The sequence below is a fragment of the Coregonus clupeaformis genome, chromosome 3 (genome assembly GCF_020615455.1).
Source record: "Coregonus clupeaformis isolate EN_2021a chromosome 3, ASM2061545v1, whole genome shotgun sequence".
Taxonomy (NCBI): Eukaryota; Metazoa; Chordata; class Actinopteri; order Salmoniformes; family Salmonidae; genus Coregonus; species Coregonus clupeaformis.
The window spans coordinates 40757134-40826874 of NC_059194.1; the positions used below are offsets into that span (position 1 = coordinate 40757134).

At 43.4% G+C, this 69741-nt stretch overlaps 1 protein-coding gene across 2 annotated transcripts; it reads left to right on the plus strand.

The window, feature by feature from the left end:
* The first annotated feature begins 33806 nt into the window (after positions 1-33806).
* LOC123482121 (mineralocorticoid receptor-like) lies at positions 33807-38236 on the plus strand. 2 transcript variants are annotated; one of them, XM_045208562.1, is made up of 2 exons: positions 33807-34233; positions 36263-38236. In XM_045208562.1, exon 2 carries the CDS (start codon positions 36282-36284, stop codon positions 38199-38201), a length of 1920 nt encoding a protein of 639 aa, XP_045064497.1. In that variant the 5' UTR covers positions 33807-34233; positions 36263-36281; the 3' UTR covers positions 38202-38236. The 2 variants fall into 2 exon arrangements, with proteins under 2 accessions (XP_045064497.1, XP_045064499.1); XM_045208564.1 differs by having other exon boundaries at positions 33807-34141.
* Positions 38237-69741: the final 31505 nt, after the last annotated feature.

A 69741-nucleotide genomic window follows, 5' to 3' on the forward strand; every position in this document is an offset into this window, starting at 1 on the left:
GGGGGGGGGGGTGAATAGTTATGCACGCTCAAGTTTTTGTTTCACCCCCAAAAAATATTTTGCATCTTCAAAGTGGTAGGCATGTTGTGTAAATCAAATGATACAAACCCCCCCCAAAATCTATTTTAATTCCAGGTTGTAAGGCAACAAAATAGGAAAAATGCTAAGGGGGGTGAATACTTTCGCAAGCCACTGTAGGTCTAGTTTGAGAGATAAGACAATTACTGTAAATTATTCAAAGGGTTTAATATTTCAAATTAGAGCCACAAGAATTAGCAAAGTAATTTCATACAGACAACCCCTCTATCTATGCAGCTCTCACAGAGGAAGGATTCAAGAAAGGCTGTATCTTGGAATCACCTTCATGTTATTGTTTAAGATGAACTGGGCCACCGTTGCCACGACAACGCCGGGGAGGTGTGGGTTGCCTCAGCCAGCCTAATTCCTTGTTGCCTGAAATAGCCCCATAGCGCTTTAAATTGTTTAAACAGATAACTGGAAATCTGGCCCTGTGCCAGGAGCATGCCCCACTGCCACATGGGATATTAGAGGCGGCACAAATAGAGGCCCAGGCTGCTGCGAGGGAATAGGTCCAGCAGCCAGCGAGTCACATCCTCCCGATCAGCCGCTTTCAACCAGCCCGGCCTGCTAATTGTCTTCATCTCAGTCAGCGAAGGTCTCCCATTTGCTATCGAATTAGACCAATAAGGAGCTCAGTCATAGGGGGCTGTTGTTGGCGGTAGGAGGGGAGGGGGAGGGTTGATGTCTTTGACTTCAGCCAAGTGTAGGCTAGATAATTAGGTAATAAATGAATGCTGTCTAGTTCATTGAATAGGCCTGGCTGTCATAAGATACTGGAATAATAGTCTTACATTAAAACCAAGACAGGAACATGTTAGTTCTGTTGACTATTAGTCATATTATTTTCATGGCATTATTACTCAGAAGAGGGCATTCCACACACACACACATTCGCTATCTCTCTCTCTCTCTCTCTCTCTCTCTCTCTCTCTCTCTCTCTCTCTCTCTCTCTCTCTCTCTCTCTCTCTCTCTCTCTCTCTCTCTCTCTCTCTCTCTCTCTCTCTCTCTCTCTCTCTGGCTGCTGGGGTCTGGGGGAGATAATTATCAGCTACATTGGCAGCAGTCTCCATCTCCCTCCATTCCCCCAGCGAGCCAGCCAAGCCCCCTTGATGAAAGCCATCAGTCACTGCTGACCAACGGCTCTGGTCACTGGACCATAAGCACCTCTCTGCCCACCGCCAAATTATGATTTAATGCATTTAATTCACACCTTCCCGGGGCTTATCTAAAGGTTAGTTCAGGAGCACCCTGACAAGTTTATAAGGGCCTTGTTGGGTGTTTGGCTGGGGGACACTGCAATGCAATGCAATTGCTTTGTATGGCTTGTTGAATGCATCTGTTGGTGGTCATTGGTTACCACCGGGGCTGTTGGTGGTTGTTGGTTACCACCGGGGCTCTTGAGGGTTGTTGGTTACCACCGGGGCTGTTGGTGGTTGTTGGTTACCACTGGGGCTGTTGGGAGTTGTTGGTGGTTGTTGGTTACCACCAGGGCTGTTGGAGGTTGTTGGTTACCACCGGGGCTGTTGGTGGTTGTTGGTTACCACCGGGGCTGTTGGAGGTTGTTGGTTACCACCGGGGCTGTTGGTGGTTGTTGGTTACCACCAGGGCTGTTGGGGGTTGTTGGTTACCACCGGGGCTGTTGGTGGTCGTTTGTTACCACCGGGGCTGTTGGGGGTTGTTGGTTACCACCGGGGCTGTTGGGGGTTGTTGGTGGTTGTTGGTTACCACCGGGGCTGTTGGGGGTTGTTGGTGGTTGTTGGTTACCACCGGGGCTGTTGGTGGTTGTTGATTACCACCGAGGCTGTGTTGCATGTGGCATTACAATCATAGATTCTTTAGTGAGAGCATGTTGTTGCTCTACACACTCACAAACACACCCAAACACACACACACAACCCTCCCCTGCCCCCAAACACACACACACAACCCTCCCCTGCCCCCAAACACACACACACAACCCTTCCCTGCCCCCAAACACACACACACTGGGAGTAAGAATTATGTTTGACTGAGTGAGATTAATGTGTGGAAAATTGAACATATGCTCTTGGTGACTGTCTAGATGAAGAGTGATGTCTTGGGGAATAATGGGGAGTGACATGTTGAAAATAACATGGAGGGGGAGCGGATATTCCCTTGAATGTAGATAACACTCAAACATTTAGAGATGATGGTTTTCTTGACTCTGTTAAACCAGACTGAATGCTGTGATCAACATTGTGAAACAACGTTCAGTCTGTTTCAACCAGGCTAATCCACCACAGTTTTTCCTAAACATAAATGGGTCTCTGTCAATCACCTTCATCATATCTTCTTATGGAGTGATAAACACAAAATATATTCTGATTGAAAGGTAGTCATAATGAGATGCAGCTGCCATACTCGTGTGCGCACACACACACACACACACACACACGAACACACATATATGCATCCATGCACGCACGAACACAGAGAAATGCTTCCATGATTTCATGAGTGGTGTGCAAAACAGATCATGCCTAAACCTTGGATTTATCTGTCAGGACCAATTTATGACTGTCATCATCATTATCATTGGGATTAATGTCATTGGAGTACATATGGAGCAGTAAATTCTATTCCTGGGTGGGTAGTTAATGGTGAATATTACTCCTACACAGCCTATCTAACAGACATGTCATACACTGTCTGTCTGAGTACATAATCTGGTTATAGAATGGATATGACTGAGGATCCTTCCTATCTACAACATATGGGAGAACAAGATAGCTTTTATTTAGGGGGAGTTGGGATACTGTTGCATGTCTCTATAAGAATTCAACAATTATGGTGATTATGTTGGTGGTGCTGATGATGATTTTGTTGTTGATGATGAAAACATCAATGGAAAATACAAATAAAACGTTGAATTCCTCCTTTAAATATATGATATGAGCCTGGGATTGTTAGGAATAACTTACAAAGACAAGCACTTTGACATTCACAACACTCTTAGAAAAAAGGGTTCCAAAAGGGTTCTTCGGTTGTCCCCATAGGATAACCCTATTTGGTTCCAGGTAGAACCCTCTGTAGAACAGGTTCTACATGGAACTCAAAAGGTTTCCACCTGGAACCAAAAGGGTTCTTCAAGGGTACTCCTATGAGGACAGCCGAAGAACCCTTTTAGTGTTCTAGATAGCACCTTTGTTCCTACGAGTGTACTGTAGGCCTCATAAAGCATTGTCACCATATGCTTATGGCTGTTCAATATGATCACCCATAGGTGCCTCCTCTCCTCAGCCCAGTGACAAACCATCAAACGGAGAACATAAAAGTTTACTGGCAGAGTTGTGAGAATGGCACGGATGAAAGAACCTGTTTTCAAAGGGACTCCTTTTTTCTTTGTACTGTGTCATGCACATTTAAACCAATATTCTCCAACACAACACAGCGACCTGGATCTGATCTGAAGCCTGTGTGGAGGAAACCAAATCATGAAAGTAGCTATAGTTCCAGATGATTTTTAATCCTTAGATAATTAAAGATTTGCCAAACTGATTCCTCTGTGAGCCGTAACCATGTAAGTGAAAGTTTGATTTATTTTATTTTATTTTAGAAAAGAGGATTTGGATTTGTGATTCTATATCAGACTCGTCATGGTTGAGGAAATAACTATCAAAGACTAACAAGAATATACAATTCTCCCCAATCCCGAATGAAAAGGAAATGTATTTCTAAGATCCCTGAGCCAGATATGCCTTTTTGTTTTGCTAGAGGTAATTACTTTGCTGCATTTAATAACTGCTCTTTTTACATGTTCTCTGTAAATACAAAACAGAATCAAAACAAGACTGGAAATGTTTTATTCAAATCAAGTTATTGAATGAATGTAGGTCAGATCATTCTATATATATATAAAGAAATCTGCATATTTCTCTATTTAATTTAAAAACAATATTTTTGTTGTTGTTGGCTGTCTGCCAAGATATAATTTAATATGGACAAAATATGGACGGAATTATGATACCACTTATGTAGAGTACTTGTGTATGTATTAAAATAATATACTGAACAAAAATATGAACGCAACATGCAACAATTTCAACGATTTTACTGAGTTACAGTTCATATAAGGAAATCAGTCAATTGAAATAAATAAATTAGGCCCTAATCTATGGATTTCACATGACTGGGCACAAATTTGTGCACAACATTTCAGAGAAATACATTTTTTTGTGTGTATGGAAAACTTCTGGGATCTTTTATTTCAGCTCATGAAACATGGGACCAAGACTTTACATGTTGCGTTTATATTTTTGTTCAGTGTAGTTTGGGCTAAAGAAAACAATGATTTCTTATATGAGATTGGCACCCTGGCCCATCCTCTTTTCCCGCCTCCCCGGAACTTTTGTGGGTCCTCAAACTGACCTTTGACTGCAGTAGTGAGGAAACATGACCTATACAGTAAGGCAACCAACTACTTTTGGGCCAATTGTGCGCAACTTTACGCAACTTTGTTTTAATGTTAGGATATTATGTTTACTCAGATAACCCAATTCATTCCTGTTTAAAATTCATACTACCAGTGCACACACATGATCCTAATTTACTCTCAACATAACAGCATAATGTAACTGGCCACATAAGGACTCAAGCTTGTTTTAGTTTCTTTTTGTATTGTTCAATTCTTCATTTTTTTAAATCTTAAAAATAAACCGGAATTCCTAGGAGATGACTAAAGAACATGTGCAGCCACAACACTTAGAGATAATGAGGAAGACTACAAACTACAGAGCGAAGAACTACAGTCAACAACACAACTCGTTTCTGAAGTAGTGTGTGTGTATGTGTGTGTGTGTGTGTGTGTGTGTGTATGTGTGTGTGTGTGTGTGTACGTGTGTGTGTGTGTGTGTGTGTGTGTGTGTGTGTGTGTGTGTGTGTGTGTGTGTGTGTGTGTGTGTGTGTGTGTGTGTGTGTGTGTGTGTGTGTGTGTGTGTGTGTGTGTGTGTGTCTTCTGGGCGGTTGAAGCAGGTTTTGCTGCGGAGCACAGCAGCCTTGAGTGTGTAGCTAAACTAAGGTCTACATACCCACTGATGGCTCTGTATCGAACAGACGTTGTTGTCTGCCACTCCAGGCCATTCACGCAGACTCTCGGCAGAGGAGAGTGAAATATGAACATCTTTCTCCTTTTGCAATTCATCTTATTCTGCTCTCCAGCAATGAGGTCCTGTATCAAGGTTATTATAGTTCTCTGTTTTTATATTAATTTTAGTTTACTATAATAATCTTGTCCTGTATTACCATATTAATCGCTTGGGAGGACTGCAATATACTGTATTATTGACAGAGAAACTCAGGTGTTTTCAAAGGAAAAAGTTATTGAAAGAAACAGTTCTTAATGCCACCGATGTAGTCAAAGGATGACCTCACTGAAGGACAAGTTCATAGCACGGTATTACACTGTACTGTCCATAGTTAAACTATACCATCATGGTATTAGGCTGACCATGAACTTTCTTATTATCACCATTGACTATCCAAGGAGTTCTACAACAATGAAGGCAATAGTTGACCACTAAGGCTGTAGCGTTCCTGTCTTCTTCTAGACTTTGCTGAGAAACGCAGTGAAACTGGCTTTAGTGTAATCCTTCACTCAGATATTACAGGACCAGACGAGGCCATGTAATCATTTGAGTCTCACAATTTTGTAGTGCCTAAATACCTACTGCTCTGTGGCTGGCGAAGCCTGAAAAGCACTGACAATATTACCTCAAATATTAGATAGGAGATCTAGACTGGATCTGTTGATGATAATACCTGGAACAATTCCCCTCCATCTCAACCTTACAGCAGCCAGCCACTCAGGTCAGAACTCATATTCCAAAAACCTGAAAAGTTTTATTTCTCCTGTTGGTAAAAGTGCGGACTGTGAAGTGAAGAAAATTATTGTGGAAGCCAGACAAATGTACACCTTGGCCGAATACCATGATTCTAGCAATTTCACACAGACCCAGTTTTTTTCTCCACAGAAACAGCCAGGAAAACAGCCAAGTCTGCCACTTTCCAGATGGAGGGTATGCTTATGAATAATGACTAACTCCGAAAGTTGACTCAGACTGCCGGTGTTACAATGTTAGCTAAGGCACTCATTTTCATCCATATTACTTATAAAACAGAGGAGAACTAATTGTGTATTCATTTGGGGCCAAGGTTTCTTCATTGTTACCAAGCACAGGGCTTTAAAGGTAACAAAAATATGCAATTACAGTATGACAGCATGGTAATGTACTGAAGAGGCTATTTGTTTACTGACATGAACAACACATACAGCGCATTCGGAAAGTATTCAGACCCCATGACATTTTGTTACGTTACAGCCTTATTCTAAAATTGATTAAATTGGTTTTTCCCCCTCATCAATCTACGCACAATACCCCATAATTAAAATGCAAAAACCGTTTTTTAGAAATGTTTGAAAATGTATAAAAAATAAAAAACGGAAATATCACATTTACATAAGTATTCAGACCCTTTACTCAGTACTCTGTTGAAGCACCTTTGGCAGTGATTACAGCCTCGAGTCTTCTTGGGTATGATGCTACAAGCTTGGCACACCTGTATTTGGGGAGTTTATCCCATTCTTCTCTGCAGATCCTCTCAAGCTCTGTCAGGTTGGATGGGGAGCGTCGCTGCACAGCTATTTTCAGGTCTCTCCAGAGATGTTCGATCGGGCTCATGTCCGGGCTCTGGCTGGGCCACTCAAGGACATTCAGAGACTTGTCCTAAAGCCACTCCTGCGTTGTCTTGGCTGTGCGCTTAGGGTCGTTATTTTTTTTATTTTTTATTTTTTTATCCTGTTGGAAGGTGAACCTTCGCCCCAGTCTGAGGTCCAGAGCGCTCTGGAGCAGGTTTTCATCAAGGATCTCTATGTACTTTGCTCCGTTCATCTTTCCCTTGATCCTGATTAGTCTCCCAGTCCCTGCCGCTGAAAAACATCCCCACAGTATGATGCTGCCACGGACAATTCCTTTGACCTCATGGCTTGGTTTTTGCTCTGACATGCACTGTCAACTGTGGGACCTTATATAGACAGGTGTGTGCCTTTCCAAATCATGTCCAATCAATTGAATTTACCACAGGTGGACTCCAATAAAGTTGTAGAAACATCTCAAGGATGATCAATGGAAACAGGATGCACCTGAGGTCAACTTTGAGTCTCATAGCAAAGGGTCTGAATACTTATGTAAATAAGGTATTTCTGTTTTTTATTATTTAAACATTTGCAAACATTTCTAAAAATCTGTTTTCGCTTTGTCATTATGTGGTATTGTGTGTAGATTGATGAGCGGAAAAACATATTTAATCAATTTTAGAATAAGGCTGTAACGTAACAAAATGTAGAAAAAGTCAAGGGGTCTGAATACTTTCCGAATTCACCCCCTTGGCATTTTTCCTATTTTGTTGCCTTACAACCTGGAATTAAAATGGATTTTTAGGGGGTTTGTATAATTTGATTTAAACAACATGCCTACCACTTTGAAGATGCAAAATATGTTTTATTGTGAAACAAACAAGAAATAAGACAAGAAAAGTCAATACTTTGTAGAGCCACCTTTTGCAGCAATTACAGCTGCAAGTCTATTGGGGTATGTCTTTATAAGCTTGGCACATCTAGCCACTGGGATCTTTGTCCATTCTTCAAGGCAAAACTGCTCCAGCTCCTTCAAGTTGGATGGGTTCCGCTGGTGTACAGCAATCTTTAAGTCATACCACAGATTTTCAATTGGATTGAGGTCTGGGCTTTGACTAGGCCATTCCAAGACATTTAAATGTTTCCCCTTAAACCACTCAAGTGTTGCTTTAGCAGTATGCTTAGGGTCATTGTCCTGCTGAAAGGTGAACCTCCGTCCCAGTCTCAATTCTCTGGAAGACTGAAACAGGTTTCCCTCAAGGATTTCCCTGTATTTAGCGCAATCCATCATTCCTTCAATTCTGACCAGTTTCCCAGTCCCTGCCAATGAAAAAAATCCCCATAGCATGATGTTGCCACCACCATGCTTCACTGTGGGGATGGTGTTCTCGGGGTGATGAGAGGTGTTGGGTTTGCGCCAGACATAGCGTTTTCCTTGATGGCCAAAAAGCTCAATTTTAGTCTCATCTGACTAGAGTACCTTCTTCCGTATGTTTGGGGAGTCTCCCACATGGCTTTTAGTGAACACCAAATGTGTTTATTTTTTTCTTTAAGCAATGGCTTTTTTCTGCCCACTTTTCCGTAAAGCCCAGCTCTGTGGAGTGTACACCTTAAAGTGGTCCTATGGACAGATACTCCAATCTCCGCTGTGGAGCTTTGCAGCTCCTTCAGGGTTATCTTTGGTCTCTTTGTTGCCTCTCTGATTAATGCCCTCCTTGCCTGGTCCGTGAGTTTTGGTGGGCGGCCCTCTCTTGGCAGGTTTGTTGTGGTGCCATATTCTTTCAATTTTTTAATGATGGATTTAATGGTGCTCCGTGGGATGTTCAAAGTTTCAGATATCCCTGACCTGTTTGGAGAGCTCCTCGGTCTTCATGGTGCCGCTTACTTGGTGGTTCCCCTTGCTTAGTGGTGTTGCAAACTCTGGGGCCTTTCAGAACAGGTGTTTATATACTGAGATCATGTGACAGATCATGTGACACTTAGATTACACACAGGTGGACTTTATTTAACTAATTATGTGACTTCTGAAGGTAATTGGTTGCACCAGATACATATGCACGCACCACTTTTCCGTTATTTATTTTTTTAGAATTTTTTTTAACAAGTTATTTTTTTAATTTCACTTCACCAATTTGGACTATTTTGTGTATGTCCATTACATGAAATCCAAATAAAAATCCATGTAAGTTACAGGTTGTAATGCAACAAAATAGGAAAAACGCCAAGGGGGATGCTTTTGCAAGGCACTGTAAATAGAAGAAATTTGACAAAATGACTTGTTGGAAAGGTGGCATCCTATGGCGATGCCATGTTAAAAGTCAATGAGCTTCTTCAATCAGGCCATTCTACTGCCAATGTTTGTCTATGGAGATTGCATGGCTGTGTGCTCAATTTTATACACCTGTCAGCAACGAGTGTGTCTGAAATAGCCAAATCCACTAATTTGAAGGGGTGTCCACATACGTTTGTATCTATATAGTGTATATTATATATGATAAACAGGTGGAATGAAGGAGAAATACACAAGGAAAGCTTGCAGTGAGTGGTCACACTTCCTCCGATATGTTACATTTCACTGAAGAGTCCACTTCCCTTTTACTCCTTTCCGGCTAGTAGGCATTCCCTCCATCCCTCCGCTCCATCCCCCTTTCCCCAGAGCTCTCCACGTAGCAGCAGCTACTCCTTCCTCAAAATTAAAAGGCACTTAAACCTGACAGCACTGGCGGCAAGTCTCAGAGAGAGAGAGAGAGAGAGAGAGAGAGAGAGAGAAACATGCCTGAGATACAAAGAGAGATAGCGAGAGAGAGAGAGATAGAGAGAGTGAGAGCGAAAGAGGCACTAAAACAGCCGCCCGGCTGTGGCCTAGATTTCCTTTTCAAATCCGCTCTGGAAGCCCTCGTCTCTCATCCTCAGCTGCACTGTACCGCGAGCTCTGAGCTCTGAGCGGAGCTAGGCAGCCGTCACTCGCCTCACCGATCTGTGCAGCACAGCACAGCACATCAAATCCCAATCCTTGTTAATTTGAGTGTGGGTCATTGTTTATTTTTAGTAACTGCCCTCGTTCTTGGGAAACAGGCAGTGATTTATTTTTGCTCCAGTGACTCCAAACCTAGAGAGAGACTGGCTGAATATGTACTGTATGTAGACGCACGTTTCTAGTTTATGGATACTGTATTTGATACGTACTGTATATTCATGCCGTTTCAATATGTTGTGATAAACCAAGACTACGGTAGTTCTAGTTGGTTTTCTTTCATCCATCTTCACAACTTTTAGGATTTAGACAAATTATTTTATAATCAATATGGAGTAAAGTTATTGGTCTTAAATGTGTTATAATTAAGCAATATGGCACAAGGGGGTGTGGTATATGGCCAATATACCACGACTAAGGACTGTTCTTAAGCACGACGCAATGCGGAGTGCCTGGATACAGCCCTTAGCCGTGGTATATTGGCCATATACCACAAACCCCCGAGGTGCCTTATTGCTATTGTAAACTGGTTACCAATGTAATTAGAGCAGTAAAAATAAATGTTTTGTCATACCCGTAGTATACGTTCGGATATACCACGGATGTCAGCCAATCAGCATTCAGGGCTCGAACCACCCAGTTTCTAATTATAAAATTTGTCCTCGGAAAACTGACTATCCTACCGATCCTTGACTTCGGCGATGTCATTTACAAAATAGCTTCCAACACTCTACTCAGCAAATTGGATGTAGTCTATCACAGTGCCATCCGTTTTGTCACCAAAGCCCCATATACTACCCACCATTGGGACCTGTACACTCTCGTTGGCTGGCCCTCACTAGATATTCGTCGCCAAACCCACTGGCTCCAGGTCATCTATAAATCACTTCTAGGCAAATCCCTGCCTTATCTTAGATCATTGGTCACCATAGCAACACCCACCCGTAGTATGCGTTCCAGCAGGTATATCTCACTGGTCATCCCCAAAGCCAACACCTCCTTTGGCCGTCATTCCTTCCAGTTCTCTGCTGCAAATGACTGGAACGAACTGCAAAAATCTTTGAAGCTGGAGACACTTATCTCCCTCACTAACTTTAAGCATCAGTTGTCAGAGCAGCTTACCGATCACTGCACCTGTACACAGCCCATCTGTAATTAGCCCACCCAACTACCTCATCCCCATATTGTTATTTACATTGTTATTTATTTTGCTCATTTGCACCCCAGTATCTCTATTTGCACATCATCTTCTGCACTTCTATCATTCCAGTGTTAATACTAAATTGTAATTATTTTGCACTATGGCCTATTTATTGCCTTACCTACATAACTTACTACATTTGCACACACTGTATATAGATTATCTATTGTGTTTTTGACTGTACGTTTAGTTTATTCCATATGTAACTATGTGTTGTTGTTATTTTTATCGCAATACTTTGCTTTATCTTGGCCAGGTCGCAGTTGTAAATGAGAACTTGTTCTCAACTGGCTTACCTGGTTAAATAAAGGTTAAATAAAAAAAAACAGTACTTACTTTCCTATCACTCCATGTAGTCCAAGTCAGGTCAGTCAGTGTGAGTGAATCAAAGCAGTGCTGTACTGAGTTTGGTAGCCATCTACCCTGACACATTGTATGGCATGTTGGGCAACCAGTATCAACTAAATCACCAGTGACAACGCATAGAGTGTTCTATACTATAGCCTAATCCCTACTAACAGTGCAATACTTTTATCCAGGGCCCACTATTTAGGGAATAGGGTGCCATTTCATACGCAGTCCCAGTAAGCAACCCGATTTGTGACGAGTTTGGTAGCCGCCCACACTGACACATAGTATGGTGCGTTATGCAATCAAGTGTCACAGCCTCCTAATTGCCAGTGACATCGCTCAGAATGTTTCACTGTGAAATTAATCACAACACAAGCGCCAGGCAGCTCTACATATTTTACACCCAGCGCGGCTTGTAATTCACAACAGACGAGCTAATTAATAAACCACATGCAACACAAATACCAGTGAGCTACATTACAAGACACTTGATGTCTAAATGATCATCGGCCACCTGTAAAACGATGCGGGGGGACAGAATACTAAGGCTGCTTTTACACAAGCAGACCATTTCTTATATATTTTTTCCACTAATTGGTCTTTTTACCAATCACATCTGATCTTTTCACATCAGATTTGTTTCAGAGCAGATCTGATTGGACAAAATACGAATTAGTGAGAAAGTTTTGGGGGGCTGCCTGTGTAAACGCAGCCTTAAGAGCAATATCCAGAATCAGATAGCTTCTAAGTACAGCATGGACAGGTAGAACTGATTGTATGGTAAGAGTTGTATTTAGAACCACGGTGTTTATCCAACTCAAAAGACATTCAAAGCTCAATATAAACGGGGTGGTTCGAGCCCTGAATGCTGATTGGCTGACAACAGTGGTATATCAGAACGTATACCACGGGTATGAAAAAACATTTATTTGTACTGTTCTAATTACGTTGGTAACCAGTTTATAAAAGCGATAAGGCACCTTGGAGGTTTGTGGTATATGGCCAATATACCACGGCTAAGGGCTGTATCCAGGCACTCCGCATTGCGTCGTGCATAAGAACAGCCCTTAGCCATGGTATAGTGGCCATATAACACACCCCCTCTGGCCTTATTGCTTAAATAGACTCTAGTAGTGAATAGAGAAGAGGACATTGGAGTTCGACGGTTCCATATCTACAGCAGCTCACAATTGTTAACACAGTTTGTGAAACATATCCATATTTCCAAATGCCTGAACTATTAATGTTGTGCCTGGTATCAATAATATAGTTCTTATATTGTCACGATAGGTTGAATAAGATATGAAGATAGCATGTTATGAAGTTACATTTCGAGAACTTGGGACTATAAGGTTCTATCTGCAACAAGATGATTCTGAGACAATTGGCTTTAAAGTTCCGAACCCTCATTGGTTTGAATGGTGTCAGTGATTTTTATATTTTATTCTTTTTTTAGAACTATATAGGTAGAGAACATTGAACAGAACAAGGATATGTCAATAACTCATTTTTGACAAAAATGCAGATAGAACCTTATAGTCCCAAGCTCTCGATTTGTTTGGAGAGGTAATGTAGGGAAAATGGCGACCTCAGACTCATTATAAAGTTATGATGGAAATGGTCTGTATCTGGGCACGCATGAAGAGTAGTTTATCCCCTCCCGTTTTCTTAGCATTATAAAAATATGAATGGTTCCCTCAGAAACACACACGACTGTACATCGACGGAGTCGAGCATAATCAACGTGACATGCATTTCACATTTAGTATACTTCTGGAAGGGCTGGTTTTGACCGGTTTCTGATGTTTGGAACACACACGCCCGGCATGGAGAGATAGTAAGACACCCAATTTGGGACGAAGCACAGGCTAATTGGTTTGACATCTCGCTTTTGTTTAATGAGTGTTAAAATTAGGTTGGGATCATGTTTACACGCTGGTAAACCGTGTTTCTTTTTAGGGGTCTATGATTAGCTTTGATCTTCGGGCGAGGGCTTCTAAAACTAATTGCTCAGATTGTTAGTTTTTTGTCTGAAAAATACAAAGAAAATAAGATGCTGCTTTCTCCGTCGAGACATCTTCAAGACGGAGAGCAGACAGACAATTAGTTTATTTTTACAACAATGAAAAAGAAGCGAAAAAGTCAAACATTGCTCTTTAGATATCAATTGATTCTGAAGTTCCTTATTGGTCTGAAGTTCCTTGTTTTTCTCCACACGAATGCCCAATGAAGTCATGCTTCATCCATGAATGACATGAGAGCTCAACTTGATCACCAGGGCATCCTGACTGTCTTGTTCTCTGAATAGCATAGCTTCAAGGTGTCTGTGTGAGTTAGTGACAGGTCATTTCACCATATTCACCATGTTTTTCCAACCATCTCTGAGGCGATCCTTTGCTGCCACCCACCTGCTCTGGCTGAGATGAGTGTGTGTGTGTGTGTACATACATACGTGTGTGTGTATGTGTGTGTGTATGTGTGTGTGTGTGTGTGTGTGTGTGTGTGTGTGTGTGTGTGTGTGTGTGTGTGTGTGTGTGTGTGTGTGTGTGGCTAGAATGAGTCAGATTAGGCAGACAGTGAGGAGAGAGTCTTACCAGACATTCAGAAAACTGGCTACAGCCTCTGGCCGACCAGATTGAATACAGTACTTTAATAAAGAGATGGGGAATGCCACAGATTAATTGAAGAGATGCGGAATGCCACAGATTAACTGAAGAGATGGGGAATGCCACAGATTAACTAAAGAGATGGAGAACGCCACAGATTAACTAAAGAGATGGAGAACGCCACAGATTAACTAAAGAGATGGGGAATGCCACAGATTAACTAAAGAGATGGAGAACGCCACAGATTAACTAAAGAGATGGAGAACGCCACAGATTAACTAAAGAGATGGGGAACGCCACAGATTAACTAAAGAGATGGGGAATGCCACAGATTAACTAAAGAGATGGAGAACGCCACAGATTAACTGAAGAGATGCAGAATGCCACAGATTAATTGAAGAGATGGGGAATGCCACAGATTAATTGAAGAGATGCGGAATGCCACAGATTAACTGAAGAGATGGGGAATGCCACAGATTAACTAAAGAGATGGAGAACGCCACAGATTAACTAAAGAGATGGAGAACGCCACAGATTAACTAAAGAGATGGGGAACGCCACAGATTAACTAAAGAGATGGAGAACGCCACAGATTAACTAAAGAGATGGAGAACGCCACAGATTAACTAAAGAGATGGGGAACGCCACAGATTAACTAAAGAGATGGGGAACGCCACAGATTAACTAAAGAGATGGGGAACGCCACAGATTAACTAAAGAGATGGGGAACGCCACAGATTAACTAAAGAGATGGGGAACGCCACAGATTAACTAAAGAGATGGGGAACGCCACAGATTATCCATCAATAGTCTAGCTGGATAGAGATGTTTATCTTGATCAAAGCCAAAAACAATCCACAAAATACACAGACAGATGCACACACACGTACAAGCACCCACACCCACACCCACACACATACACTGGAGGTGGTTGTACTAATCCTTTCCCCCTCCTGCCTGGAAAGTTACATCACAGTCAGTCTGACCCATTTAGAAAGCCTGTCTCCGTCTCTGCACCAGGGCTCACATCCAACATGTTCAGGTCAGGTCACCAGGATCTAAAACCGCCCACAGAGCGCAGCACAAGCCTATTCTATATAGTGTGTGTGTGTGGCTGAGTGTGTGTGTATGAGAGAGAGAGAGAGAGAGAGAGAGAGAGAGAGAGAGAGAGAGAGAGATGTTGTTTGTCTACTGTATGTGTAATTGCATGTATCTACAGTATATCTACGTCTGCATTTGTGCAGGTGTGAGGCTCTGAATCTTTACAAGGTACTGCCAAATAAGATGACCTTGCAAGAGAGATGCAGTATATCATGGATAACAATTCATGCTCCCATAGACCAACAGTGACTAACGTGTCATGGAAAAACAAGGAACTCAGTTGAACTGCTATGCAAATGAATCTCCATTCACCTCAGCGGCTTAACTGAAACCGGCGCCCACCTATTTTCCAACAGATAATGAGCTAAAACCTTTTTGTTTTCTTAAAGAAATAACTTTCCTGGACAGAAAAAAAGGAGGACGGTAATTCAAACCACTAATTTGTCCAGATTGAGCCTTGTAGTGTTTACTAAGCCTTTCACCTCTCGAAGTGTCTCGTTGTCGCTTGAAACCAACCTGCACAAAAACACCACATATCATGTCAACAATCAACTCTCTCCAACCATCCTCTATCTGTTGTTGTTGATCCAAAATGGCCACCGATAATATATGATCCTCCCCCCTAAAATGCTGTTTAAATAAAGCAGTCACCATGTGGCGATGCATCATTCAATTTACAGTAGTGTCCTGGGTGTTCGGATTGGAACCGGGGGCCTCATTTATAACTGTTGCGCATATTTCACACTAAATATCTGCGTGCGGATATATACTGACATTTATGAACTTGGCATACACCATACATACAGTACCAGTCAAAAGTTTAGACACACCTACTCATTAAGAATCTCCAATCCAAAGTTAAATCTAGAATCGGTTTCCTATTTCGCAACAAAGCCTCCTTCACTCATGCTGCCAAACATGCCCTCGTAAAACTGACTATCCTACCGATCCTTGACTTCGGCGATGTCATTTACAAAATAGCCTCCAACACTCTACTCAGCAAATTGGATGTTGTCTATCACAGTGCCATCCGTTTTGTCTCCAAAGCCCCATATAATACCCACCACTGTGACCTGTACGCTCTTGTTGGCTGGTCCTCACTACATATTCGTCGCCAAACCCACTGGCTCCAGGCCATCTATAAATCACTGCTAGGCAAATCCCCGCCTTATCTTAGCTCATTGGTCACCATAGCAACACCCACCCGTAGTCTGCGCTCCAGCGGGTATATCTCACTGGTCATCCCCAAAGCCAACACCTCCTTTGGCCGCAATTCCTTCCAGTTCTCTGCTGCCAATGACTGGAACAAATTGCAAAAATCTCTGAAGCTGGAGACACTTATCTCCCTCACTAACTTTAAGCATCAGTTGTCAGAGCACCTTACCGATCACTGCACCTGTACACAGCCCATCTGAAATTAGCCCGCCCAACTACCTCATCCCTATATTGTTATTTATTTTGCTCATTTGTACCCCAGTATCTCTATTTGTTATGATTTAACTGGATAGAACCCAAATGCAGACAAGTACACCAAGCCAGAGAAGTTTTAACAGGTTTATTATAATGTTCAATAGTCCAGGTTTCCAATAAATGGGGAAGAGCAAGTCCAGGTTACAGGGAGGGTACAGATCCAGGTCAGGGCAGGTGTGGTACCGTAATGTCCTAGTGTCCGTGGTGAGTCCAAAGGAGAGGCCCGATAGTGGAGAGCAGGATGGTGGTGGCAGGAGTGAAGCGGAGGCAGGAGTCAGGTTCCAAATATCTGTGGCACAGGAGAAAAAGTAAATAAACAGTCCAAAAAACACAAGAGCGAAAACAGACAGGTTGAGTCGGCACGCGAGACTAACATGGTTGTCTTGACTATGATCTGACGATGAGTGGAAAGTTTGACCGGGTCTTAAAGGCTGAGGTGATTATGGTGAATGAGCTGCAGCTGGAACCCTGACTCCCGCACACCAGACTTCACTCCTGCAATCAAGGACAGACAGAGGGAGGGGAGAGCAGAGAGAGAGCTACCTAGCAGCAGTAGGCCTAACAGTACCCCCCCTCTACGGACGCCACCTGGCGGCCGACGGGCTATCAGGATGTAACCTATGAAACTCACGAACCAGAGCAGGATCCACAATGAAGCTCCTGGGCACCCAGGAACGTTCCTCAGGACCATAACCCTCCCAATCCACCAGGTACTGGAAACCACGACCCGGCGGCGAACATCCAGAAGTCGCCGGACAGTGTAGACCGGACCCACCCACGATCTTGGGCGGAGGAGGGGGGACGAGAGGGCGGGCACAAAGGGCTAACCCGACACAGGCTTAATCTGGGAAACATGAAAGGTGGAATGAACCCGTGAGGAGGCAGGGAAGCTGTAGCTTAACCGCGCAGGGGTTCAATAGACAGTATCTTGAACGGTCCTATAAAACGAGGCGCCATCTTCTTCGACTCCACCTTCAATGGAAGGTCCGTGACTTCAGCCATACCTCTTGACCAGGAGAGTAACCGGGGAGCCTGGGACCGGTGGACGGTTGGCTTGCCTCTGCATGTACGCCGAAGCTCGGGACAGAGCTACCCTGGCCTTCCGCCAGAGTCCTTGCAGCAGCGGCGCATGTGGGACTGCACCGAGGAATACCGCAAGTTCCCTCTCTTGGGAAGGGAACAGGGGAGGTTGATAACCCAGAGCACACAGAAAAGGAGACAAACCAGAGGAAGCGTTAGTCAAGGTGTTATGAGCATATTCCACCCAGGGGAGCATGGAGCTCCATGACCCAGGGTTAGACCCAGTGACACAGCGAAGTCGCGGTCTCCATCTCCTGGTTCGCTCTCTCGGCTTGCCCGTTGGTCTGGGGGTGATATCCAGAGGACAGGCTGGATGTAATGCCCAAAGCTTTACAGAAAGCTTTCCACACCTGGGAGACAAACTGGGGACCCCTGTCAGAGACAATATCCGTGGGTAGACCATGAGAGCGGAACACATGTTCAACCAAAATATCAGCCGTCTCTCTGGCAGTGGGCAGTTTAGGTAGGGCCAAAAATGAGCGAACTTAGAAAAACGATCAATCACCGTAAGAATGACAGTCTTACCAGATGAGGGGGAAGTCCAGTGACAAAATCCATAGCGATATGCGACCAGGGCCGGGCTGGGTATAGGTAGAGGTCGTAGATGACCAGCGCTGGCCTGGGTGGAGTTTTTACGTCGTGCACATACCGCACAAGCAGCAATGAAGGCTCGAGTGTCCGCCTCCATCGTGGCCCACCAGAACTTCCGTCGCACAAAGTCAAGGGTCCGTGAAACTCCAGGGTGACAGGTAAGGGGAGACGAGTGAGCCCACTGAAGTACCTGGGAGCGAGCAGACTCAGGGACAAACATCCGGTTAGGAGGACCCCTCCCAGGGTCAGCTTGATGATGTTGGAGCCTGTCTAACAATCCCCTCGATGTCACATGTGATGACTGCAATACTGCAGGTAGGAGGCAAAATGGGTTCAGGGTTACTACCCAGTATCAACAGCCGAATGAACACGAGACAGGGCGTCAGGGCTTGACGTTATGTGACCCAGGACGGTAAGACAGAGAAAAATTGAATCTCCCAAAAAATAGTGCCCACCTGGCTTGACGGGGGTTGAGCTGCTTCGCTGACTGGAGGTAAGCCAGATTCTTATGATCCGTCCAAACGATGAAGGGTTGTTCCGCCCCTCCAACCAATGTCGCCACTCCTCGAGAGCCAGCGTTAATGGCGAGCAGTTCACGATTTCCAACATCATAATTCCTCTCTGCCTGAGAAAGTTTCCTTGAGAGAAAAGCACAGGGATGCAGTTTGTTATCTTCAGGAGAACGTTGTGACAACACTGCACCTACCCCAGTGTCGGATGCATCCACCTCCACGACAAACTGGCGGTCGGGGTCCGGCTGCATCAGAATGGGAGCGAGGCGGCGATGTTTCAGTTCTTCGAACGCTGATTCGGCCCCTTCATTCCAAGCGAACGGTCGTGAGATGGAGGTGAGAGCGGTGAGTGGCGCCGCAATGCGGCTGTAGTCCTTGATGAACCTCCTATAGAAGTTCCGCAAACCCCAGGAATCGTTGAAGTTGTTTTTGGGTAGAGGAGCTGGCCAGTCCGTGACAGCAGAGATCTTAGCTGGGTCCATCCGCAGCTCCCCCTGAGCTATGATGTAACCCAAAAGAGGTCTCAGACACATGAAATTCACATTTCTCCATCTTCACAAACAGTTTGTTCTCCAACAACCTTTGCAACACCTGGCGCACATGCAGTTCATGTTCCTGGGAGGACTCTGAGAAAATCAAGATATCATCCAGATAGACAAAAACAAACCGATTCAACATGTCCCGAAGGACATCATTGACTAGTGCCTGAAAAACAGCAGGGGGCATTAGACAACCCAAAAGGCATAACCCGATACTCAAAATGTCCCAAGGGTGTGTTGAAGGCAGTCTTCCATTCATCACCCTTACGAATGCGCACCAGGTGATACGCATTTCGTAGATCCAGTTTCGTAAAGATGGTAGCACCATGAAGGGGGGGAAAAGCAGAATTAATCAAAGGCAGAGAATACTTGTTCTTAATGGTGATGTTGTTAAGTCCACGGTAATCAATACAGGGTCTGAGGGTCTTATCCTTCTTAGCAACAAAAAAGAATCCCGCTCCTACAGGTGACGAGGAAGGACGCATAATACCTGCCGCCAAGGAGTCCCGAATGTAGTTCTCCATAGCCTCCGTCTCCGGCCGGGAGAGATTGTACAGGGCGACTGCTGGGGAGCGGGGCTCCTGGCTGGAGGTCAATGGCGCAGTCGTAAGGCCGGTGAGGAGGAAGAGAAGTAGCTCTGTGTTTGCAGAAAACGGATGCCAGGTCATGATACACGTCAGGAACAGCAGAAAGATCCATGGACTCCAGTGGAGGTTGAGGCACAGTACTGGCAGGAGTCTGAGCAGAACACAAACAATTCACATGACAAAATGTGCTCCATGAAACAATGCTACCTGTCACCCAATCAATGTGTGGATTGTGTTTTATGAGCCAGGGGATACCAAGGACCAGGGGAGTCTGTGGGCAGTCGATAATATGGAATTGAATGTTCTCCTGATGATTTCCCGACACTCTAAGACAAACAGGAACAGTCTGATGGGTAATGCGGGTCAACAATTGTCCATTTAGACCCTTAGCCTGCAGCGGACAGTCCATAGGAACAGTCTCCAAATCCATTTGTTGAGCCCACTCTCTATCCAAAAGCTTTCGTCGGCACCAGAGTCAATCAGCGCACTAACAGAGAAATTCTGGAACTGCCACTGGAGGGATGCCTGGAGCAGAATGCGGGGAGAAGAGGAAGAATCCGCTGCTCGGCTCACCAAAACTTCTCCCATAAATGATGAGCCGGCCCTTTTCCCCGGACGAACTGGGCAGGAAGGAACGAAATGACCAGCCTCTCCACAATACAGGCAGACCCGAGCCTGAATACGACGTGCACGCTCCTCTGAGGACAACCGTGCAACCGACCCACCTCCATGGCTTCGGGTTCAGTGCTCCTCGTATCGACTCGGGAAGACACGGCTCTCTCCGTAGGGACGATGCAGGGAGGAGTTTGTTGATGACAGACAGGTTGCTTGGAACTAACACTCCTCTCCCGGCGGCGCTCCCGAATCCGATTATCCAACCTGATAGTGAGTGAAATAAGATTATCCAGCGTAGGCGATTCATCATATGACACCAATTCATCTTTTAAAGTCTCAGACAAAGCATTGATGAACACTCCTTGTAATGCCTCGTCATTCCAACCACTCACTGCTGCTAAAGTCCGAAACTCCACTGCCATCTCCGCCACACTACGAGCCCCCTGCCGAAGAGAAAACAACCGCTTTCGCAGCCTCCTTGCCTCGTACGGGGTGGTCAAAAACCTTCCTCATCTCCGTGGTGAAGGCCACGTAAGCGTTGCAAATGTCCGACTGACTCTCCCAGACCGCGGATCCCCAGGCACGAGCGGAACCGCTAGTAGAGTTGATAAGGTAGGTAATACGGGCTCTTTCTGAGGCGTAGGTGAGGGGCTGTTGTTCAAACACTAACGAGCATTGAGTCAAAAAATCGCCACAGGTTCCCATGTTCCCGTCATAGCGCTCTGGAGCAGGAACAAAAGGCTCTCTGATCTGGGCTGAAGGGGTAGTAAGAGCAGACACTTGATTGGTGAGTAATTGAACCTGATTAAGCAGCACCTGACTGTCCTCAGCAATCGTCTTAAACAGGGTATCATGTTGGCCAAGTAGAATGCCCTGATTGGCTATGGCAGTCCAAATCTGAGTGCACTCTGGGGTGGTATCCGAGCTACTGTCTGCTGGGTTCATGTTGGTCAGATCATACTGTTATGATTTAACTGGATAGAACCCAAATGCAGACAAGTACACCAAGCCAGAGAAGTTTTAACAGGTTTATTATAATGTTCAATAGTCCAGGTTTCCAATAAATGGGGAAGAGCAAGTCCAGGTTACAGGGAGGGTACAGATCCAGGTCAGGGCAGGTGTGGTACCGTAATGTCCTAGTGTCCGTGGTGAGTCCAAAGGAGAGGCCCGATAGTGGAGAGCAGGATGGTGGTGGCAGGAGTGAAGCGGAGGCAGGAGTCAGGTTCCAAATATCTGTGGCACAGGAGAAAAAGTAAATAAACAGTCCAAAAAACACAAGAGCGAAAACAGACAGGTTGAGTCGGCAGCGAGACTAACATGGTTGTCTTGACTATGATCTGACGATGAGTGGAAAGTTTGACCGGGTCTTAAAGGCTGAGGTGATTATGGTGAATGAGCTGCAGCTGGAACCCTGACTCCCGCACACCAGACTTCACTCCTGCAATCAAGGACAGACAGAGGGGAGGGGGAGAGCAGAGAGAGAGCTACCTAGCAGCAGTAGGCCTAACACTATTTGCACATCATCTCTTGCACATCATTCCAGTGTTAATACTAAATTGTAATTATTTTGCACTATAGCCTATTTTATTGCCTTACCTCCATAACTTGCTAAATTTGCACACTGTATATTATATGTATTTCTGTTGTATTTTTGACTTTGTTTTGTTTTACCCCATATGTAACTCTGTGTTGTTGTTTTTATCGCACTGCTTTGCTTTATCTTGGCCAGGTCGCAGTTGTAAATGAGAACTTGTTCTCAACTGGTTTACCTGGTTAAATAAAGGTGAAATAAAAAATAAATAAAATTAAGGGTTTTTCTTTGTTTTTACTATTTTTTACATTGTAGAATAATAGTGAAGATATCAAAACTATGAAATAACATATTTTTGATTTGTTTAACACATTTTTGGTTACTACATGATTCGATATGTGTTATTTCATAGTTTTGATGTCTTCACTATTATTCTACAATAAAAAAAATAATAAAAACAAAGAAAAACCCTTGAATGAGTAGGTGTGTCCAAACTTTTGACTGGTAGTGTACTTATGATTCCCGTAAGCCTATAAATTGTGAATGGTCATTATAAGTCTGCCTGGAAAACGCCCTCCATTCACCTTTTATGGTAAGTCTGCCAGGAAAACGCCTCCATTCACCTTTTATGGTGACAATAATGTCCTTTTATATGCTGTATAATTTGGAACTATTGAAATCAGGCCACGGCAGTTTCTAAAATAAAGAGCAATGGAAAATTTGATCAAATGTTTTTGGTGGTGTTGGCAGAATCTTTTAATCTTTTGTAGTAACTTATGCTGTATTTTCCAAAGGACTGTGACAGTTTCTGAAAGAAAAAACAATCATCACCGACCCCTCCCATTGGTGTGCACCGGTCAGCAGAATGTTTGAATTCAACAATGTTTTGCATTTACTTTTTCCCCGACCTAAATATGCTGGACTGCCAGCAGACCTGTAGAGCTCACCTCGGTCATCATGAAAACCTTTGAGCGCCTGGTACTGTCCCATCTCAAAACTTGCGCTTCCCTAAACCAACTTCAGTTTGCCTGTGGACAACGCTGTCAACATGGGCTACATCCTCAAACACCTCGATAACCCAAAGACATATGCAAGGATATTGTTTGTGGACTTTAGCTCTGCATTCAATACCATCATCCCAGAACTGCTACAAGACAAACTCTCCCAGCTGAACGTGCCCAGCTCCATCTTTCCATCTGTCAGTGGATCACTTACTTCCTGTCCAACAGGACGCAACACGTGAAGCTGGGAAAACACCTTTTGGACTCTTTATCCCTCAGCACCGGAGCGCCGCAAGGATGCGTGGTCTCACCTCTACTCTACTCATTCTGCACCAATGCCTGCACCTCCAACAATGCATCTGTCAAACTACTCAAGTTTGCAGATGGTACAACTCTGGTTGGTCTCATCACCAACGACGATGAGTCCATGCACCATGGAGAGGTCGACCGGCTAGTGGCCTGGTGCAGTCGCAATAATGTGGAACTCAATACAGACAAAACCATGGAAATGCTGGTTGACTTCAGAAAACGTCCCCCACCATCTCTCCCCCTCGAGATTGATGGCTCAGCTGTTAGCACGGCTGAATCATTCAAATTCCTGGGGACCATCATCTCCCACAACCTCAAGTGGGAGGACAACATCACAGTGGTCACCAAGAAGGCCCACCAGCCGATGTACTAATTGCAACAGCTGAAAAGAAAACGCAAAATCTCCCAGTCAATCCCGATCCGGTTTTACGTATCAATCGTTAAGTCCATCCACACCTCCTCCATCCCCGTCTGGTTTGGGTCTGCGTCTGCCCGCTGCAAGGACAAACTGCAACGCATTGTTCGGTCTTCAGAGAGGGTCATCGGCTGCCACCTGCCCTCCATCGAGGTCCTGCACGACGCCAGGGCAAGGAAGCGTGCAGGAAAATCATCGCCGACCCCTACGCATGGTCTGAAGTTTGCGTGGAGGTAAGGACATTCTCACGCCAAGTAAAATAATAAACAAAAAAAAGTATGTTTTTATAAATGCCAACTTTTGCGGGAAAACTGGTGCACACATGTTTTGAGGTATACTGTGAGGGAAAAAAGTATTTGATCCCCTGCTGATTTTGTACGTTTGCCCACTGACAAAGACATGATCAGTCTATACTTTTAATGGTAGGTTTATTTGAACAGTGAGAGACAGAATAACAACAAAATAATCCAGAAAAACGCATGTCAAAAATGTTATAAATGTATTTGCATTTTAATGAGGGAAATAAGTATTTGACCCCTCTGCAAAACATGACTTAGTACTTGGTGGCAAAACCCTTGTTGGCAATCACAGAGGTCAGACGTTTCTTGTAGTTGGGCACCAGGTTTGCACACATCTCAGGAGGGATTTTGTTCCACTCCTCTTTGCAGATCTTCTCCAAGTCATTAAGGTTTCGAGGCTGACGTTTGGCAACTCAAACCTTCAGCTCCCTCCACAGATTTTCTATGGGATTAAGGTCTGGAGACTGGCTAGGCCACTCCAGGACCTTAATGGGCTTCTTCTTGAGCCACTCCTTTGTTGCCTTGGCCGTGTGTTTTGGGTCATTGTCATGCTGGAATACCCATCCACGACCCATTTTCAATGCCCTTGCTGAGGGAAGGAGGTTCTCACCCAAGATTTGACGGTACATGACCCCGTCCATCATCCCTTGGATGCGGTGAAGTTGTCCTTTCCCCTTAGCAGAAAAACACCCCCAAAGCATAATGTTTCCACCTCCATGTTTGACGGTGGGGATGGTGTTCTTGGGGTATTAGGCAGCATTCCTCCTCCTCCAAACACGGCGAGTTGAGTTGATGCCAAAGAGCTCGATTTTGGTCTCATCTGACCAGAACACTTTGATCATTCAGATGTTCATTGGCAAACTTCAGACAGCCCTGTATACTGTATGTGATTTCTTGAGCAGGGGGACCTTGCGGGCGCTGCAGGATTTCAGTCCTTCACGGCGTAGTGTGTTACCAATTGTTTTCTTGGTGACTATGGTCCCAGCTGCCTTGAGATCATTGACAAGATCATCCCGTGTAGTTCTGGGCTGATTCCTCACCGTTCCCATGATCATTGCAACTCCACGAGGTGAGATCTTGCATGGAGCCCCAGGCCGAGGGAGATTGACAGTTCTTTTGTGTTTCTTCCATTTGCGAATAATCGCAGCAACTGTTGTCACCTTCTCACCAAGCTGCTTGGCGATGGTCTTGTAGCCCATTCCAGCCTTGTGTAGGTCTACAATCTTGTCCCTGACATCCTTGGAGAGCTCTTTGATCTTGGCCATGGTGGAGAGTTTGGAATCTGATTGATTGATTGCTTCTGTGGACAGGTTTCTTTTAGACAGGTAACAAACTGAGATTAGGAGCACTCCCTTTAAGAGTGTGCGCCTAATCTCAGCTCGTTACCTGTATAAAAGACACCTGGGAGCCAGAGATCTTTCTGATTGAGAGGGGTTCAAATACTTATTTCCCTCATTAAAATGCAAATCAATTTATAACATTTTTGACATGCGTTTTTCTGGATTTTTTTGTTGTTATTCTGTCTCTCACTGTTCAAATAAACCTACCATTAAAATTATAGACTGATCATTTCTTTGTCAGTGGGCAAACATACAAAATCAGCAGGGGATCAAATACTTTTTTCCCTCAATGTATTTTGTACTTACGCAATGTTTATAAAATGAGGCCTTGGGCTATTTATATTTTCAATGTTTTCCCTGCATCCCATGCTGCTTTGGCATCTGGTCCAACCCGGGCAAGGGGGAAGGAAACGTGTGCTAGAAGGCAACTGGGGAATATCAATTTGTAATCTACTTGACACAATTTCGTCAAACATCCCATTATGTAGTGATGAAATCGGACATGTTAATGTGCTGATCTGGAGTCAGGGGATGTAGCCTCTATACCCGGTGTTCCTACTAAATATTGATCATGTGTCTCATACTGCCAGGCAGCAGGAGCAAACAGGTTATTCAATAATAAACACGTTTCAGCTGGCTCACCTATGCTTTAGTTAGCAGTGTACAGATGTAGAATCTTCATTTGAGCCAGTTTGCTACAGCAGGAAAATAATCCTGCAGCAACAGGAAATGTGAATTTTTATATGGATTATAATTAATAGATATTATATGGGTTCACGCATTTTTCGTAAGGGAAAATCAAGTTTGAAATTTTTAAGTGGAGATTACAAACCTCAAAAGCATTTTTAAACCTCAAATACACTACACGTTTTAAATGTCCTGCACTGCAGGAAAGTTATCCTGCAACAGGGTGATCAAATTAAGATCCTACATCTATAGGCTAAATCCCCTAGGGGTATTCACATAAATACTGGCTAGAACTTTATATAGGGAGTAGGTTATTCAAGGCTTAGGTGTTATACCAACCTGCCTTATATTTATATCAATACAAAAACATGTTCCGGTGCACTACTGTGTCAAAGGCTGGAGATGGTATTTGTTGTTATTCACAAAGTACCTCAGAGTAGGAGTGCTGATCTAGGACCAGGTCTCCTCTTCCATATAATCTTATTATTTATTATGTAAAAGAAGAAACAGATCCTAGATCAGCACTCCTATTCTGAGATCCTGTGCTTTGTCTCTGAATGACCTTGGTAAAAGGAGCTAACAGTCAGTTGAGGTCTCACATGTGAGGGCTTTAAGGGACGTGGCAAAGAGGATCTTTAGACAGTCTGTCTTTGATTTCCATCGACCTCCTCTATTATGGGAATCAAAGCACTTCAACTTTACTTTGAGGGATCTGAAGGCCAGATATTGGAGAATTTGACATTTTTTGATAACTCTCTCTCTCCCCATCTCTTTCTTTCTTTATTTCACTCACTCACTCACTCACTCACTCACTCACTCACTCACTCACTCACTCACTCACTCACTCACTCACTCATCTCTCATCCCTCACTCTCTCTCTCTCTCTCTCTCTCTCTCTCTCTCTCTCTCTCTCTCTCTCTCTCTCTCTCTCTCTCTCTCTCTCTCTCTCTCTCTCTCTCTCTCTCTCTCTCTCTCTCTCTCTCTCTCTCTCTCTCTCTCTCTCTCTCTCTCTCTCTCTCTCTCTCTCGCTCTCTCGCTCTCTCGCTTGCTCTTTCTCCACATGAGGTTATTATGTAGTCTGGGCACCTGTGAAAACACGGTAACCTTTCTCAGTGTGCCCTTCCTTGGTATTGCCAAGGGGGACCTACAACCCATGGCCAGCCAGCGCCCGACTCAGGACAATGGATTCCTCTGAAAAACATTAGTAATTGCCCTGAGGGGAGAAATAAAGTTGAATTGAATCAGTTTTCCAATATCATTTTTAGTTTTCAAAAAATTGACATGTGAATTTCCCCCAAATCCGACTCAAACGTATGAGATGATCCGAACTCTGCAACCCCACCTCTGTTGTTTATGTCACTAGTATCATTGCTGTAGGTTTGCTTTGATGGGGTGTTAAGCTTGCGTCCATTTTCTTTCTTTCTCTCTGAATCCCAATGCAGTTCAATGAGACAAATGGGTGGATGACGGATTATTACATTGTAGTACATTACGGTAAATTGCTCATTTACCAAATTGAATAAGTACATATAAAGGAAACAAAGTGTTTTCAAAAGAATCTGACTGGCTGTAGGCTATAGTTTCTAAGTAGGCTTTGGTTATGATATTTCACAATAACTTGCAATATATATTTGATATCAACTAGGGACATCACATTAATGTTCAACTAACTACACTAACCGAATAACCATACGATACCTAACAGTCTTAACATGAGTTATATGTCTTATTTTGACTAAATGTAATTACGGTTGAGTCCCTCACCACCATTCCCTGAACTATATACTGCACATTAAGACTCTGGCTAGCTCCCGTTTCAAAAGAGAGGAGTTAAGCCATGCTAACAACACATACCCTTTAGCTGACCTTTATGAACTAGCTAGAGAGTTAGAACCCCACTGTGAAGACAATACTGTGTGTGCTGTATATGTGTGTGTGTGTGTGTGTGTGTGTGTGTGTGTGTGTGTGTGTGTGTGTGTGTGTGTGTGTGTGTGTGTGTGTGTGTGTGTGTGCATATACTACGCCCTTTATGCGTCATGGTGTGACGCCGCAATGCATCATGGACCTCGGTCGGACACACACAGCGAGACCAGGTTGCTCATACAATATGCTCCTGGCACGGCCGAGGATCCAACTCATTTACTAAAGAAATTGTTAACTGTGGCAATCGGACAGAGGCTGTCATTAGAGACGTATCGTTGGGTCTTGTGTTTTCCCCAAATGAGTCACTGTGTCATAACAAACAACCTTAATTAAGCCTACACCCATGGGTCTGTTAGCCCACTGAAACGTTACACACACACATAGCATGGACGACAGGTACAAAACGTGCTACACAACGTCCAAGAACACTGCTTAAATTGGTGAAAGTGGGTACTGGGCTGTACACATGACCAGTAGCGTGGGTTTATCGCAATCCAACCGCTTTACAGCTAAATATATTCACTGAGCTAAATAAAGTACATGAGGTGGCTCAGGTTGATGAACGATTCCAAAAACAAACTGTGTCATTAGACAAATTAAAGAACAATAATCTAGGGGGGAAATTACTTAAAAGTGTGAAAAAAACGTATTGTACTGAATACAACTGGTGACTGGTAGTGTCCTGAAAAAAAACTCTTTACTATTGCTGGAATTGAACATTATCCAGTCTGTGGCTGAGAAGATAAATGACACTGCCGACATTTGAGAGTGGGACATCAACAAAGTGGGGGATGTCAGATTGGCAGTTGGCAGATTAGAACTAACACCATAATTACTACGTACAGTAGGGACAGTAACTTCTGCTGTTCCAGAAGTGTTTTGTTTTGGCATTAACATGCTCCAATTCACCTGTCCCCATGAGGCACTGTGTACCTCTCCCTGTCATGATCACGTCGCTGCTGCTGCTAGAGTAATCTGCCGTAGTCTACCGCTGTCTGACTCCGCACACTGGAGTGGATGATGCCTCTAATCATAGTTACAGTGAGGGAAAAAAGTATTTGATCCCCTGCTGATTTTGTACGTTTGCCCACTGACAAAGACATGATCAGTCTATAATTTTAATTGTAGGTTTATTTGAACAGTGAGAGACAGAATAACAACAACAAAATCCAGAAAAACGCATGTCAAAAATGTTATAAATTGATTTGCATTTTAATGAGTGAAATAAGTATCTGACCCCTCTGCAAAACATGACATAGTACTTGGTGGCAAAACCCTTGTTGGCAATCACAGAGGTCAGACGTTTCTTGTAGTTGGCCACCAGGTTTGCACACATCTCAGGAGGGATTTGGTCCCACTCCTCTTTGCAGATCTTCTCCAAGTCATTAAGGTTTCGAGGCTGACGTTTGGCAACTCGAATCTTCAGCTCCCTCCACAGATTTTCTATGGGATTAAGGTCTGGAGACTGGCTAGGCCACTCCAAGACCTTAATGTGCTTCTTCTTGAGCCACTCCTTTGTTGCCTTAGCCGTGTGTTTTGGGTCATTGTCATGCTGGAATACCCATCCACAACCCATTTTCAATGCCCTGGCTGAGGGAAGGAGGTTCTCACCCAAGATTTGACGGTACATGGCCCTGTCCATCGTCCCTTTGATGCGGTGAAGTTGTCCTGTCCCCTTAGCAGAAAAACACCCCCAAAGCATAATGTTTCCACCTCCATGTTTGACAGTGGGGATGGTGTTCTTGGGGTCATAGGCATCATTCCTCCTCCTCCAAACACGGCGAGTTGAGTTGATGCCAAAGAGCTCCATTTTGGTCTCATCTGACCACAACACTTTCACCCAGTTCTCCTCTGAATCATTCAGATGTTCATTGGCAAACTTCAGACGGGCATGTATATGTGCTTTCTTGAGCAGGGGGACCTTGCGGGCACTGCAGGATTTCAGTCCTTCACGGCGTAGTGTGTTACCAATTGTTTTCTTGGTGACTATGGTCCCAGCTGCCTTGAGACCATTGACAAGATACTCCTGTGTAGTTCTGGGCTGATTCCTCACCGTTCCCATGATCATTGCAACTCCACGAGGTGAGATCTTGCATGGAGCCCCAGGCCGAGGGAGATTGACAGTTATTTTGTGTTTCTTCCATTTGCGAATAATCGCACCAACTGTTGTCACCTTCTCACCAAGCTGCTTGGCGATGGTCTTGTAGCCCATTCCAGCCTTGTGTAGGTCTACAATCTTGTCCCTGACATCCTTGGAGAGCTCTTTGGTCTTGGCCATGGTGGAGAGTTTGGAATCTGATTGATTGATTGCTTCTGTGGACAGGTGTCTTTTATACAGGTAACAAGCTGAGATTAGGAGCACTCCCTTTAAGAGTGTGCTCCTAATCTCAGCTCGTTACCTGTATAAAAGACACCTGTGAGCCAGAAATATTTCTGATTGAGAGGGGGTCAAATACTTATTTCCCTCATTAAAATGCAAATCAATTTATAACATTTTTGACATGCGTTTTTCTGGATTTTTTTTTTGTTATTCTGTCTCTCACTGTTCAAATAAACCTACCATTAAAATTATAGACTGATCATTTCTTTGTCAGTGGGCAAACATACAAAATCAGCAGGGGATCAAATACTTTTTTCCCTCACTGTATCATTCAACCAAGACGACTACCTGTCGCTACAGATGTTGGATGTTAATTTGATCACCCTGTTGCTGGAGAACTTTCCTGCAATGCAGGCAAATTAAAACTTGTAGTGTATATGAGCTTTAAAAAGGCTTCTGAAGTTTGTCATTTCCACTTTTAAATTTCAGAAATGATTTTCCCTTACGAAAAATGTATCAACCCCTACAAAAATGTATATTAATTATAATCCACATAATAATGAACATTTCCTGCTTCTGCAGGATTCCTTTCCTTCTGTAGTAAACAGACCTTAATCTTAGAGCAGATTTAGACACAGCTAGTTTGAATCCCGCTTCAAAAAATACATCAGGTTTAGTGCCTGAAGCAAGTGAGTTCCCAGAAACTATGTAAGATCTTGATAATCATAAATCATATAAATGCATTGATTTATACAAGGGAAGTCCTTATAGTGAAAGTTTGCCAACAACTTTAAAGGCCATGTTTCATAAAAAATAAATAAAAATAATAAGAAGAAGAAACTCACTTTTTTGGGGGGGTATTGACATCTACAAGTGCTGTAAATTCTATTTTTTTTGTTGCCAGAATTATATAGCAACCTAACCTTTAAAGATCTATACCCTAGAGAGAAGTCAAGCCCAGGTAAATAATTTAACCCATCACGAAACAGACATGTTTATGATCTGGTCTGTACCTATAGCAGGCAGTGATTGATTGGCGGCCATTTTGTGAGATAAATGAGGAAGAGCTGCCTGGCTGCCAGAGCGGAGGCGGGAAACTGTGGTGGTTATCTCCTCCTTGGGAACAAATTTCCTGCTCTTTTAAGCAGGTTCCCAACCATGCAGGATTAACAGCCAGTAGAGCAGAGCAGACCAGGGCAAGGCAATGCTGCAGGTTGGGCTCTGTCTGTCAATCTGTCTCTCTCTCAACACTGTCTGCTGGTAGATGTACTGTAGCTAGCTTCACCTTGGTCATGGCCCTCTCTCCAGCCCCCAAATGAACCTGTTAATCCCATAGAGAAGTTCTCTCTCTCTCTCTCTCTGTCAATTCAATTTACATTTAAATTCAATTTAAGGGGCTTTATTGGCATGGGAAACATATGTTTACATTGCCAAAGCTAGTGAAATAGATAACAAACAAAAGTGAAATAAACAATAAAACATTATTTTTTTTTACAGTAAACATTGCACTCACAAACGTTCCAAAAGAATAAAGACATTTCAAATGTCATATTATGTGCAAATAGTTAAAGTACAAAAGGGAAAATAAATAAACATAAATATAGGTTGTATTTACAATGGTGTTTGTTCTTCACTGGTTGCTCTTTTCTTGTGGCAACAGGTCACAAATATTGCTGCTGTGATGGCACACTGTGGTATTTCACCCAACTCTCTCTCTCAGTGGAGGCTGGTAGGAGGAGCTATATGAGGACGGCTCATTGTAATGGCTGGAATGGAATAAATGGAACAGTACCAAACACATCAAACATATGGAAACCACGTTTGACTCTGTTTCATTAATTCCATTCCAGCAATTACAATGAGCTGTCCTTATATAGCTCCTCCTAACATCCTCCACTGCTCTCCACTGACTCCCAGCTACCGATTATCTTATTTGTGTTATGTCTGGCTCAGGGGAAACTGAAGTGGGATCACGGGATACTGAATTCAGCCCACTGGGTATAACTGTAGGGTTATGTCTGGCTCAGAGGATACTGAACTGGGATCACGGGATACTGAATTCAGCCCCCTGGGTATAACTGTAGGGTTATGTCTGGCTCAGGGGAATCACGACTGGGAACAGGGGATACTGAATTCAGCCCACTGGGTATAACTGTAGGGTTATGTCTGGCTCAGGGGAAACGGAACTGAGATCAGGAGATACTGAATTCAGCCCACTGGGTATAACTGTAGGGTTGTTTGTTCAAAAGCAACAGGGCCCCCCAACTAACATTTACATTTACATTTACGTCATTTAGCAGACGCTCTTATCCAGAGTGACTTACAACTAAGATGGATAATGCATGTCTATGACAGGGGTGCAGGTTTTTGTTCCAGACCAATACTTACAAAAATAATATACAAAAGTGAGGATGTTATCTCAAAGATGCAAACATGTCACATTATCATGACAACTTTAATGAGATTTGGAGTGCCAGAGCAGAAACTGAAATATAGCGCCATCCTGTGGACACAATTTCTCCAGTCATAACATGTTGCCATACTGTCCTAAAACTGAGAGCTCCACTGTATCTCTCCACTGTTTGTTTATAGGCTATAAAGCCGAGAGAAATCACTGAGTTCACCTCTATGACTTAGTGACGTGTCCAGTGTGCTGGTATTTATATATTATGGGTTATTAGTCACCCCTATCTAAGATCAAAGGCCGTAGTCAGGGAAAGCACCAGCATCCTGTTTTGATTTCACTCTGTTAACACTACACAGCAGAATGGTTTTATCATCTGAACAAGACTTGTGTATTATCATGTATTATTAACACTACATGTTATCATTAAGGCTAATTTGATGCTTATTTTACATAGGCACTAAATACCTACACAGTTTTTTATGGATTTATCTTCATAACCTATCTCTGACTAAGAAAGGCTGATTATATGCAGCCTATTCCTGCCAAGGGGGAAGATGTAACAGCCTCATTAGGCCTACGTCCTTCATGTCAGACAGCTATTAACATATATCGACTTCAGGGTCAGTGGGTGTTTTTGTTTAGTACTCAAACAACAAGTAGGCATACAGTTAGTATAACCTCACACCGGCACATTACTACAGATACATGTGCAAAATATCAGCCTTGCAAAGCACAGTGAAATTGTCAAAGAGCAATACTGAGATTTCAAAGTGGTAAACGATGCATAATATGCATAATGTACTTGTTTTTTTGCAAAATTAATAGGCCTACTGTGCATTTTATTCATGTTGAATTTAGGCATATTAGTAAATGTCTTATTTATAGCCTACTGCATTCTATTATTCTGTTCTACACTATCTAAAAAATTAATTGGACAGCTGTCATGTTTATTTCATCTCGTTCAACGCTCTTTGAGACGGCCTCCTCCTATCCAAAAAGCATTTTGAGTATTAAATATTTGAACCATGTCTGTCTGTCCGGAACAGCCGGAGACACTCAACCATAATGTAAAGGTGCCCTAATTCCAGCGCAATAGCGTACCTGTGCTCAGGAGCCTGTGACCGAACGCACTCCCCTCCTTCCCCTCCCCCTCTCTCTCTCTCCCGTCCCCGCCACCCCTTCAGAGTTTGTATTGCACTCGTTGCAGTAGGAGGGTTCATGTGCACATAATGACGTCGCTCTGCAAGTCTGTCTGACTCCTTCGCTGTTTTTATCAGTCATTCTATCGAAAGGCTAGAAAATCGTAAATCTGCGGAATTATGGTCCGAATGTGAGAATATCTGACGCGTTCGATTTATATGTCGCTCTCGATCGGTGTGTCAAAGCAGTGTCTTGATGTTGAGGATTACGAGTGATATAGGCTACGCAGCTCAGAGTCCAAACCTACTGTTCGGTGCGTTGAGCTGTCAGAACTGAAACTAGTGGATGTATGGCAAGAGAAAATACAGAATAGCTCAAGTGGGGGATATTGTAAAGAAGAAGAAATAAGGTACAGGCTTGTTTTCGTGTCTTTAATCTCTCTTCTGGATTATTGCTGCCCAGCAACACAGCCACTTGACAAATCTGAATGTCGTAATTAAGGTAAGGGCGCATAATGATATAGCTCGAGGTAGGTAATAGACTAGTGGTTATTATAATACTTAGATTAATCTGTCAACTCCCTAAACGAAATGTGAATTACTTTAAAATGTCACCTGAATTATCCACAGGAAATCTTTAACTTTGAACTATATCCTGGGGGACCGCTCAGACAGATTGTGACCTATAGGCTATAAATAAAATTAAAGGCTGCTCTATTTCTCTTTCTTTCTAAACAATAATAATAGCCTAATAATAATAATAATTTGACTTATTTGCGCCCAGCAGGCTATTGGGCGCATTTATTTATTATGGAATCTAAACTGTTTAGGACTTTTCAAAGATCAGTTAATAACAATTTGAACTTTTTCTCCAGTGACATTTCCATCAGATAATAATTCTTTACAATAAGAAATCATGGATAAGACTATGGCTTGCTCCGCTGTCATTGCAGAACTACGATGTCTAAAATGACCTGCATTCTAACTATTAATGCACTTTTGAAATAGTTTTGCACACTCTTCGATCAGTTGCATCAATGTCAATACTGTGATGTGCATTTTGGTAGATCAGATTGGCCACAAATGTTGCATAGCCTTCCTTCATCTGTCGTTACAACCTGGCATGTAGCCTACCTGTTTTTGTAGTTTGTGCGTCGACAACTAACCTATCACATAAGCGTTCTCATTTATTATAGCCTAACCCGTAATTAGGTCAGCTCAATCAAAATTGCATTGTTTTTCTTTAGTCCTTCACTTTGACAGTAGGCTAAAACATAAGTTTACGAGGGCATAAGTTTACGAACAACAACATTACATTACCCATAATATAAAGGGCTAAATGTGATAGCATGGGTCAATACTGCCCATTGAATTATTCTCGAAAGTTGTGATATGTTTTCCAGAAGACGCTCAAAGATAGATACCATTTCAAGTTATGTCGCAGCTATGTTGTGTCTGAAAAACCAATAGCGGAGTGACAGAATAGTCGGACCAATCCGTGAATGGCGTGATAAAAGTTTATGTGACGCTGTGTCTGTCTCTATCCAATGGAAGTGCCCAAGAGGAGGAAATGAACAGTATAAAACTACGTCATGTATTTTTTAAAGTCAAACTGTACTGACTTGGCGATTTAATGGTACAGTAAGTGCAATTAACCCTTTCCTGCAACCCAGAAGTTATTATAATGTTATGCATCTAAATAAATAAATTATAAGAAGGAACTTGTTATGTATGATAAGGTGTGATGGGAAATTGAGTCATAGAACGATTATTACTCAGACATGACAACACACAATCTATAATAATAACTTAATACATTAACTTGACAATTCTAGCTGGTGTTAAATCACTGTAAAATCAAACGTGTATAGGTTCAACAAATATGCAGAGGGAATGGATCATGCTCAGCTCCTAGCACTGTGCCTCCCTGTGCATCTGCTCTAACTTTTCCCCCCTAGAGACATTCTCAGGTCTCCAAACATGACTTAGGCTGTCCCAAATGGAACCCTATTCCCCCATAAGGCCCTGGTCAAAAGTAGTGCACTTTAAAGGGAATAGGGTGCCATTTGGGACATACCGCCTTAGACAAAGTTCCCATATATAACAATTTCACCCTCAGGGATTCTTAGTTTAAAAGCCAAAGCAAATAAACAGTTGACTAAGTGAGGAGGAATGTCTAAATGAATTTCCAGAAATTAATATGACTTGATTGACAGAGAAAATGCTTGCTGATTTAAAAGGATACTTAACTTGGATACTGTAGATGTTTAATTTCCCTGCTATATAAACACACTTAAGTCAATCTTAATGAAATCCCCATCCATTGAATAAATACTTTACACTGTTCATGATTTAATAAATATTTGTGTTCAATTACAGTTTTTATATTCAGTAGTATGCTCTCAGCTACGGCAATATGAGATTCCAGCGGCTTGTGCATGCTATATGAATGATGCATAAAAAATTGCCTACCACTTTGAATTCATATTTAAACAGCATTCATTGAATGAATGTATTCCTCCAACCTGCAGGTGAATCAATGACCCAGCGATGGAGACCAAAAGATACCCAAGTTTCTTCGAAGGATCCACGGACACGGAGAAGAACAGATGGTCCCATGTCCCCAGCAGTGCCATGGACTACTGCTGCAGCGAAGCCGAGGAGGCCGACAGCCTGAACCTGAACAGCAACAGTGATGTCCTGATGGACATAGTCAACGTCAGCTGCTCCCCCAGCAGCAACACAGCCGACGGCAAGGAGAGTAACAATAACAACAAAGAGAAGAAGAAGTTAGAGCAGCAGCCTACTCTCAAACTGACCCAGAACCAGCACCAGCCTTTTGTTCTCCCCCTCTTGAACAGTTCCCTCCATGGGAGGAAGCCAGAGATGATGGACTCCAAGGAGCTCTCCAAAACTGTGGCTGAGTCCATGGGCTTGTATATGAACGCGGCCAGGGAGGCCACGGACTTTGGCGGCTTCGGCCAACAGGGGGGTCATTGTAGCCCGGGGAAGATGTACCCAGCGGGGGTTTGCAGGCGCCCCTGTCTCGAGGACAGCCAGTGTGCTGCGTCCACGAAGTCCCCTTCTACGGGGTTCCCGAATCAGCCCAGCTCCACCCCAGGGGATTGCTGCTCATCTGGAACCCCAGCAGGGTCAGCCATCTTGGGCTTGTCTCTGTCCTGCAGCCCCCAGACGCCCAGCTCCATCTCCAGCCCCGGAGGCAGCAACAACCTGGTTTCGTCCACCACCAGCCCCACCTGCTTTGGGGGGCCATTCGCCTGTTCAACCATCAGTAGCCTCGTCAACCAGCAGAACGCTGCCGGCCCAGCTCTAGCCCACAACCACGTCCACAGGAGGAACTCGGCCACCTGCAGCCCAGCAGGGTCCAGCACGGTGGGGTCGCCTCCGCTCACTAGCCCCCTCAATGTGATGCGGTCGCCCATCTCCAGCCCCCAGAGCATGAGCAGCGTGCGCTCCCCACCGTCATGCAGCACCTCTACCAACATGAGGTCATCGTCTGTATCCAGCCCCACCGGCAGCACCAACAACACGAGGGCTTCATCGTCTATCTCTAGTCCGACCACCGGGGGCCCCATGGCGGTGTCCTCGAGCCCCAGGAACCCCTCTGGCAGCGGGGGTGGGTTTGCCGTGTCCAGCCCTGCTAGTGAATTGGGCCTGGTCCAAAATGACTCCAACAGTCCAGAGGGACGAGGAGACCAGCAGGACTTCAAGAAGTTTGAGTTCCCCAAGGTGGAGAGCGTGGACGGGGAGATGTTCAACGTAGGCCTGGACCACATGGGTATGGTGAAGTTCATCAAGAATGAACCCGACACAGACTATAGGAGCATGTGTCTGGGTAACGGTAGCAACAACACAAAGTGTAACCAGGCCACCGGTTGCCCCGGCAACGGCTCACCTTTCATCAGACAGATAAAGAGTGAGCCAAACAAAGACGGCGGCGGATGCATGAATCCTCAGTGCTACAGTGAGCAGCAGCAGCAGCAACACTCTATGGGTCTCTTCCAGTCAGGTCCGTCCGAGATCACCTACTTGTCTCTGAGGGACAATGTTGACGAATACAGTCTCTCTGGGATCTTGGGACCTCCGGGCACGGAGATGAATAGCAGTTACGAAGCCGGCGTGTTCCCCCACAACCTCCTGTCTAAAGTTAAACAAGAGAACAACGATGGCAGCTACTACCAAGAGAACAACAACAACGTTGTGCCCACGTCGGCCATTGTGGGCGTTAATTCAGGCGGACACTCGTTTCACTACCAGATCGGAGCACAGGGGACAATGTCTTTCTCGCGGCACGACCCAAGGGATCATGGGACAAACCCCTTATTGAATCTAATTTCCCCTGTTACCGCGTTAATGGAGTCGTGGAAATCTCGGCCCGGCATGTCGCAGGGTCCAAGAGGAGAGGGCTATCCAGGTCATGGCTGCATGCCAGACAGCATGTCAAGGTAAGAAAGAGATGGATGCTGCTGCACAACTCCAGGACAGTAAGAGCGGCTGGCTGGCTCAGAAATGTTTGTTACCTTCAATATAGAAAAGTTGAAGGAGAAAACAAACAGCATTGTGGGTACTGTAGTGCTGCTGCACAACTCCAGTACAGTGCGCTGGCTCAGAAACTGTTATGTTACTTTAGACTTGTTATAAGACGTGATGGATTGGCCACAGCATCTGCACAAAGCACACCCAGTGGTATAATCCAAGTGCTCTCATGTGCAGAGAGTTGCTCCCTGCTGTGTAGCTTTTGAGTCGAACTGAGTCTGTTTACTTCAGTGTGACAGGATGAATGAAGGGGACAGTGTGTCTGTCTTAAAGACCATGTGGCCCGAGGGGTTAAAGAAGGGCGTTTGCTCCGAGTCGGGGACTACCAAAATACTAATAACAACAAGGCTTGGGAAAGGGAAAAGCAGCGGGATGTTGGCTTGGCTGGGAGAACAGGAACTAAGGGATGGGGTCCAGGTCATTGTTACAGTGCATTAGCATGGGATAGCAACATAGCAACACACACTGCTGCCCTGGACCTATTCTCTACTGTATCTAATAGAGGCTAAAGTTTGCTCTCTTATCAGAGCTATGTGTATGCACAAAAACAAAATTTATTGAACTGTTATTGAGAGGTCCGTAAAGGACCTTGTGTAATGCAAATATATTTTTACGAGCCTGAGCTGGCAATTATGTGGCGACGTCATAAATTATTATGAATGATAGATCACATGCTTTTGTTCTCAGATATAGGAAACAAACAGTTGCTTTGCAGGGCGGAGCCCCGGCCACCAAACAAAAACAAACATGCAGGAAAACGGCCAATCTGGCAACGTCTAACTTTGACACAGTTGTTGTTCGGACAGTTTATCTGATGTCCCAGTTGAGTGTGAAGCTAAATACAGCATTATGATATTAAGATCCAGGATTAATAAAACAAAAGATTCACAGCTATGAAACCGACCTGGAAATTGGAAAAAAATTGTCCAACTTTGTTGCAAATTCAGTATGTGAAGGAGTTACATAAATCATTCCTTCCTTGCATAAGGAGTTTGTTTATTTGTTTACAGTTAATTTAAAGATATGAAGATATGATTATGGCTCTGGTATTTGGAGAGTTTCGGATTTGTTTTTGGTGTGATATATTTCTTTATTTTGATCATATCACAGAGGGGATGTCTAATAATGGTGTTATAAAATCTGAGCTGATCACTGAAGCCGTAAACGTATGCACGACACGGCACACTGTAAATGTCCTACTTATTATTGCATCTTTACGAGCTCAAGTCGGTGCAGGAAGCACTAAACAAAGCCATAAACGGTATCCCCTCCTGACTTACAAAACTTTGATAGATGTTTCCCTAAGAGAAATACATTTGATTATTTGGGGCAATGGCGCCTGGCTTGGAATGCTTTTGTTTGTTGTTTTTGCCCAGAGACAAGCAGAGAAGATTACGCCTACTACTGCTAGACTAGCCCAATTGGCCAATGTGTTCCAATGTGGTTGCAACATTTACATTTTAGTCATTATCCAGAGCGACTTACAGTTAGTGAGTGCATACATATTTGTATTTTTTTCATACTGGCCCCCCGTGGGAATCAAACCCACAACCCTGGCGTTGCAAGCGCCATGCTCTACCAACTGAGCTACACGGGGCAACCAATGATTTATATATACACTAGTTGACTGATAGGGGGTGCAGTGTTGAAACCACCGTGCCTCCATCTTGGCACTACCTCATCGTTGTAACAAATATTTTGGAAGCTTTAGAAATGCATTTATTAATGTCTACATTCGTTTTTGCCACATGTATTCTATTACAGACACCATAGTGCATCATTTTAAATGAAATTATGTGAGCTAAACATAAAAAAGTATATATATTTTTTAGCTTATTAATGTTACTTTCCCCACTATAACAAAAGATACTTCAATACATGTAATCTTGTCCTTAAAACATTAATTGAAATACTGTAGAATTCCATTCATTCCTATGGCGGACTGCTCCTACTGGGGGGAGTGCCAATATGGCCGACCGGTGACTTCAAAGCCTCTCAATGGCCAATACATAGCATCAGCAATCAAGGGTTTATATTCATCATTGGTCGCAACTAATGATTTTTCTCTCTCTCCCCAACCCCTTTTTTTTTGAACGCACTCACAAACAGATCTACAACAATTATCCAATCTCACTCAAAATAGCACCAATAGCCCCATCAGTCTGGTTAAAAATGGTTCAATGATCATGTCAGCCTTTGTCCTGAGGCTGTCATGTTGGACCAGGAGGTCAGTCCCTGTCCCATTGAGTTGAATGTAATATGGACACCAGGAGCTTTACTAAATCCAACACATCGCTTCCTATCAGTAGACCATGCTACAACTCATTCAGTTGTTCTGGCTGTCTGATCAGGGCTATTCTTGTCATACTTGGCTATGGAATGGTCAGTGCTCTTTTGGCATTCAGGATGTACAGTAGAGTATGTGACAGGGGGTTAGGGCATGTATTCAAAAAGTGATTTTAGAGTAGGAGTGCTAATCTAGGGTCAGGTTATAAAATGTTCATAACATTTTATTCATTATGATCTAAAAGTCGTAACTGATCCTAGATTGGCTCTCCTAATCTAAAGACTCTTTGTGAATATGGGCCCAGAGAATTAGTTAAGATCAGGTGGGAATTAGTCAGATTTACATGCCATTCTGTCAGTTCAATTTCTATGGTTACACAGAAGACATATGCAAACTCATGACAGTAACAACCTAAAAAAAAAAAATGTTCTACTGTACTTTATGACCTAAATACTTGACTATGCTTGTATAACCCTCTCTAACCCCCTCTTTCAAGAAATCTGGCCTAGTTTGACCCCATACTGATTTGAATAAATCAATTTCTCTTTCAACAGTTAGAATGATTATCCCTAGGGTACGAGCAGCAAATGAACTCAATGGTTTTTCCTAAACGGTTGGCCCGCCCCTGACTTCATTGTGTTTTAAATCAATACTGGATACAGAGGAATAGCCGGATGTTTGATTGGCAGAGAGCGAGGTGATGTCTATGTGCAGTGGAATGACTATACTTGTGTTTGTGTTTACACACGTGTACTGGTGTGTGTGTATGTGTGTGTGCCCCTGCGCCTGCATACAGTATCTGTGGGTTTCTGTGAGATAACAAGGCATGCAGTTCCTCCCAAATGACCTGGCCGTTACCTTGGAGACAACCTGTCTCTTCCCCTATGGTGGGAGCCAGAGCTTCAAGTGATGTTGACGGGATCACTGCCACCCTAGGCCTAATGAGATCCAGCTTAGCCCCCTAATGACAGGCAGGATGACAGTCAGAGGTGGGCCTGAGCCTGGCCTGGCCGTATGGCAGGGAGCCAGATACAGACACAGCTCTGGAACTGCCGCTCTCTTTGAAACTACACACTTAGCGCCTCACAGGAGAGGTTCAATCAAACACGCACTGGGGAAGACTAGCCAGAGTCCTGCTGCTCTCAAAGAAACAACACTTCATTCCAACTACATATAGCTCATCACAAGAGGAGGGGTTCAATCAATACTGCACTGCAGAAGACCCATATGCCTTTGATTAAGAAATATTGCTTTATTTAATTATATTCCTGTGCTGAGAATGCTTGTTTTTATGTGATTAATCAATTTAAAAAAAAATGTTGTTTCACTCAGTGGACAAAGTTTATGGTACCTATGAATTACATTTTCTTAGGGCGTTTACAATCGTTCCAAGTAGCCAAGCTTTGCCGCAGTGTGAGTTGGATGGACTTCCTGCCAGGATCACATAACCCCAAAAAGTCCAATTGCAGGAATTCTATGGTCCAGTCCAGCTCTGGATGGGTTAGTATTGTACCCAGGCCAGTATTTCATCAGGAGAAAGTTACATAACCGTTAAAAACCAGCAAGAAACTGGAACTTCCTTTGATCAACTGAAGCCTTGGATGGCAGGGAGGGAGCGAGAGAGAGAAGGAGGGAAAGAGAGAGAAAGAGAGAGAGAGACAGAGAGAGAGAGAAGGAGAGAAAATCGAGAGAGAGTGCTAGCTCGAGAGAGAAATCCCTGTACAGTTAGTATTTTTTTCAGGCATCACTTTGGTTTCCTCAGTAAATGAGGGTAATGTTTTTTAATTAAAAATGACTGTTCGTCGGAGGAGTCTGGATTACTCAGTGCGAAAGCGTTTTAACTTTAATTCAAGAGAGAAAAAAAGAGAGGGAGAAAAAGAATCTCCTTAGCCCAGAATTATTTTCCATCAGAGCCTGGTTTGCTTCAGTGCTTGGGGAGAAACAGGTGGCCAACTTTATGCGGTGCAGAGATTTACATTTTGAACAGGATTTTCCCCAGCTCTACTTAAATAAGATGATATTCGACTGTATGTTTGTAGGGAATCCACTAGAAGTATTTACTGTTTAAAGCTTGTAGGGGATCCTATAGTCCGATGTACAGTATTACTTCAAAGTCTATGTAATAGCTTAAAATCCTCTTTTGAGTCTACCTCCTTAATTGAGATATACAGTGACATGTGAAAGTATTCACCCCCCTTGGCATTTTTCCTATTTTGTTGCCTTACAACCTGGAATTCAAATTGATTTTTGAGGGGTTTGTATCATTTGATTTACACAACATGCCTACCACTTTGAAGATGCAAAATATTTGTAATTGTGAAACAAACAAGAAATAAGACAAAAAAACAGAAAACTTGAGCGTGCATAACTATTCACCCCCCCCCTCATCTGACCAGAGTACCTTCTTCCATATGTTTGGGGAGTCTCCCACATGGCTTTTGGCGAACACCAAATGTGTTTGCTTATTTTTTTCTTTAAGCAATGGCTTTTTTCTGGCCACTCTTCTGTAAAGCCCAGCTCTGTGGAGTGTACGGCTTAAAGTGGTCCTATGGACAAATACTCCAATCTCCGCTGTGGAGCTTTGCAGCTCCTTCAGGGTTATAATATAATATGCCATTTAGCAGATGCTTTTATCCAAAGTGACTTACAGTCATGCGTGCATAAATTTTTGTGTATGGGTGGTCCCGGGGATCGAACCCACTACCTTGCCGTTACAAGCGCCGTGCTCTACCAGCTGAGCTACAGAGGTCTCTTTGTTGCCTCTCTGATGAATGCCCTCCATGCCTGGTCCGTGAGTTTTGGTGGGCGGCCCTCTCTTGGCAGGTTTGTTGGGGTGCCATATTATTTCAATTTTTTAATAATGGATTTAATGGTGCTCCGTGGGATGTTCAAAGTTTCGGATATTTTTTTATAACCCAACCCTGATCTGTACTTCTGCACAACTTTGTCCCTGACCTGTTTGGATAGCTCCTTGGTCTTCATGGTGCCGCTTGCTTGGTGGTGCCCCTTGCTTAGTGGTGTTGCAGACTCTGGGGCCTTTCAGAACAGGTGTATATATACTGAGATCATGTGACAGATGTGACACTTAGATTGCACACAGGTGAACTTTATTTAACTAATTATGTGACTTCTGAAGGTAATTGGTTGCACCAGATCTTATTTAGGGGCTTCATAGCAAAGGGGGTGATTACATATCATGCACCACTTTTCCGTTATTTATTTTATAGAATTTCTTTTAACAAGTTATTTTTTTCATTTCACCAATTTGGACTATTTTGTGTATGTCCATTACATGACATCCAAATAAAAATCTATTTAAATTACAGGTTGTAATGCAACAAAATAGGAAAAACGCCAAGGGGGATGAATGCTTTTGCAAGGCACTGTAAATGCTGTCATGCACCATTAAGTCATGGAAATGGTGTTAGTGTTTAAATCAATGTGGCTGGGGACCAAATTAAGATACAACCTAAAAGGCCCAGTACACTTGTAGGTACCTAGTAGGTGGCTGGGTCTAAATCAACAAATAAAAAAATAAAACCTATTTCTCTACATTTTATGCTTATGGATAAAAGAGAGCATTTATTTAAAGTTACGCCAACGTTAATTTTTTGCCCTTGAACTTGGAGCCAATGGTTTGTGTGTATATCCTATAGAATAGGCCTGCCAGCACGCTGTAGTTGGCTGGTTAAGTAACGCAGCCCCAGTCATAGAAATATAATTAGTAACTCTAATAGTACTATATAATTTAATTATACTATATGTATATTTCATATTTATTACTATTTTAGTTATTGTATTTCTATGGCACCAGCCTGGAGAAGAGGAGTAGAATTGAGTCAGGTGGAGGAGAGGAAGTGCCGGTTAAAAAGGAAAAGAGAAGGCTTTGCCTCTGGACCTGGGCCAAGTCCCAATGTTCTACTGGCTGGACGAAAGGGCGTACTCCTGAGAGAACGCTAATAGGCCTTTAATTGTATGTTCTTCTACTAAATTAATGGATGGCATTGATTTGATTAATTCAGACGCGGCTGGATACTAATATCTAATTAAATCCACGTCCTCGTGGTGCTGCTCGGTACGGCTGGCCCCGGTGCATTGTGGGTTGTGAGGCTGTGAGGGGCGTTAGTTGCTCGTTTGGGATGTGGATGTGAGACAGGGGTGTTGGGGGGCATGTCCCAGGTGTCTTTACCTGCCCTAGCAAGGACAGTGTCCCTTGAGGAGGTAAAGACATTAGAGTCTTAGCTAATTCCACGTGGTCACATGAGAACTACCGTATGTCGGGTCCTCACCTTTGTGTAATAATAATGACTGGTGTTTTTCCATATCACCCCTGTGATATCTCAAGTCTATGAGTAACTTCCCATCTGTTAGCTCTGATAATGTCGTTTGTAATAGTTAATTTCTCTTTTATCCCGCATTATACCGCACTCAACATAAAATAGTGTGTGAGTAAGTCACACACACACACACACACACACACACACACACACACACACACACACACACACACACACACACACACACACACACACTATTTTATGTTGAGTGCGGTATAATGCGGGATAAAAGAGAAATGAACTATTACAAACGACATTATCAGAGCTAACAGATGGGAAGTTACTCATAGACTTGAGATATCACAGGGGTGATATGGAAAAACACCAGTCATTATTATCAATGCAAGGATTATGAGAGAAATGAGCTCAAAAAGAATCACTTGAAGCTATGGACTAAAATAAAATAATTATTACAGTTGTCTTATGAAATTAATTTTGTATTATGACATTCAAAGCCTTGGTTAAAAACACTGAACATGATTCTCGTCATGAAAAGATGAGAGGAGAAAGGAAGGATATAACCTAATGAATTGATCATACAAGCGGTAATTACTCGTTTCCTACCTCCCCCTCTCTTTCTCTGTTACTGCATCTCCCCCTCTCTCTCTCTGACTGTACAATCCTCCTTCCCTTTCCACCCTTTTCTCTCTCGTTCACTCTCTGACTGTACCTCCCTCCCTCCCCCTCTCTCCCTCTCCCCCTCCCTCCATCCCCCCTCCCTCCCTCCCTCCCTCCCTCCCTCCCTCCCTCCCTCCCTCCCTCCCTCCCTTCCCTTCACTCCCTCTTCTACTGTACTTTCCTCTGTCTCACTCTCTCTTTTGCTGTACCTTCTTCCTTCTCTCCCCCTCTCCCTCCCTCCCTTTCTGTTCCCTTTCTCTCTCCCTCCTTCTATTCACACACACACAGCTTGGCACCCTAATAAAAGTGTGGTTGCCTTTCGCAAGGACTGCTGGGATCAGAATGCCTGTCCTTATTTCAACCTCTTCTTGAAACAGGGTTTGATGAAACTTGGCCAAATTTCCACTGTGGGCCATACTGTAGGCAGTAGGCACAGTGTGTGTGCTCAGACATACAGAGGCTTGTCCCTCTCCGTCATTGAGCTCTTTTATATACTGTACGAAGGTAATGTAACTGTATACTTCTACCACTACGATGCAAAGCATGGGATTATTGTGACGATTGTCCTGGTTTCTATCAATAAAAGTTGTGTGAAATGGGTGAGAATAGTGTCAGGCCTTGTTAATGAAAGAGTTATCAAGACACTGAGGCTCCTATGATTTATATAGAAGACTGTTTATGAGCTACCACAATGCCCTTTTAAGTTGGTGTAGGCTACGATTCATAACAGAAGAATTCGATTGTGGGATTTTGATATTACGGTAACTTAATTGTGTCAAGAGTCTGGACAGATTTTACGGTAGCAAATATTTGATGTCTATCGGTTTGATGGACAAGGACATCATTCACATTCATCCGAGCTATAAAAAGCAATGAGATCCATATTACATTTTAGTTTTCTTTGAGTAGAATCCCTCCTCTCCTTCTCAGTGCATCATTGTCTTCCTCCCTGCATTCTGATCTGCTCTACTGACCAAATAAGGGCATGGCTCGATTCATCATTCATGTTTAATTGGAGTTTGCATAAGTATTCAAGCCCTGAACTGCTGTGTTTACTTAGCCTAGCTAGCAGCTATCTCATCACTGGACAGGACGGGACTCGACTCACTGACATACGCGGAAATAGATGCCATTAAGGAAAACACTTCAAAAAATGTAAATTGTTCTGCTTAAGCGGTCCGTTAAAAAGTCCAGTTGGCTCAATTAGATGGGAGGGAAGGGGGGGATACACACACCCATGTACACACACGCACTGTACTTTTCAGAATATGTCTAATAAATCTTCAAAAGTGGCTGTCGCTATGGCTACGTGATGGCATCAAATATGACCTAGTAGTAGCACACTGTCACACAGAGCTTCTCTTTATATTCTAACCTGGTCTATGGGAAACAACAACGGACTGTGTCAGTCAGTGTGCTCTGTGCTTTGTCGGGTCTTGAGTTGCACCCAAAAAACCCACCCCATGAAATCCCTGGTAGTTTGTTATGACTCAGGCTATCATGTATGTAGCGCCCTGGGGACAGGCTCTGATAATGTAGCGCCCTGGGGACAATCTCTGATACAGTGACCCAGCCAATGTAAAAGGAGACTTCTAGGGGTCTGATGACAGTCCATAGAAAATACACTGTATCACGTTGAACTTGTTGACATCCACGCAGAGCTGACGCGGACGCAATCGGGTGACCAAGACTTTAAAAGGGGTAAACTTGTTTATCAGGAATCAAAATGGCTGCCTATTGCAGGTAGGGATGGAGGGTATAGGGTTAGATAATCATCCTGTAATTGCCTGGGCCTTTGTGCTAATGACAATGACATTGGCCCACAATGGCCCCTGTTATGTAGAACAGATCCAAAGCCATTGTGTACAGGTTGTGTGAAGGTATATGTTGGGGTGGCTCTGGCGCCCTACAACACTTGTGTGACTTACAGGCTGTTGTATTGTTTGCATGGGAGCCATGTTGTGCAGACTGAATTTTTTTTACTCGACAGTGATACTTTCATACAGCAATGGTGAGAGATATTTGTTCCCATGTCTTGTTTACGAGTGTCCCTGGCTGCCATGTCCAAATACCCTGGTGTCTTTTTAGGAGAAGACCTGGTTATGGGGCAACCTGAATCCAACCTAGATCCAAAATGGAGGATCAGTATACACTGGAACCATTGTGTTCCCTGTCAATTGGCTCTGTGGACCCACAATGTTTCTCTACAGTGCACTGCCCTAGGACTGGCAACCCCCTGGCCCTGGTTTAACTGCACTGTACCTGGCACAGGCCAGACATTCCCTGTTTACTGTCTGCTGTTGTTTCGGCTGCCACCAGCCACTTGGTTTCAGCTGCTTGGTTCAGTCTAATCGGTTAGGGAGACAGGCTGGCTTTTATTTGGATTCAGCCCTGTTAAGCAGGCGGGTTTCTGTCGCGGCTTCAATAGGAGCAATGTTTTATATACAAACTTGCCCTGGTTTAAGGGGTTAGGGTGGTTGTGTTGTTAGTTACAGTGGCCCATACTGTGAGATTATGGTTCCAGCCGCAAAAGACACCTATGAAGTTGTTCTAGTTTTACTTTTGAATAGTTACTATACATTATTCTCAACACAATACCTGTTTTCTTCTTCTTTGAGTAATGTATTCATTGGCAAGGTAATTGAGAGAGTAGAATTATCCTGCATGCTTCAGGTGCCCATGCATATGATTCTTCTTGAGCTATTCCTGATTTTTAGGAGATTGACCTCATTTAGCACACAAAAAAGATTTATCTTGCAAGAGCACCGTCTTGCCTAAGAAAACAAACAGAGAAAACAGAGTTTTCTCCTCTCGATGCAAATTCAAGTAATACCCGTTGCAGAGTAAATCTTACTAATGCAAATTAGCATTTAATCCGGCGTTTACGGCATAACTAGAGCACACATCTGGAGTGATAATTTGCAGTTTTTACGGTCTGAATGGATGGCTCAGACTCACATACTTAGAGTCTTGGGCCAGTCAGCCAGCCAACCCTTAAAACACAGGTAGGAATGCAGCTAGCTAGCTAGCTTGCACCTTCAACCCATCTTTAGCTAACACAATAACACAGCTTTAACTAACACAATAACACAGCTTTAGCTAACACAATAACCCAGCTTCAGTAAACAACTCAAAACAACAACAACTAAATGTAGGCCCTCTAGATGGCTGTGACACATTGTTTTTGTGGAATGAAACTAGCTCCTTTAGCACAGCGTCAGCTAACAGCTAACACTATGACACAGCTTCAGCTAACAGCTAACACTAAGACACAGCTAACAGCTAACACTAAGACACAGCTAACAGCTAACACTATGACACAGCTCCAACTAACAGCTAACACTAAGACACAGCTAACAGCTAACACTATGACACAGCTTAAGATAACAGCTAACACTATGACACAGCATCAGCTAACAGCTAACACTATGACACAGCTAACAGCTAACAGTATGACACAGCTTCAGCTAACAGCTAACACTTTGACACAGCTTCAGCTAACAGCTAACACTATGGCACAGCTTCAGTAAACAATGCCAAACAACAACTCTTGCCCCAACACTGCACTGTAGCACATCTAGATATGGCTGTGACATATTGTTTGAGCCAGTCCACTTTTCTCCCCAGTATTCAGAGGGGGAAATCTGACCTATTTATGCTCAGTGCATTAGCTAGCAGTGTGCTTCAGCTTCATGCTGTAGCAGCCCAGGCAGCAGTGGTTATCTTTGGCCCTGTGTAGACCACGATTGCATTCCAAATGGCACCCTTTTCTCTTTAGTGCACTACGTATGACCAGGGCCCATAGGGCTTTGGTTAAAAATAGCACACTACATAGGGAATAGGGTGCCATTTGGGATGCACCCCAGGGCTAACAGGGCTAAGTGTCTGTCAAGCTACATCCAGGAGTGTTCATTAGGGCCTCTCTGAAAAACTAGCTGAGTAACCTGACTTAAGAGCATGTAGACTATAGCCGTTTCCATGGTAAATGACTGTGTGTCACCTTACTGCCCTTTACATTTGCCATTGAAAGCTGATTGTTTTCCCTGTATCCATCCACACAGTCAAATGACTTCCACATACTGTAGCTTCGTTGAACAAAGTAGTCTATTGTCAGTTTTATCTCTAAACTTCTCCTCTGATGTCTTTCCCAATTTATTCAGAAGGAACACGTGCAAAAGCTGCAAAAGCTTCTGCAGTCGGTTTGTTTTTGGAGGAGGAGGAGGATGTTTTCTTGGGTTGTTTTTGACATGTTTGAGATGCCTGGAGTTCTTTCTTCCATTTCAGTGTACGTACTTACACCCCGGCAACATGTGCACAGTAATTATTCTGTAATCGTAAGAACATCTGTGTCAAGAGCATAGACGTTCAGGTGCTCGGCTGACACCATTCCATCAGGCCTGCGGGATAGATGCTTGTTTGACAGGTCGTGTGAACGGCGTTGAGCAGACCTGTTTGAGACGAGCCCGGGGAGGGATCCAAGTCACTCATAATAGAGCCTGGAGGCGTTTCCCCAATCCTCAAGTAAACCAGGGGACAGAAAGAAAGGCGTTTGTGGCCTACATATGGTCTTACAGGTTAACAGCCTATATCTACAATGGAAGAGATGGTGGTGGTATTTATTCTTGCCAGTAGAGCTTCCCACGCAATGTTAATCTGACACTCCTGGGCCAACGCCCTCCCTCCGATCCCATTCATCACAACCATAACTCCAACACGTGAGTCCCTGCTCACATGACAGAAGCACATGCCTAACCCTTGACCCCAGGGCCCTGAGTTATACTGACACTGCTCTGCTAATAGGGCACCTTTACCCTTCACACGCTCACACATAGATTTGACTATGGATATTTTCTACTTCGTATGGATTCTTTTGTCCATATAGATTTTTCTTTCAATGACAGTCTGAATGAGAGGAATAAAACATCAGTGTACATTACACCGAGGTGTGGGATGTTGAATAGCCCATTACAGTTGTAGTCAACAGATCACCACAATGTCCGGTTCATAGGCTCAGTCTGGAAATGTACGTTGTGTTTTGCCATTGCTTGTTATACTTCAGCCCACAACAGTTTCCTACAGTACAGTGCTGCTACTATCAGCCCATGTTCGAGGCAGTCACTAACAGATGCCATGGAGCGGACGAACCTATGTACAGTAAGGTTCTGTTAATGTTGCTGGGCTGGTGTCCGCTGTGCTATGAACAGGGTCACGGCCATTCTACAACCAGATGTTGAAAGCCAATAAAAACTGACAGTCATACCAGAGTTCGCTGACTACTGTACAAATAGGCCCTGCTGTACATGACAAATAGAGTCTCTTTCCATCTCTGTGACTGAAGTTTGCCAACACTTCTTATAAAGTCAAAAGAGCACAGATTCCAATCGATTCCAAACGATAATATTTCTTAGACTACAGATTTGAATCTAAGCCATCTACTGTAAAAACGGGTCAAACTGCAACTGGTCAAACCATAACACTATCAATGAGGGCAGTTGTGTCCTGTTTTCTCCCGGCTGTGCTATAATGTTTATTAGAATCCCCTCTGTGGTTGTATTAGACATGCTCCAATGCCGGCGTGGCATTTTCAACTCGGAACAAAGCTGCATCTCATTACATAAAATATGAAAACACACACACCCACAAATGCATACACACACAAGCACGCCCACACAACCGCACACACATACACACTGAACGCAGGCACACAAAGGCACACATACAAACGTGCGCGCACACGCACATACACACACACACACTCACACACAGTCACATATTATGGAAAAAGTCCAAACACTCACAGTGTGAGGAGTGATTTCCCCCTGTGATTACACTGGAGAAGAGCCAGAACTCAAGAAGAGAACATTTCCATACTGCAGAGAATGAAAACCTGTTAATAAGAACTGTGCACCCACAATGCAGTGTGTACGTGTGCGTGCATGAGTGTGGTGTGTGTGTGTGTGTGTGTGTGCGTGCGTGCGTATGTGTGTGTGTGAGGGAGATTGGGCCTGGCAGAGGGGTGCATGGGTCGTAAACGTTTTACTTCTTATCTCACCCAGCATATTCAACAGTTGTTGATTATGGTACTGGACTGATGTGATTTTGAAAAGGTTGAGAGAGGAGGAGAGGAGGAGGTGAAACGCTTATTCCTGTCTGCCGGCAAGGCGAGCGGGAGGGCAGAAAGTAGATCAAACGAGAAAACAATTGCAGCGAGTCACCATGCAGGTACCTAAGGTTATTGTTTTTAATGACAGCCACATCCTGGTGCAGGAGCCAGACAACTAGACCACCGTGGCTATGCTGCACCGCCTCAAAGGGAACTGAGAAATTAGCGGTGGGAGTAAGCTTTGTCACTCATCACAAGCCGAAAACAGTATGTGTGTGTCTACCAACAAGGTGAGCATGTCTGCTGAACACACACACACACATAAGCATAAACACACAAAAATGATGAGTGAAGTTTACAGAGTACCGTCCCGTGCATAGCCTTTCGTTTCACCTCAGGGTGTGAGCAGCGCACGGGAGGAGTGTTTAATGTCCCCCCCATAGACACTGAATGGTGTAGCCCTAGGAGCTCTTTACTTTACATTATCCTAAAGTATAGACTCCTCAATACACTTGACACTCAACAGCTGCTGCAGATGACTGCTGTCTGTGACGCTACGACACACACACACACACACACACACATTTGTTTGCCTATGGCGAAACCCTCAGTTTCTCTGTTTACAACATCTCTAACAACGAAAGATGAGAGAAATGGATTCTACTCACTAATCAGATCCTCACATGTTTACTGTACAATATGTAGCCAATCTTCCATTGTCTTAGTTGAGCCAGCGCCACCCTGAAGCATAGGCCTACATTACATTGGTTTTGACCACAGGGTGTGCTGGTTCCATCGTTTTCTTTCCCAATTGTGGTTGTCAGTAAACATCTGCAGGGCCGTACTATGCCAGTCATTCCCTCTGTGGTTTACTGTGGTTTGGCTTCCTCTGTGGTCCTCTAGTCTATAGACTCACACGTGGCTGTATTGGCTGAATGACAGACTATATGATGGGCTGTGGGTTGATGATGTGGCTGCTGATTTGGGGCACTGGTAGCAATACACAAAGTAAGCATGTATGTCTTGTTTCATGGTACAATGTTCAATTGTGTTATAATTGTACAGCTAGAATATTAAGTCTTCATCGCAAATCTACCCGAATGAAGGTCATGGTGAGATGATGAGCTTTGAAAAAACAAATCTTTGGGTTTTAGGAGCCTATATTTGTTGGCCAATTGTGATTGATTCCTGGATGAGAATGAGTGGGCGCTGTGGCGTTGGATTACAAATTACATCCTTATTGGAAAGACGAGAATACTTTGTCGGAGGTCCAACCTTGAGGCTAGCCCATTAGAAATCAATTGGCCTTTGCGTCTGAATCTGCGAAATTATTTTCTGACGAACTTCTACCCCATAATCATCATATTGCCGCCAATGTCTAGTGGAAATCTGTCTGTGGCAAAGACTAGGCAGTTTGAATCAAGATCGGGTGTGGGCTCTCTAGCTAAACTTAAAAGCCCCAATCTGTGATATTTACAGCTGTAAATACCCTCAGATTTATAGCAAACCAAGTGGCGGCCAATGGGTTGCCATTTTGTTGTTTTTCAAATTAAGGATTGGGCCTTTAAAAAATGAGGGAAGTGTACACAGGAGCAATGTGGCACAGAGGGCTTGAGTCAGTTACAAGGAGAGTAAATGTATGACTGGCCATTTCTTTTTTGGGATGACACCAATCTATATTTAGCAAAAGGTTAACGATACAGGGCAGATACTGAAGGACATGGAAATGTGTCACGCTACATTGGTTAGGACTGGGGAGGACATTGATGAAAATCTCGTTATCCAATGATACTCTACTCTGATTGGTTGGGTTTTAATGAGTGATTTGCTTTGTCATTATACTATTTAATACTTTGTGACTTGGCCTTCAATGACCCTAGTTAACTTCAAAACCTATATAGAATTTTATTATATAGGCCTAAGTCTATAATATGTGTTTTACGTTTCATGAATGTCACATAGACCGTCATTGCAGAGGCCAGCCAAGAAGGTCAAATATACTGCCATGAGTTCAATCAACCATCTATAATTAGTTAATACTATATTAAAATTACTGTCAGCAAGCTAGGACATCCGCTTTCAATACATTTCCTGCTGCATGAGTCTATGCATGCTACCCAGTGGCTATTTTGTCCATTGGCTACTATTTTTTTCCAATGAAACATATTGTGCCTGAATCAAATAACATTGTATGTTCTTAAATTAGAAACATCACTGGCTTAGCTAAATTGCTCAGTATTTCTGCAGTAATGTAGTTAATCGCCTGCAGTAATGTAGTTAATCGCCTACAGTAATGTAGTTAATCGCCTACAGTAATGTAGTTAATCGCCTAAAGTAATGTAGTTAATCGCCTACAGTAATGTAGTTAATCGCCTACAGTAATGTAGTTAATCGCCTACAGTAATGTAGTTAATCGCCTACAGTAATGTAGTTAACAACTCTAGGTCTCCTATTACTCTTTATATAATTTCCCACTGTAAAAAAAACCTGGCTTATACCCTCTTAGAAAAAAGGGTTCCAAAATTGTTCTTTGGCTGTCCCCATAGGAGAACCCTTTTTGGTTCCAGGTAGAATCCTTTTGGGTTCCAGGTAGAACTATTTTGGGTTCCATCTAGAACCGTCTGTGTAAAGGATTCTACATGGAACTCAAAATGGTTATAGCTGGATCCAAAAGGTTTCTACCTAGAACCAAAAAGGGTTCTTCAAAGAGTTATCCTATGGGGACAGCCGAAGAACCCATTTAGGTTCTAGATAGCACCTTTTTTTTCTAAGAGTATAGAGCACAAAAACATTAAAGGTCCAATGCAGCCATTTTTATCTCATGATCAAATAATTTCTGTGTAACAACTAAGTACCTTACTGTAATTGATTTCAATTAAAATGGTCAAAAATAAACCAAAGAAATTGCTTCTTAGCAAAGAGCAATTTCTCAAGGATTTTGCTTGGACTGTCTGGGAGTGGGTCTGAGTGGGGAGGGGAAAACTGAAAATTAGCTGTTATTGGCAGAGAGGCTTGGAACTCTCTTTCTTATTGGTCTATTAACTAATGTACCACCTGGTGATGTCACCAGGCAGGCCAAAACTACATCCCACCAAAACAGGCTGAAATTTCAGGCAGCCTTTTTCAAACAGTTCTTACACTAAAAGGGCATTATCATCATTTTCACAATTTCACTGTATTATTTCAACCTAATAGTGTGGAAATATATATAAAACAAAGGAAAATCACGTTTTTGACTGCACTTGGCCTTTAATATAGCCCCTACATTAGCACAACTAGAACTACCCTGTATCATTGGACATCTCATGGGACTTACAGTGGCTTGCGAAAGTATTCACCCCCCTTGGCATTTTTCCTATTTTGTTGCCTTACAACCTGGAATTAAAATGGATTTTTTGGGGGGTTGTATCATTTGATTTACACAACATGCCTTTTGCAGCAGCTACAGCTGCAAGTCTCTTGGGGTATGTCTCTATAAGCTTGGCACATCTAGCCACTGGGATTTTTGCCCATTCTTCAAGGCAAAACTGCTCCAGCTCCTTCAAGTTGGATGGGTTCCGCTGGTGTACAGCAATCTTTAAGTCATACCACATATTCTCAATTGGATTGAGGTCTGGGCTTTGACTATGCCATTCCAAGACATTTAAATGTTTCCCCTTAAACCACTCAAGTGTTGCTTTAGCAGTATGCTTAGGGTCATTGTCCTGCTGGAAGGTGAACCTCCGTCCCAGTCTCAAATCTCTGGAAGAGTGAAACAGGTTTCCCTCAAGAAATTCCCTGTATTTAGCGCCATCCATCATTCCTTCAATTCTGACCAGTTTCCCAGTCCCTGCTGATGAAAAACATTGGGGTGATGAGAGGTGTTGGGTTTGCACCAGACATAGCGTTTTCCTTGATGGCCAAAAAGCCAATGGTTTTTTTCTGGCCACTCTTCCGTAAAGCCCAGCTCTGTGGAGTGTATGGCTTAAAGTGGTCCTATGGACAGATACTCCAATCTCCGCTGTGGAGCTTTGCAGCTCCTTCAGGATTATCTTTGGTCTATTTGTTGCCTCTCTGGTTAATGCCCTCCTTGCCTGGTCTGTGAGTTTTGGTGGGCGGCCCTACCTTGGCAGGTTTGTTGTGGTGTCACCTACCTTGGCAGGTTTGTTGTGGTGCCATATTCTTTCATTTTTTAAAAAAATGGTGCTCCGTGGGATGTTCAAAGTTTCTGATATTTTTTTATAACCCAACCCTGATCTGTACTTCTCCACAACTTTGTCCCTGACCTGTTTGGGGAGCTCCTTGGTCTTCATGGTGCCGCTTGCTTGGTTGTGCCCCTTGTTTATTGGTGTTGCAGACTCTGGGGCCTTTCAGAACAGGTGTATATATACTGAGATCATGTGACAGATCATGTGACACTTAGATTGCACACAGGTGGACTTTATTTAACTAATTATGTGACTTCTGAAGGTAATTGGTTGCACCAGATCTTATTTAGGGACTTCATAGCAAAGGGGGTGAATACATGTGCACGCACCACTTTTCCATAATTTATTTTTTGGAATTTTTTGAAACAAGTTATTAAGTTTTTCATTTCACTTCACCAATTTGGACTATTTTGTGTATGTCCATTACATGAAATCCAAATAAAAAATCTATTTAAATTACATGTTGTAATGCAACAAAATAGGAAAAACGCCAAGGGGGATGAATACTTTTGCGAGGCACTGTATCTTCCATCCCTGGACCTATTAATAGATACAAAAAGAGGTTTACCCAGGAAATGAATATTAGTATTCTTGGTAATCTATGCCTTATGTGTACAAAACCAGAACATTCTAATTTCTCCCGGCCGCCATCTGTGCATACAATTGATTGCATTTGGGTAGAATAAGATTAAGGCTCAATGCAAAGGTTCTGCCGATCTGTCGTATTATACAGTATACCCTGAAGTAGGAGGCATAGCACACAGTAAAACGACATTGAACAGTCGTTAAGGTGAATAGCATACAGTAACAGGACATTAAATTGTCGTTAAGGGGAATACCATACAGTAATAGGACATTGAACAGTCGCTAAGGGGAATAGCATACAGTAACAGGACATTGAACAGTCGCTAAGGGTAATAGCATACAGTAACAAAACATTAAACAGTCGCTATGGGGAAAAAAGAGTCAGCTGTTTGTGTATATATATAGGATATTATGGGCTGTATACACTGTGTATATATAGTGGTCCAAAATTATTGGCACCCTTGATAAAGATGAGCAAAAAAACAATAAAATAAATCATACAAATACTGAGCTATATTGTACGTGCCAATTTTTTTTTATGGTATTATTTTATACTAATTAAATTGCTCAGAGAAATAGATTTTGTTTAACAAGTAACCGTTGACTTTATACAAACAGGCAGGGGTAGTGGCCTGTATAGACTCTGTGAAGTATACTGTAGTAGACGGTTATGTAATGTAAGCAGCAATGTCTACAGTGTATCCGTCCGCCTTAACCTAACACAGGCTGATGTCCAGTGGCTTGGTAGACTGTGTTGTACGTGGTAAAGCTCCAGCTATACATTCAACCCACTCGTATAAACAGAGATTCTACACTGAGTATTCAAAACATTAGGAACACATTCCTAATATTGAGTTGCAGCCCATTTCGCCCTGAGAATAGCCTCAATTCTTCGGGGCATGGACTCTGCAAGGTGTCCAAAGCGTTCCACAGGGATGCTGGGCCGTGTTGACTCCAATGCTTCCCATAGTTGTGTCAAGTTGGCTGGATGTCTTTTGGGTGGTGGAACATTCTTGATACACACGGGAAACTGTTGAGCATGAAAAATCCAGCAGCGTTGCACATTCAAACCTGTTCACCTGGCACCTACTACCATACCCCGTTCAAAGGCACTTAAATATTTTGTCTTGCCCATTCCACCTCTGAATGGCACACATACACAATCCATGTCTCAATTGTCTCAAGGCTTAAAAATCCTTATTTAACCTGTCTCCTCCCCTTCATCTACACTGATTGAAGTGGATTAACAAGTGACATCAATAAGGGATCATAGCTTTCACATGGATTCACCTGGTCAGAGTATGTCATGTTTTGTACACTCAGCTTGGCTCAACTTGGCTATGAAAGCAAAGTTCATATCTACTGATACCCAGCCTTTTCACATTGTCCCTATCAGCATGGTTCCAGCAATAATGGTGCATGAATAACCAGGCCAGCTAAGTACTTGTTTTGGTTCGGCTCAGTTCAGTAGTGTTAAAAGCCCTAGAAAAGGATGTTAGCTCCAAAGGTAACCTGACTGACCAGGAATCAGCGGGAGAGCAATTCTCACCTCAGGTCTGTTATGACCCTATCACTCCCTAATCAATATTCTGGCCTTGTGTGTGATCCCAGTCCCCTATCCTCATATCACCTACACAGGACAGCACCCCTGGGACCAAATCCCTCGAAATAAGTCCACTTAGGTAACAGGTTAATGCAATAGCCTCGAGCAGGGGGAACGGCTCAAAACATATGGTAACCTGACCTCAGCCTATACATTACACAACAACTACTACTAAGGTCTGTAACCTCATTCCACACAGCCCCAATTCATTTCAATGCATAACATGTGTATAAGCAGAGACCACATACAGGGGTGTAGAATCAGATTAAATCAGTGCAGTGGGTAAACATGTGTAATGAAAGACAGACAAAGCAGAATGGGAAGGGGGAGGTCTGTTTGTGCCAGTCCACCTGTAGTCACTTACATGCCTCAACAGAACAGAGTGGAGGTCTACTCTTCCTCCGTGCTGTTTCACAATGCCAGTGCAAACGCCTAGGCAGACGCTACTGGGCTATGTTCCAGCGGCTGCGATAATTTGGGCCACACAAATAGCTTCTACCTTCATAGACTGTCTGATACTGTCTGATAGTCAATGTATAAATCATTAGAAATGGCTCCTGAGGTTCCTTCCTTGAGACTGGCTGAATTGAATTCTGGGTAATTGGATTGAATGGGGCCACCTCATTGGCCTACATACGTATTTATATTGTACTTAGGGCGCTTAATGCCAATGACACTGATCTGATGGGACTGACATTTAAGCTTTTATATCCGTAGGGCTGTTATGAGGTATTTGGAAAAGAGGGAGAGGGAGGGGAAAAAATAAGCTATACCCAGAATAGAATAGAAGAGAAACGACGTTGCGGACGCTTTTGTTAGAAAGCTCCGATGACGTGTCAATTTCAATGTGTCATTTTTACTGACGTCGCTGAATGAATACGGCAGTTGGGGCTCGCACTCGAGCGGCAACGGCGTCTTGCGTTCCGTCTGAGAAAGCTCAGGGTGCTGAAACTAAAAGAGGTTCTTCGACAAATTTCGGAGAAACGTTTCTTTGCTAATACACGCTGCTCGACTTGAGCGGGGAGAGAAAGTATGCTAAGTACTGCCAATGTTTATTCACTTGACCTAGAAACTCCACATCACTGCAGTCCTTGACTGGCACACACTGCATAGGTGCATACCCAGTGTTCATAGAAGTCATTTATGATTTCCTGACTCACTACCTGTGCTACGGCTCCCTGCAAGTTCAGTCCCGAAAGTTATCAGGCTAAGTAAACATGTTATCAAGGTAAGTAAAAAGTTATCAGGCTAAGTAAACAAGAAAACAAGAAAAATTAGTTATTCTGTTTGCTCAGAGATTGACATACTTTCAGAGATTAAGGTTGTAGATTAGGCAACACATTCAAATGACTATGGGTCTATAATCTGTATTGAAGGGAATAACAGAGCTCTAATGACCCACAATCCTGAGGTTATGAGGTTATGAGCCCATTCTTCAAAACACAGGCCTACACAGGTTAATTGCATGGCAGAACATATAGCATGAACATATAGCATGAACATATAGCATGCTATCTGCCCAATTGGCAGTCGGTAGGTTTGTCATTATGCTCAAATGTACATTATATTTCTATGGATGAGGCAGAGAGACGTGAGTCAAGTTAACAAGTTTACTGAGAAGATATCATGGCAAAAATACAGGTTATGGATCAGGGTCTTTGAACTTGACCATTACAAAACAACGTTTACTGCCATGTTTGTACAATGCCTTTCTGTAAGCAGGAAGTAAACAGGAAGTCAGATTACGACCCTGTATGCTGCCCATCTGGCCATTAACATGCATTGAGAGATCCCAAATCCATTTAGCTAATAGCAAACAGGTTTTGTATAATGTGCTACACTCCAAGTTATCTCTAAGCATCCATTCATTCATACAAGTGTATCATTAACTGATTGATCTTCCGAAGCCTTTGAAAGAGGCGGCCAGTTGGATTTCTATGATGAGACTAATAAGAAGACAATAATTTACTTTTGAAGTCACTTTGATTTGGTATTAAATAAGAGCAATTAACCTTGCACAACATGTTGATTTAACCAGTTCATTACTTATTTGCTTACTGCTGTGTGGCCCCAGGACAGCAACACAATTAGACCCAACCCAATCATGAGAAAACAAAAAGATAATTACTTGACACATTGGAAAGAATTGACTAAAAAACAGTGCAAACTAGAATGCTATTTGGCCCTAAACAGAGAGTACACAGTGGCAGAATACCTGACCCCTGTGACTGACCCAAAATTAAGGAAATCTTTGACTATGTACAGACTCAGTGAGCATAGCCTTGCTATTGAGAAAGGCCGCCGAAGACAGACCTGGCTCTCAAGAGAAGACAGGCTATGGAACTGAGCTGCACTTTCTAACTTCCTGCCAAATGTATGACCATATTAGAGACACATATTTCCCTCAGATTACACAGACCCACAAAGAATTCGAAAACAAATCCAATTTTGATAAACTCCCATATCTATTGGGTGAAATACCACAGTGTGCAATCACATCAGCAAGATTTGTGACCTGTTGCCACAAGAAAACGGCAACCAGTGAAGAACAAACACTGTATATAGACATAATATTATATTTGAAATGTCTTTATTCTTTTGGAACTTTTGTGAGTGTAATGTTTACTGTAAAAAATGTTTTGTTTATTTCACATTTGTTTATGATCTATTTCACTTGCTTTGGCAATGTACAGTGAGGGAAAAAAGTATTTGATCCCCTGCTGATTTTGTACGTTTGCCGACTGACAAAGAAATGATCAGTCTATAATTTTAATGGTAGGTTTATTTGAACAGTGAGAGACAGAATAACAACAACAAAATCCAGAAAAACAAATGTCAAAAATGTTATAAATTGATTTGCATTTTAATTAGGGAAATAAGTATTTGACCCCCTCTCAATCAGAAAGATTTCTGGCTCCCAGGTGTCTTTTATACAGGTAACGAGCTGAGATTAGGAGCACACTCTTAAAGGGAGTGCTCCTAATCTCAGCTTGTTACCTGTATAAAAAGACACCTGTCCACAGAAGCAATCAATCAATCAGATTCCAAACTCTCCACCATGGCCAAGACCAAAGAGCTCTCCAAGGATGTCAGGGACAAGATTGTAGACCTACACAAGGCTGGAATGGGCTACAAGACCATCGCCAAGCAGCTTGGTGAGAAGGTGACAACAGTTGGTGCGATTATTCGCAAATGGAAGAAACACAAAAGAACTGTCAATCTCCCTCGGCCTGGGGCTCCATGCAAGATCTCACCTCGTAGAGTTGCAATGATCATGAGAACGGTAAGGAATCAGCCCAGAACTACATGGGAGGATCTTGTCAATGATTTCAAGGCAGCTGGGACCATAGTCACCAAGAAAACAATTGGTAACACACTACGCCGTGAAGGACTGAAATCCTGCAGCTCCTGCAAGGTCCCCCTGCTCAAGAAAGCACATATACATGCCTGTCTGAAGTTTGCCAATTAACATCTGAATGATTCAGAGGAGAACTGGGTGAAAGTGTTGTGGCCAGATGAGACCAAAATGGAGCTCTTTGGCATCAACTCAACTCGCCGTGTTTGGAGGAGGAGGAATGCTGCCTATGACCCCAAGAACACCATCCCCACCGTCAAACATGGAGGTGGAAACATTATGCTTTGGGGGTGTTTTTTCTGCTAAGGGGACAGGACAACTTCACCGCATCAAAGGGACGATGGACGGGGTCATGTACCGTCAAATCTTGGGTGAGAACCTCCTTCCCTCAGCCAGGGCATTGAAAATGGGTCGTGGATGGGTATTCCAGCATGACAATGACCCAAAACACACGGCCAAGGCAACAAAGGAGTGGCTCAAGAAGAAGCACATTAAGGTCCTGGAATGGCCTAGCCAGTCTCCAGACCTTAATCCCATAGAAAATCTGTGGAGGGGAGCTGAAGGTTCGAGTTGCCAAATGTCAGGCTCGAAACCTTAATGACTTGGAGAAGATCTGCAAAGAGGAGTGGGACAAAATCCCTCCTGAGATGTGTGCAAACCTGGTGGCCAACTACAAGAAACATCTGACCTCTGTGATTGCCAACAAGGGTTTTGCCACCAAGTACTAAGTCATGTTTTGCAGAGGGGTCAAATACTTATTTCCCTCATTAAAATGCAACTCAATTTATAACATTTTTACATGCGTTTTTCTGGATTTTTTTGTTGTTAATCTGTCTCACTGTTCAAATAAACCTACCATTGAAATTATAGACTGGTCATTTCTTCGTCAGTGGGCAAACGTACAAAATCAGCAGGGGATCAAATACTTTTTTTCCCTCACTGTAAACATATGTTTCCCATACCAATAAAGCCCCTTAAATTTGAAATTGAAATTGAAAGAGAATGTAAGAGAGAGACTAAGTGGAGAGAGAGAGAGAGAGAGAGAGAGAGAGAGAGAGAGAGAGAGAGAGAGAGAGAGAGAGAGGAAGGAAGAGCAAAGCCAAAGTTTCCTCTACAACGTGTTAACCTTGGGTGCATCACATTAACGCTACACTCAAGGAGGACTTAGCCGCTGTCGGCCACCCACTTTATTCTGCTAAGCACTCCAATTGATTTCAGTCTGTGGCCCAGAGTTAGATTGGATTGAATCGTTTTCTACCAGGGCCAAAAGAAAGACCCAAAGGAAATACTGTTGGTATTGTCTTGGGGGTCTACATTGATACTAACACTAAACGTTGGCCTAGTATAATAGTGTCTAGTGTAGGGCTCAACAGTGTTTGTCCACAGGGGAGAGGTCCACTGTTACACATTTCCTGCCGATTACTGTATCAGCACCTCACAACCCTGAGCTGCACACTCCCCTCCCTATCCCCCATGATTGAGAGTCTAGGGGGTACCATAAACCTGCCTCTCAAACTCTTCCTGACCTGTGCCCTGATAGGTTGCTAGGGATGTTACTAGGGGGGCGGACATCGGCATCCTCTTGACTCTGCAGGTCACACAATACCATTAGTCTCCCTCAAGCAGTGGCAGAGAGCAACATCTCTGTCTCTGCCAATCAACAACTGGACTCAATAACATCTTTCTGGGCTGGTGGGTTGTGACATTTGTATATTGTCCTTCACAGTTAGTTGTTACTATGGTTGTACGCTGCCTTTGTGTATAGCTGGGTTGTAATATGTACAGGTAGCATATACATTGTCACACAGTCCTTCCCTTGTTAATAACCTTGTTGCAATACGTGCTATCAGTTATAGTATTGTGTACAGTGTACTCATTGCCTCTGTTTCTCCTGTTTCAAAACCACTACCATTCCACTACCTTTCCCACATTTCATCCCCATGTGCATCCCAATGTTCATCTTCCTCAGTGTGTTTAAATAAAGTTCCTGTGTATGTTAACTCTTGGGCTGCTTTAGTCGCCTCTGGGGGCGGAGTCACAAACCAGTAAAATACGTAGAGCCGGGTCACCCTCTTTCATCCACAGATAATGATTGACATGGTACTAACTTTGCATCTAAATTCACTACTCTTCTGCTGTTCACCTGTTCACTTCTCCTGGTGGCTTTTAGATGCATGTGGAGGTGTACACTTTCCTAGAGAATTGGGATTTAGGCTAACTACTTGTTTCTGCCATGGTTAAGGAAGTGACGTTTCAGTACAAACTGTATCCAAGCCAGCATTCCCAACCAATTAAATCAGCAGTGACTGTATTGTTACTAATTGATGGCCGACGGCAAGCGTCTCAGACAGACGGATTAATTTATCCTTCGTTTCCTGTTTGCCGTTAATAACAACTGATGGTATCACAATAAAACAAACAGGATTCAAAATGGAACTCTGCACAACATCCTGACTCAGAAGGGGAAACTGCCTTTCAGGAGAAACTAGGATGCATGTTCATGTGAATTACCTACAGTCCATACAGTATACTGGTATTTTGCTAAATTAACAATAAATTGTCTAAACGGCATTGCCAAAAACCTATAGCATATTTACCCAAAACCAGAACACAGGAAGAGGGCTTTGTCCATATATTAAGAGTCGAATTGGCTGGCCACCAGAAGAAAAAAAAAATCTCTATGTATGTTTGACAGACAGAAGGAACTAAGAGACGAGGGGGAGGAGGAGGAGGAGGAAACAGCTGAAGAAAGATGTGGTGTTTACAAGACCTTGTAGAGTACAGAAGTGGTGGCAGGCAAAGGCCCTGTAGCGCTACACTAAAACCAGTCCCTTGTGTGTCCAAAATGGCATCCTATTTCCTATATAGTGCACTATTTAGTGAATAGGGTGCCATTTCAGATGCAGCCCACAGAGGAGGACAAAGGATTACCAGGGGGCAGTGTCGCCACTTGCACCACCGAATAGCTAGCCTTTCGCGTGGCACGACTGGAAAGACGTTTCATGAGGGTGGTCACGTGTGCTAGCAAAGCAGAGGTTCTGGGTTCGAGCCTCAGTGTGAGCTGAATCAGGAGGAAGCGGTACTCGCTAAGCAGGCAGCGTAACATCTGTTATACCAGGACATGAGGGGGAATTCAAAGCAGAGGTTAGGGAGGTTAGATTTACTGTATGTTTACATTGTATACAAATCAGGGTTGGGTCAATTCCATTTAAATTCAGAAAGTAAGCCAAATTGGAATTTCAGTGTATTTCTTGAATTGAAATGGAATTGACTCAACCCTGAAAAACATGTATATATTTTTGGGCTTTTGTGTTGGGAGAAGATGTGTTAGCAGAGGGGAAAGCGGTTTGAAACAACCATGGCAGTTTGATGAGTGGGGGATATAGTTTAAAATATATACATCCAAAAACTATTTTTTCATCTTCCGACCGGTCTAGCCAGTTGCTGATTTATTTAAAACGGTGCTGCAGTGAAGCTTTCAGATACACTTCAGAAGATATCTAACTACATCGCAATGAGAGTCCTGGGCCTATTAATTACAAAACTTCTCAGAGTATGAGTGCTAATCTATGATTAGTTTTGCCTCTAGGATCATGGACGGGGGGGGGGGGACTTGATCCTAGATCAGCACTCTCCGACACTATGAATATGGGCCCTGAATGCACGTCTGGCACCTATTTAGTTAAACGTTTTGTGGTATTGATGCTTGTGGGGTAGCATAGCCTAGCTCTGAGTCCGGAGTGACTGTAATGTATGCCTAAGCGAAAACCAATACGACGGTAGTGGTTGCCCAAAGACAACAGATTATATATACCATTGCTGGGCAGTTTATCTAGTAGAAGTAGACTGTGACGCTAATGTGTGTGTAGAGACCGGAGGTGCTAAATGGAAAATATGACCTATTGGTTCTCTAAAGACTAGCAGCGGTAAACCAGTTCAAAGGAGTGTGTGTGTGTCACCTCCTCTGGGATTCAACTGTAACCAGAGTGTGTGTGTGTGTGTATGTGTGTTTTGGCCCGGGATTATCCCAGCACAGGGCACTACTTACACTATAACACCATGTTTTGACAAGCTTTCTTGTAAAAGTCGCTAAGGACAGGCAGACCCCAAGGGCAAAATACACAGAGAGAGAGGGGGGCGTAGAGTAGAACCTCAAAGGCTGTCAATGTGCTATACCTGGTGTCAAAACAGCACTATGTAGGATAGAGCACAGGGCCCATGTTCATAAAGCCTCTTAGGAGTGCTGATCTAAGATCACGTCCCCCCCTGTCCATATAATCCTAATCATTATGATCTTAAAGGCCAAACTGATCCTAGATCAGTACTCATACTCGGTGTGAGGTAGAGCAGATGGGAGATTGCATATCCCTCGTGGTACTCCAACCCCCCCCCCGTCTTAGTATTGTATTTCTAGCTCTCAGTAAACCAATTATGCTTTATTTTCCATTAACAACAGCGAAACAGGGTTTCACAACATGAATCCGAATTGTGAATAGATAAATGCCACGGCTACAAGCAGCTTTTCCGCCGTGCGTACAAAGCCCTGTCTTCTCAATAGGAAATCCTTTGTTCGCCGTAGGGAAATCCCCACGTTCTCCCATTTAAGCACTCTAAAAATGAATCTCACTTGAGACTAAACTCTAGCCCACAAAGAGTAATTAAAGAGGCCAGAAATCCACACTGATGACTGACTGACTGACTGACTGACTGACTTGACTGACGGGTAGTGAACACTTTTAGGACTTTTAGGAAGAGATCCATCATCCATAGATCTAAAACCCTGGCCCGTCTCCAGCTCCTGTAAAAATGATACATTATTTTCACTTCCCACTTAAAACAAAGCAAACTCCCACACACACCTTCCAAATAAAGCACTAAATATATTCCACCTCCCTCCATGCCTGAGACCGCCGTCTCCCATCATTCCTAAATATTTATGAGTGAACTCAGAGGGATGTCATGTATTTATCCTAATCTTCAGTTTTATACACCTCCAACAATGAGACGTACTGTGCAGAAGACAGCAGCAAAAAGAGGGGGATGAATTGACAGTATTTCCTTGGGATGGAAAATAGTGGGAGATATTCCCGGAGGCCCCAGGAATATTTGAGTTGGGCAGCGTTCTATTTGAACTGGGGCGTCTGAGCTGCAAAGCCTGGTCGGTGTGATGATTCATTAAAAGTGCGACGTGATAGGAATTATGATGTGGCTGCTTTGGATCAGCTGGGGAGAGAGACAGAGAGAGAGAGGGAGAGAGAGAGAGAGAGGGAAGGGGTCAGATGAGGGGAGAGGAGGAGGGAGCCTGGAGAAGGAGGAGAAAGGGACAGAGATGGAGGTAGAGAGAGAGAGAGAGAGAGAGAGAGAGAGAGAGAGAGAGAGAGAGAGAGAGAGAGAGAGAGCAGCTGAGAGGAGGAGGAGGAGGAGGAGGAGGAGGAGGAGGAGGAGGAGGAGGAGGAAAGGAAGAGGAAGAGGAGAGAACGGGACAGAGAGGGACAGTTGTACCAGATTACTGTTTCTGGTGGTTACATAACTGTGTCCACTGCTAGGTAGCTAGGCTACTCTCATTTAGCTGACTTGTAGCAATATTTTATGAGCAGGATTGCAAGCGTGTACATACTGGTGCAAGCATAGGATGTAAACACCACCACAACACTGTCTGCTGGTAGATGTACTGTAGCTAGCTTCACCTTGGTCATGGCCCTCTCTCCAGCCCCCAAATGGAACCTGTTAATCCCATACAGAAGTGCTCTCTCTCTCTCTCTCTCTCTCTCTCTCTCTCTCTCTTCTTCCTCCTCCCTCCCTCTCTCTCCTCTCTCTCTCTCTCTCTCAACTCTACTGTACCGCCTGCCTGCTGACATCACCAGGAAATGGCGGTCCAAGGTGACATGGGCGCCCGGCTGAAAGGGCACAGCTTCTCACGCGCCACTGCAAATATTTTTCACCTTATTAAATATACATCAGTAGACGGGTCCGGGGCCATATCTGAGGTAGCTAGCTCTCACCTGAGCCAAGGTTACTGTGATTGATGTTATTTCTAACCTCTTGTTTTGAACGGCTGGCTGGTTTTTAGTTTTAGGGCTTTGCCTCCCGTTGAATGGTGGCCTGTGTGGAAGGACAGCAGGGGAGAGAGGGATGTGTAGAGGGGTGTGTTTTTGAGGGGAGGGAGTAGAGGGCAGGGAGTGTGTTCTTGGAAAGCATCCTGATCTTTGAGGCATCTCTGACTGGCTAACTGCACATGGCTCCCTACACGTACAGTACCAATCAAAAGTTTGGAACCTACTCATTCTAGGGTTTTTCTTTATTTGTAGTCTTTTCTACATTGTAGAATAATAGTGAAGACATCAAAACTAAGAAATAACACATATGGAATCATGTAGTAACCAGAAAAGTGTTAAACAAATCAAGATATATTTTATATTTGAGATTCTTCAAATAGCCACCCTTTGCCTTGATGACAGCTTTGCCACACTCTTGGCATTCTCTCAACCAGCTTCACCTGGAATGCTTTTCCAACAGTCTTGAAGGAGTTCCCACATATGCTGAGCACTTGTTGGCTGCTTTTCCTTCACTATGTGGTCTGGCTCATCCCCAAACCATCTCAATTGGGTTGAGAGTCGGCGATTGTGGAGGCCAGGTCTCTGATGCAGCACTCCATCACGCTCCTTCTTAAGGTAAAAAAGCCCCTTACACAGCCTGGAGGTGTGTTGGGTCAGTGTCCTGTTTGAAAAACAAATAATAGTCCCACCTAAGCCCAAACCAGATGGGATGGGTATCGGGCCTGAGAGAATGCTGTGGTAGCCATGCTGGTTAAGTGTGCCTTGAATTCTAAATAAATCACAAACAGTGTCACAACCAAACACCCCCACACCATAACACCTCCTCCTCCATAGCTTTGCGTTGAGAAATACACATACTCCAAATCATCCGTTCAACAACACCGCGTCTCACAAAAACAGGTTGGAACCATTAAATTCTAAAATTTGGACTCCCCGACCAAAGGACAAATTTCCATTGCTTTCGTGTCTCCAATGTCCTAATGCATTGCTTGTGTTTCTTGGCCCAAGCAGTATCTTCTTCTTATTGGTGTCCTTTGGTAGTGGTTTCTTTGTAGCTTAATTCAATCGTGAAGAGCTCATTACCGAGTCCCCTCTGAACAGTTGATGTTGAGATTGTGTCTTGTTACTTCTATGGGGCAATTTCTGAGACTGGTAACTCCTGTGAACTTATCCTCTGCGGCAGAGTAGCTCCTGGGTCTTCCATTCCTGTCCTCAAGAGAGACTAGTTTCATCATAGCGCTCGATGGTTTTCTGAAGACTGCCACTTGAGAAGCGTACAAAAGTTCTTGAAATGTTCGTATTGGCTGACCTTCATGTCTTAATAATGATGGACTGTTTGTTTCTCTTTTGCCCATTTGGCTGTTCTTGCCTTTACAATATGGACTTGGTCGTGAAAAGGCGCTATCTTATCCCCCCAGCCTGCCTTTGATGACAGCTTTGCATTCTCTTGGCTCAGCTCATGGGTGAGTACCTGGAATACTTTTCCAATAGTCTTGAAGGGGTTCCCACATACTTGCTGAGCACTTGTTGGCTTGCTTTTCCCTTCCTCTGCGGTCCAACTTTTGCGCTGGTACTGTACCCCCCTCTCTCTCTCTTTCTCTCTCTCTCTCTCTCTCTCTCTCTCTCTCTCCCTCTCTCTCTCTCTACTCTCTCTCTCTCTCTCTCTCTCTCTCTCTTCTCTCTCTCTCTCTCTCTCTCTCTCTCTCTTTGGGGCTTTATTGGCTAAACATATGTTTACAATGCCAAGGCAAGTGAAATAGACAATAAACAAAAGTGAAATCAAACAATAAAAAATTAACAGTAAACAGTACACTCTTAAGAAGTTCCAAAAGAATAAAGACATTTCCAAATGTCATAGTGTGTGTCTATATACAGTGTTGTAGCGGTGTGTCTCTCTTTCTCTCTCTCTCATGTTGTGATGTGGTGGCTGTGAAAGAAACCCAAGCAAATGATTGGGGCAAAGAGAGTCTGTGTGGCACAGCTTCGGTTTAGAGTCCTCCCAATCCAGAGAGACTGTGAGCAATGTTGTATCCCCTATTACCGTCCAAATCGACTATCTGTGCATTTGAATAGTCTCCCTCCCTACGGTTTCTCTGTCTTCAGTGCTCTCTTGTTATTGCCCCGTATTCATTTATCTCTCGTATGTTTCAATCTATCACATTCAATCTGTGTGATCTGAGTTTTAACAAAGGAAGCGTCTTACAACTTTAGTGGGGCTTGGCTGATTATTTTTTTATTCGCTTCTTCTTCTCATGCGACTGACTTATTGTGTATTATTTTTCTGATTAGAATCAGGCGTTTCATAAGGACATTAATATCATC

Excerpts from the sequence above, each read along its gene's own strand:
- LOC123482121 (XM_045208562.1), top strand. The coding sequence starts at position 36,282 with ATGGAGACCAAAAGATACCCAAGTTTCTTCGAAGGATCCACGGACACG.